Source organism: Abrus precatorius, unplaced genomic scaffold, assembly GCF_003935025.1.
Source record: "Abrus precatorius isolate BTA unplaced genomic scaffold, Abrus_2018 Scaffold10, whole genome shotgun sequence".
Lineage (NCBI taxonomy): Eukaryota > Viridiplantae > Streptophyta > Magnoliopsida > Fabales > Fabaceae > Abrus > Abrus precatorius.
The window spans coordinates 33,325,225-33,377,320 of record NW_020874292.1 but is presented as its reverse complement, the minus strand read 5'-3'; the positions used below and the strand labels follow the sequence as shown (position 1 = coordinate 33,377,320).

The window sequence follows — 52,096 nt, the reverse complement described above, 5'->3', positions numbered from 1 at the left end:
TCTTCAGGTGTAGGGGCCACACTCTACTCGTTCTGCTTCTTTCCCTTATGTGTATGAGAATTTCTTCACTTACATCCCAATTCATTCTAAAGATCAAGATCTGTCAGCTGAATCAAATAATTCAGTTGAATTGGAATTAGTCATTCCAAAACCGACTAGTAGTACCATGATTTGGTTGATCTTTTAACTTGTGCTTTATGAAATTTCTCTTTTCCTTTGATTTATAAAAAAAAAGACAATATGATATAAATTCCAATATGATTTTATATTATAAATATGAAAAATAATTATTTTTCATTATTACCATAAAATAAAATAATTTAACTGAAATAATTTATAAAAAGTGTTAAGTTATTGCCTTAATTAGTTAAAAAGAAACAAGACAAATGCTAAACAGTATTTTAAGAAGTTAAGAATAATTTTTTTTGTTAAAACTTATAATAAATATATCTCTCACATAATTTTAATAATTTTTTTATTCTTTAATTAATGCAAAACTTAAAAAATAATAGAATTATTATACTAATTACTTTATAAAAATAATCTTTAATAATATAAATATTATTGTAAATAAGTTATTATTTTTTTCTACTTTGAAATAACAAATTATATGTAACATAAGACAAAGTGAGTATAATTACAATTGCATAGTTTTGGAAACGTACATGATGGTGTCGTCATTATTCATTAGGCAAAATAGTAATAACAAGGGAAAGAAAGGTGCACTTTGTCTCCAATATCCACAAGCAAAGCACGCAACGCAAGAATCAAAAACCCAACACATGGAAATCACTGAGGAGAGACTGTTCAGTGCATAAATGAACTTTGACAGTGATGGTTGCAGAGTGTTGTAGGAAGAAAGATTGACACAGTTTGTGCAATACCCAAGTCACCTTTGTGTGCCCTGAAATAAGATTTTGGGTTGTGGCCCCTCTTCTGCACCTACAATGTTGCTGCACCCCCTCACTGCAATCTGCACCCTGCACACTGCAATCTGCAGGCAAAGATTACCATATCAGTGCCCCTTTAGAGAAAACCTCAAGGGGCATATGGCCCCTACAAAATTGGTGTTACCACCTCTAAATTAGTTATGACAACTATATTTATGGTGTACCAAATTAAATGATTACTGAAGAATGTTAACTCAAAGCTAATGTAATCATACATTTGTTTTGGCCATTTCTCTTTTCCTGGTACAATTGGTGATTGAGTGATTTGATTCTTCACTCCTGAATTGTCTTTCACCAATTTACATCCAATCAAACATTAACTCAAGATACTGCTCAAAATTGTGTTTAAAAGGCAAAGATTAGGAGAATAACATGTTTCTATTTTTCAATAAACCCGATCTATTGACAAATTAGAATGATATTGCGGTTGGAAACAAGCTTACTATTGTGCCAAACAATAAGGCTAATACAAGGTATTCGAATTTGATTGGGATGCAAATTTTCATGTCTAAACTATGTGAAACTTCATTTCAGTCAAAACCACTTAAAATTTCATTGATTTCATATCAAAATATTTTCCAAGGACAATGTACGTAATATTATAGGGAGTAATAGCTTTTAAGCCTCTAAATTTACGTTATCCTTAGAATAATAAAGTTTAATTTAATCTATTGTTTGAAGTCAATGATATGTTTCTTTCTGAGATTTTGGTATTGAAAAGTCATTAAAACTCAAATTAGTTTGAGTCTAACGAGTAATACTCACTTTAAGTCCCAATTAATGATACATTGACATTTTATTTAATATTCAAATGCGTCAATAGATATAAGTGTACAACTTTTTACACTAATCATATATTAAAATTATTATTCCAGTATATATGTCATTAAATAATATAAGGTTTTATGACGAGGGAAATTGGACGAAAAATATAATATTTCATTCTCTTTAGCATTTGATTATGAAGACAAACAAGAAATAGAGGGAAAATTTATAAATTTTTTTCCTTTATTAAGTAAAAAGGAATACGAGAAAAGTTTAGTATAACGACAACAAAATTTATATTTTCTTGTTCACCTAATATTAAAAGATATAAAAGTCATTTAACTTAATTATATTTTCTTTCCTCTTATTTTTCTTTCAAATTAGATCAGATGAAAGAAAGTTTATCATCTTATTGTCCCTTTTTTTTCTTCAGTCAAATGATAAACAGAAAAATTAACTGTTTTTTTTAATATCCTTTCTTTCTTTTTAGTTTTTTGCCCATTTTCTCTCTGCAACAAAATGAAAACTATATCGTAAACATACAACGACAATCCTGCGTTGGAATCTCATTCTTTCCCTGATTTAAAACATGTTTAATTAGAAAATTTGTACTTACTTACAGTAAAGAATTAGCCAAACGGCCTTTCAAAAGAAAAAACTACAGACAAATAGGGTAAATTATACAATGTGCCTCAGCTAAGTCCAAGAATTCAAATTCAAAGAATAAAGGAATAAACAAATTCTAAAAAAAAAAATGAGAGAGAAATTGTTGGTCTCTCTTTTCATTGTCCTCAACTCAACTATCACCATAGCTGACACTTGTATTTGTGTATATGTATATCCTTCAACGCTTCACTTGTCTCAACTTGGAGCAGGAATTGAGGCTCTTGGGCTGGGTAGCCCCATGTAAGCAAGCCTAGGAGACATCCTAACTTTTGGGCTGGGCCTGGGAGAAGGGATTGGGCCATAGTTATATGAGCGTGCAGAAGCAGGTCTTGGGGACAGATTAACTTGCTCCAACGCTCTTGATTGAAGGTGTCCAGGGTAGTCACGCACACACCCAATACGGGGTCCAGTCCCAGTGGACCACTTGCATGACAACCTCTTCGACATGTCAAACACTGGCCCCTCAATCTTCTTGTCACCCTCTTCATCGACTGTTACATTAATGGTGTCGCTGCTATTGTTGTTCATGTTTGTGGAAGTTGTAATGGGACCCTTAATTTGTTGTGATTCATTAGTGTCGGTAAATGAATTGGTCCCAATAATTGAAGGAGCATCTTCATCTATAGCACATCTCTGCCACAGTATAACAACCATCATCAGCTATTAATTTCATAACCAATTTTTAATTTTGCTAACGTCCATAAGAGTGACAATTTTATAAGTGTATATACCTTTACATTAGAGAGATCCACATTATGCTCTTCAAGAAAGCTTATAAATTCTTTGAAGTTCTCTTCTGTTGGGTGATAGTGGCCGCTATATGGCCAAATAGCCTGCAATGTTTATGTAACACTTTTGTGTAAGTGAATTGCTTACGTAGTGGCAAATGAATATTTCTTTTCTGAATGATAAAATTTATAATGTGACAAAGTAAGAATACATGATTCGTTGATTTATTAATTTAATTAAAATTAAGATTAAACATTATCCGTGTGATATGTTAAAAAGGTGTTTATACCTCAAGAACACCCTGTTGAGCCACTAATCGGCCAGCAGCAGTGGTAGCAGCCCCAGATAGAAAGCTAGAGTGTTGAAATGCACCCTTTTGCTTCCTCCCCACATACAAGGATCTTGTAGTGCTAAGAACAAATATCCATTTGGATTTTCCATCAGTGTCCACAAGCCTCCCATCCTGTCTGTACACTAACTTCCCATTTTCAACAACTACTTCATACTCTTCCCTTTCGTTCTGCAAAGGAAACATCAAACATAAACATTAGATTACGTATGAGACAGGTTTATGCACAAACATTTGAACAGTGATAACTTACTGGACCCAGATATTTAATGCACTGCCGTTGTAGAGTTGCCCTTGGGCATTTCTCAAGGTTTATTTCTTTACCATCTCCAACATCCAACCTGTAAAGAACAAAATTTAGTAAAATTAATTTTAAGCTATTGAATATAATTCACATACACATATAGAATAAGAGTTTACCAGTAGAAAAATGGTTGGGTGCTTTGGCTTTCAAACCAAATGTCATAATATATGTGTAAATTGTGTCCATACCGATGACGTGGGTCAATCTGTGCTCAAAACAAGAAGGAATGGGCATTGTTAATATTAGATTAGAGCATAAATTAAAGGGTAATTAATATGATTTCAAGGCATATAATGGATAACTTACAGCTTCGAGCCAATGTTGCAGGGATAATTTTTGAGCCTTATCATCCTTGGACAAACCTTTTCCAACCTGTATAAGAAACAATTAGCAACAACAATACCCCAATTAAAAATATATCATGAATAAAAAAAATGAATAATTTACTTTAATTTAGAGAATATCAAATTTATGTGAAATATACCTTAGCTGCTCTTGTCCTTGCCCTTGCCCACCGTGACACGGCGGTTTCTTGCTTTTGCACATCAAAGAATGAAACAGAGCTCCGTTTAAGAGCAGCAAAGTCTAATGCCTTCCACCTACATCATTTTAAACTCATCATTTAGTAACATATTAAGCAAATCTCCAAACTGAAAATATAGATCTAAATCCTCTCATATTAACTAGTCTAATACCCCAATATTATTTGGGTTAATTAGTCTAATGCCTTGTTATTATTTGTGTAAGGTTCATTAATTTTATTTTGCATTTTTTTCCTCTTGTAACATAACATTGTTACATTATTTGCTGATAAGATCATAGTTTCTATTTCATAATAGCAATTTCTTTTAAAAAAATAAACTAAACCAAACTCAGAATCAATCTCAATAATGTATATTGTTTCGGATTGATGAGACTTACCAGAGCTCTTCCACTACAACAGCACAATCTGCAAGGTTTCTTCTTGTACGGTAACTCTTGTACACTTTCTGAAGTTTAGTTGCCGCAGCATCAAGCTCACTCACCGGTCTTGGGGAAGAGAAAACTACTGCTTCAGGAAGAGAAAGAACAGGCACTGGCTTATGCTGCACCTGTTCACTTCCATTTGCAAGAGACTCTGAACCCATCATCTCCATATCTGAGAAGTTTCTTTCAGGGATCACATTATGGGGTCTATAATCCTTCAACTTACTTGAACGGTTGGTTATAGTTGAACCCTTTGACAACACCTTAGTACTTTCTGATTCACTTTTGTTGAAACTTGCTGCTCTCAAAATCACAGCCCCATCTTTGGAACCAAAACTCAAGTTGAGAAATTCACCAAAGAGTGAGCGTCTAACAATTTCTTCCCAGGCTGATGAGAGTAAGGAAAGTGATAATCCCATAGAGATGTAGAACCCCCAACACTTCAATTTAATGCAATAAAACTATCACTTTACGAGTCCTGCCCAATTAATACACGTTATTAGTGTTAAAAAGGGTGCTTATAAAAAATATTTTATAATTCTCGTAAGATTTTTAAACTTATTTTAATAAATTTTAACCCAATAAATACTTTTTAGTTTATTTTATGAAATTTTACTGTCAAATATGATAAGCACTCGTATATAAAGAGTTTATTGAACAACAAATCCACCATAGACAAATTTCAGAACCCCTCAATTTATCAGACTTCACGTTAATCTATCATTATTCTTGTTAAACCATAGACATATATATATTCTAGTGATCCATTTTCCTCTAAACTTCTTTCCTAAACTATTAAACAGCAGGATATATATTGATATGACAAACATCATCAAAAGCAACAGATAGGAAAATCCAACATGAATGATTTACCTTTCTTGAATTACGTATGAAGATATGTCTGAGGTATATACCGATTGAAGTATGACACGAAGAACAAGTAGTGAATATAGATGAACACAGATGGGGTATGTCAGTGGGTTGGCTTGGTTATATATATGGTCCGAGGAAGACATAATTCAAAGGAAGCAGCAGTCATTCAAATACGTGTCAAAAATAGGACAGAGAGAAAAGGGTGTTCTTTGAATTCCACAACGAATCTGCCAATGCACCTTCGAATGGGAAAACAAAAGGGTGGGTCGTTATAAAGTTCCAAGTTTACTTCTGCGTTGTCTTGTTTTTTTTTTTTTCCAAAGTCCAACCCACAAGTTGGTTTTGAGTGGTTCAAAGCTTTCACGGTTTGGACTTTGGAAGTTGGAACTCGACCCCGTTTCGGTTTGTTGATCATAGCCCCTTTATAAAATATATAATTCTTCTATTCTTAATTTATTTTATTTTATTCTTCTCTCTCTTATCTGCTTTCGTCTCTTAATTATACAATAATGAATACTACTTCCTCTCTTACATTTATACTCACAAATTTAATAAATAAATTTATTTACTTATATAAATATATAATGTTCCTGTTTTTGTCTTGGTGTTTTTTGCGTTTGTTTTTTCTTGCATGGGAACCATAAATGGGAAGAACAAACATTAAAAAGCAGAAAAAGGAGATGGGGCTGCGGGTCAAAGAAAGTAAGCTTATGTGAGGTTCCATGAAGAAACGAACACAAATGTTTTTCCTAATTAAGAAAATCCAGGGTTAACTTGACAAAACGTTTTCTCTTGTTTCTTCTTTGTTAGAAATGGTTATAAAAATATTATTTTAATTCTAAATTATTATAAGAAAATATTATTAATTTAATTTTAATAAACTAATCATATAAAAAATTATATTGTTAATTAATTAAAAAATCTATAAATATAAATTTAAAATAATATTTCCAAAAATAAACAATTTTTAACTATACAACATAAAAATAAGTGCATTTGTAGCGATAATAATGTAAAAAAAAAGTACATTCGATTAAATTCAAACGTAAAAAATAACAACAAATTATTATTTTTATTATTTTTTTAAGTAGACAAAAAAAATTGTGATAATTTTGTTGTCATTTATGAAGAATAAACTTTTGAAAACCAAGTACAAGATATGCATATGAATGTCACGACTCATTTTTTATAAGGAACCGAGAACATTATTTTTACGCCACTTACTTATTTAAGATAGATAAATAATGGAGAATATAAATATAAAATTCACTTCTCATTCAAAGTAAAACAAAGTTTCTTACAACAAATATCTAATAGAACAACGTAATATTACATTTAATTTATAATATTCAAAATATACAAAATTATACTACATAGCTCCCTCTATATGAGGTCTAAAAATATAAGGAAAAAAAGACATTAATACAAAATTACTTGACTCCGGCTTCTTGCATTTCTATCTATACTATTATGTGCATGTGTACTACGATAATCGTACGGTGATACATGAACAGATGTAATAGGTGTTGCATTTACTTCACAGGCTGAACCACTAAAATGTCATAATCCCCTTTTTATAAGGAACCGAGAACATTATTTCTACACCACTTACTTATTTAAGATAGATAAATAATAGAGAATACAAGTATAAAATTCACTTCTCATTCAAAATAAAACAAAGTTTCTTTCAACAAATATCCAATAGAACAACATAATATTACATTTAGTTCATAATATTCAAAATACACAAAATTATATTACATAGCTCCCTCTATATGAGGTCTTAAAATATAAGAAAATAAGACTTTAATGCAAAATTACTCAACTCTATCTTCTAAAATTTCTTCACTAGCCTCTCGCCTGTGAAGTAGATGCAACACCTGCTACATCTGCTCATGTACTACCGTACGATCATCGCAGTATACACACACACAACATAGACAGAAATACAAGGGTGAGCTTACAAAATTAAAATAAAATCATATATATAGAGTAAAATATTTACTCATAGCAACAACCCTATACATTTCCAGCCCATCTAATGCACAACATGAAAATGATTTCCAAATAGTTTCACAGCTTAAGTAATTCAAAAGGAATCGAGCCGGTCCGGGAGTGACCCATCCCGGCATCTGGATCCAGACAGCACAACACATCATAACACAGCTCAGCATGCTCTATCGTTATACATTTACCCACTTAAACGTGTAACTCAGCTCTATAATGATGTAAGACATATATCTCAGCATGATGCAGCACGGCTAAAATTATTTCAACAGCTTAGTTAAGACAAGTTTATAATAAATCAGTTAAATCTCAGTGTTATTAAATTAGTTATTAGTAGTTACAACATAGAAAAATAACTTTTAAATATTAAATCCTTTATATCTCAGCTTTTATTCAAAAGATCTAACAAAACTAACTCAAACATTTTTTTTTAATAGCATATCAAACTATTCAAAACATAGTTCATAGGTTAAAGTAAGTTATCCTTACTTTAGAACGGTGATTCACATCAGATCTACCGAATATTACTTGTTTTAAATCAAAGATTTACCGAAAATTTGGCTTTAGAATGAAGTCCCTCCTAAGAACACCATGAACTTCTATAAAAAAGAGAAAGAGAAAGAGAAGAGAAAACTTCGTGCAAGGACTCCTATTTATAGAAAAAAAATTTTGGGACTTTTCATACTGTTTTACTGTTCATGCTAGAGTTACTGTTTACACTGCCACTTCACACGTTTGCACTGTTCATTGACACTGTTTACTTTATAAAAAAAATAATAATTCAATCTCCATCTAAATCTATTTTAATACCAAACAATCTTTCAATTAACATTTAATAAGTACAAAATATTATAAATTACTCAATAATAAATTACAAGCCTGACAATGAACACTTCGTGAGAACTTGTAGGCTGTGTCTATGTGACATTATTTATTATTCAATAAGTTTGCTATTAAAACCATATACGAATGATTTTTATAGATTATACTAACATAAGTTATAATGATATTAATACTGGTAAACAAAACTTTTATAACATATTTTATTCTAAATTAGTTGTTGGTTTAAAAATTTTTATCACATAAATTATTTGGAGAAAAAGGCTCGGTGTAAAAAATATTAAACTTACATTAGGTTAAAAAATCCTGCTCCAAATCATATTTATAAATTTTATATTAATCTAAAATTATTTAATACTTTATTAGTATACATCAAAATCAATATTATATATTTTTAAAATATATAAAATAATAATATTTAAATTATATTCTTATAGTTATTTAATATTGATAAAATTTAACTTGAGTAATTAAGGTAGTATATAATTACAATTTAATAGTTAAATAATTAAAATTCACATTTTGAATAAATTTTTAAACCATTTTTATATATGGTAAAAATATATTATAATTTTTTATATTATTAAATTATTATATTAAAAATATTTAAATTTTATAATAAATAATATAATATTATATATATATATATATATATTGTTAAACATCAATATTTATTAAAAATAAAATATAAATATAAGAGGTACTCTAACCCATTATATCTCTAAAGGGAATAACAATACATATCAAGAAAATATTTGCGTATATTTTAATTTATTAATAATATTTTTTTATTTTTATATTTTATTAAAGTAATAAATATTTAGATATATTATACTTTTTATCATCTATCCATCACACAAATTGATTATATGAATTAAATTTTAAACTATGTTCAATTTAGTTTTTGTTGAAACTAGTTATAAATTTAGTTTTATGTTGAATTAGTTTTAAATTTAATTTTAAATTAAATTTTTAATACAAAACTGATTTTTAATATATTTATGAATTTTTTTTAAAAGTAAACTAATTTATTGGACAAAACATTGCATTAAATTAGTGCATTTCAAAAAAATTTTAACAATATTTATTAATATATTATATTTTATATAAGTGTATAAAATATTTATTATATTTTTTTATTTTTAAAAAACAAAGTTTATAATAATAGTTTAAATTTAAACCTATAAAAATAAAAATTAATAATATAAATAATAATAAAATTATTATGTTATAATATTTTAAAAATTAAAAAATAAACATAAATATAAAAATAATAATAGTAATTAATTTAAAAATATTTATTATATTTTAATATTTTTAATTATTTTAAATATTTTAATTTTAATTATAAGAATTAAAATTATTAAAAAATATAATGATAAAATGTAGTTACAATAAAATTTTGTAAAGTAGTATAACGAAAAGATTTAATAAGTAAAGATTTAAAATAATTTAATACTTACTAAATCATCACTTTAATTCATGAGATTTGTTACATTCAGTAAATTAGTACTTGATTTTTATAATTTTAAACATTAATCCTTCAAATCAAGAGGCATTAATTGTTTTAGTTGTTATTATTAAAAAACATTAAAATGTGATAATATGATGATAAGTTTACTTTAAGTGACATGTTAAAGTTTATTCTAAACATAAAATAATATCATTTTAAAATTTTTTAAAAATAATTTATATTTGTTTTTAATTTTAAGATTGTCTGCTGATCATTTTCTCTTTTTTTCATTCTTGTTCTTTGTCTTTTCTTAAGAACATTTTGACATTCTTTGCTTTCTATGTTTTTATTCTTCCTTTGCTTCTCGAGTTTCTCTCCCCCATTTGTGTTAAGATTTGATAGTTCCATGTGTTGATTTTGAATTTACAAAATCAAAAGAGAGATCATGAGCATGCAGATCTATGGTGACTAGCAACAGGAGAAGCGTGTAAAAATCATGGAAAGGTGTGGTTTTTAAATTTATGGTGACTAAAACATTAAATAAAGTTAAAAATAAATTAACATTTAAAAAATATTAAAAATATTTATTATTTTAATAAGTAATACAGTCGATGAAAAAAATTAGTTAGAATTATTATTATTATTATTATTATTATTATTATTATTATTATTTTATATGCAATGCTTAGTGGGAAAAAAAAAGTTATTTATTTGGTGGTTTTTATTTGGAGGAGCTACGAGTCTTTGACGTAGAGGATGTGGCAAAGTAAAAAGTCAAGGCCGCGTTTGGTAAATTGTGAGCTGACTCACTACAAACACTGACATTCTGTGACTTCCTTTCCTCTTAGTTGCTTTTTATGACTTTTCCAACTACGCACCTCGCTTTTACCATTCTATCCCTAGATGCTCATTTATAATGTATTTAAAAATATAAATCTATTTTAACACCGTAAATTACAATTTGACGTGTTTTATAAGCTTTTCAAACATCTAAGTTAACATATATTCGTAAGATTTCACGTACTCTTTTCAAATATTTTTTTGTTCTTTCCATTAAAGTTTCTCACACTGATTATTTTTTCCCTTACTTCTAGATCTCTTATATAAGCGAATATGTTAATAGGTATTTTAAAGTTTTACACAATAAAAGAATTATATCATTTAATGTTGTTTATAATTTACAATAATAAAAATTTAACACATATATATATATATATATTATGTACCCCTAAGAGGAAGGCAAGTGTTATCGAGTGGGGGTTGGATCCCCAAATCGGGAGCATATGTTTTGTTTTGATGGTACCATCTTTAAAATGGAATAGACTTTATTGATTGTACCTAAAAGATAACTTTGATGAACTTGTCTCACCAACTACATCAATGCCAATAGCTCATACGTGTGGAAAAAAATAAAATAAAAACAATGTATGTTTAATAGGGTGAAGATGGTCAGAAACGAAGACCATTCAATTCAACAATGCATGTTTTGTTTCTTGGATTGGCACCTTGCAATTGCATCTCTTCTTTCTACCCACGTTTTGAATGGTTTATTATTGTTTACTTCAGCCATCATTCTCCATATACGTGTAGAAATGTTTGGAAATGAACACCAAATGGATTAGAATATGACCATCATCATAGATCATACACACTAGTCCACGGTCATAAAGTTTACTTTTTTTCCTTTTCTTTCAAGTTTACGCTTTTAATTTCAGGTCAAACCACCAGTTTAGAACTACAATACTATCATTAAATATCATTATCAATGCATGAACTTGTATCTAATACCATAAATGTACTTGCCTATTTGCCCATCATGTACCATCAAGTGGAAATTGTACACGTACAGATACAAAGACGTGGGGACTCACTTAAACACAATAAAATTATATTTTATTATTAAAAAAGTATATTTATTATATTAATTTAAAACTTTTAACACATAAAAGTATTAACAACTCTCTCTCTCTCTCTCTCTCTCTCTCTATATATATATATATATATATATATATATTAATAACTCTTCTAGAGTTTGACTTTTCAGTTTTTCATCTATTCATTCTTATTTTATTTCAGTATCATTAGCCAAATGTATTATATAAAAATATTTTAATTTTATCATTTATATTATGTTATAAAGCAGCCACATACGCCCACGTGTTTTTATATCCGTTAAACCTGTTTGATTTAATAAATTAAATAAAAAACACTGTCACAAATGTTAAGATAAATATTATTCTATGCTCTGTTAAAGAATTTGATTTTTTTTAAAATAATATAAATGTAATTTTTCTAAGAATATTTTATAAATTTTAATGTGTTTCTTTATAAAAATTTACTTAATTTTAGGAAGCAATCAATAAAAATTTAATATTAAAATAAAAATATTAAATTTAATTTTAATACATAAATTAAACAAAGTAAAGAAACTTTTATTTAGAAAAAAATATTATATTGAAAATATAAAAACATAATTAATATTCTGTTTTAAAAAATACTATTATTAATTATTTAAATCAAGAGCTGAAAACAATAAAATCATTAAAAAATATATTATAATACTACTTTACGACACTGGCCGTGGGTTTGGTATTCACACGGATTAGAAGTGCTGACCATCTAATGTCTCAACATTTCTCTTTCCCTCTTTAATTAGTAAAGTGTAAACTTTAGATGTCTTTAATTTTGTATTATATTTTATTTTTAAAAAGAGAAAATTGTTTTTGAGAAGAAAACCAAATAAGTCCTTAAATATTTATTTTAATTTTAAAAACTATAATTAATTAATTAATTTAGCTTCAATTTAGATAAATTTTTCACTGAATATTTGTAAAAATAAAGAAATAAGTAATAAAATAAAATAATTTTGTATAAATTAATATTAATTTTTTTTTATTTTTAAAATTTCTTTTTGTTCAATTCTTTAAAAATGATAACACTATAAATTAATTTTAACTCATAATTTTTTTAATTTATTTTTTATAAGTATTTATTACTCAAACCTTATTTTCAATTATTATTAAATTCATACATTATTTTATAACGTTGAAGGACATCAATTATTTGTATCTTAAAAAAATAGTAATAAAATTATAACATGACATATTAAATTACAGGTAAAGACAATTTAGTTTATGTGAACGTGTAAATTGATCATGCACTCTATTAGTATAGCATTTTATTATTTTAATGTTTAAATTTTTTATAATGTTATATTTATTTTTATTTTTATTAATCTATGAATGTGATGAAGGGTCATGTTTACTAAGGAGGCAATTTGCAGCGATAATAGACGATATCTTTTATTTTTTAAGGGATTCTTTGAAAAGGAAAAAAGATAAAGATAATTTTTTTCATTAACTAAATATATTTTATTATAATATTTTAAAATTAAAAATATAAATTAATATGTTACAGAATTAAAAATGATAAATTTTAATTGAAATTAATGTTAAACTGCATTAAAAAATTATGAAGGATGTTTATATATTTATTATCTTTTTTTAACAAAATATTTGTACTTTGATTTTTTTTAACTATTACTTTAAAAATATGTAATTTTATTAACTAGAAAAGAGGCTTAAAAGTTAAGAAGAAAGGTCAACAAAATGAATTTATCCATAAAGTCAACACATGCACTGGTTAATGTACAAGCTACATAGAAACAATGAAATTAGAGACATGGAACATGGGCTTGTTATACATGGTAATAAATATAAACATTCTTATTTTTATATTAATTAAAATTACATGATTATGATAAACATGCATGTGATGATATGTTAGGAAGAGTTTTAAAGTGTTAGAACTATAAGGTTTTTGTTGTAGCGAGAATAAGATAGTAAAAATGGAATATTTTAGAGCGCTCTCGCTATAGCGAGAATATCTCGTTGTAGCGAGAATTCCTCATTGTAGCAAAAAATGTAGAAAACATAGAGTAATTTTGTTTGATACTTTCGTCGTGATAAGAGAAAGCATCATTGTAGCAACAATTTCTCGCTATAGTGAGAAATGACTCATTGTACGAGAAGTATTACGAGTAATCTCTTGTTGTAGTGAGAAAGACTCGTTATAGTGAGAATATTGCGATTCTAAGGGTATTTAACAGTTTTCGTGCATGAAATTTCATTTCTTCACATTATCTCACGTCTCACTCTCGTTTTCTCTAAACTTTCTTTACACTTTCTCAAATAACACCTCTCCAAACACCAATTATTTTCTAAATATATTTGTTCTAAGTGATTCTAAGTAAGTTTTCCTAAGTTTAATCGTATATTTACCGTTCGTTTTCTTTGAATCTTGTTCTTAAGAAACAAATTTGTGTTATCTAGGTAGAAGTACTATTTTAAGACGTTCTTCATCATCAATCTTCATTTAGATCTTCATTATAAGGTAAAAAGAGCTCTATTATATCATTATATGATGTAAATTATATGTTGAGTTCATGAGAGCATGTTTATGTAACAATTTTGATAAGGTATGGATGAGTAATGAGTATTAATAAAGAAAGATTGCTAATATGCATATGTTTGATGGTTGGTTAACTAATTATACTGTGTAAATATGAAATATATGATGAAAAAGTATAATATTATAGTTGAACAAGTTTGATGAAGGTATTGGATGTGATATGAGCTTATTGCTGAGATATGCCTGAAAATGATGAATGAGTCATCGATGATTTATTGAATGATGTGATTATTGAGATAATGAGTAAGTGATGAGTAATATAGAATTAGTTGGAAGTGTTATTAAGCCCGATCTTATGAATGGATTGGTGTAAATAGTTACAGAGATGTATTGAGATATAGAGTCCAGAGATGATAAGAAAATCTTAAAAAAATGTAGGATAGTGAATGACATTCGCGTTTGTGCACATATTATTGTTGAGTGCGAATGTACCACATGACTTCACATTCATTTTCTGACTAGACTCTTATCTGTACCTTTCGTAAGGGGCTCGTAATTACATGCGTTGTATTCATATTGCATAAGTTAACCAACGATTATTTACATAATTGAGTAAGACCTTGAGAACTGCTGGAGGCATCAAATGATTGTGATCACAGTGCACTGAAAGTGTGTATTTGGAAATGGAACAATAAGAATATATTGAAATTACACTAATGATTATTGCATATTTACGATTATGGTAATAAGTGATATGATGCAATTGCGTTATGTTTGAAAGGTGGAATAGTTACTTACCATTACACCACTCAGTAGGTAGCAAAATGACAACACATCCCATGCAGATTGATATAGTAAATGTTTATGTTAGTAGTAGATTAAATTATGTATTTAAGAAATATAGACTTGTTGTACATTTACATTTTAGAGTATTTTTTAGAAGTAATGGGGAGTACATATTAGAAGTAGTCTATAATTTTGTAGTTCCTTTTGATTTCTCGATTAGTGGTCAAATTTATTAGTCTCTCAGTTTTTATCTATACTAGGAAATAGAAAGGTCTTTTCGGATTATAAATAATGTATTTACTTATCATGATCATAATTTGTTAAGAAGACCTAATAGTTATACATTTGAGAGATTCCTTAATATAGAGATAGTGTCAAATTCTTGTGATGCCTATCTTAGAGAGGATGATGAATTAGTGAAAATTGAGGGTTGACATGATATAGATGAATAGTTTTAGGACCTCAGTATGTAAGAATGAACAGGAAATGCTATAAATATTGATATGTTATGGATAATTATATGTATATATTAATTTGTAATATATTTTATGCAATTATTTTCTTAAAATTATTTGTATATAAATTAACTGTTATGAAATGTTTTATCTTTGAAAAATTTGATTAATTGTTATAAGGAAAAATTAATTATTCTTTTTAAAATTTTATGAAATTAATATATTTAAGATAGATAAATGTAAGGTATTACAGTAAATAACATAGTGTAGATCAGAAATACACTTGATTATATATTTACATACAGAACGATTTTTTTACATTAATATTTATAAAGATTCTTACATTTAATTTGAATATTTTATTTAATAATTTATTAAATAAAAATTAAATAAAAAACTTAAATTAAATATAAATTTTTTTAGATTTACACTAGTATAAGAATATTTTTCCTCTACTTAACTTATATCAGAGTGTACGTATTACATTCAGCAGTACATATGGAAAATGATGCAATAATTGGTGTTAGTTGATTTGGAATTTATTTCACTCACAACTTTCCTAGACAATTGATTTGGTATAGCCCATCAAGAATCGATAAAAGAGAGGGATACCAACTCTATTAAATATTAATAACAACTTATCTGTTAGAATCAGCCAATTTTTTTTTTCCAATTTTTCAACTATTTTGTAGGCAATCCTTAAACTATTAAATTAAAACGTGTTTATAGTATTTAATATTATATTTTTTAATATAACTTGGACTTAATTATATTTTTATCATCAATCTAATTTAAATACATATATTTTTAGTTTTTATTTTTTTCAAATTAATTAATTCACTTAGATTTTAAAATCAAACAAATTGAGTCCCCAATCGACCAAAAATTTACAAATTGTCATATTTTACTGAAAATATTTATTGAGTTAATCAATTAAATTTTATTTTTTAAAAAATCACAAAGTAAAACATCAAATTAAATCTAGAATGGAAAAAGGAGACAGAATCTCTCCTCTTTAAAACCCTAACCTCCTATCTTATTTTTTTAATTTTATTAATTTTTCTAAATTTCTTTAATATAAACTTTTAAAATCACTTCATATATCTAAAATTCATATTGCATCATTTAAAATTTGACTGTTCTAAAATAGAAAACGTGTAAAGTAAGAAAGTAAAATAAGTCATGAATGACATTGACCCCTATATTAAAAAAAAAAAAAAAAAACTAAACCTAAACTCATTATTCACATTTTATTAGTTTACATGAATATAGCTTCATTGTGTGTTTGTTCAGCAAACTATCAAAACATGAATGTCATTAAAATGTTAACATTAACGATGAAAATTTAATATTAAAATATAATTTAAATAGATTTTTGGTTTAGTCCTTTCAATTTGTTTAATTTCTTAAGTTAAAAACTTTATTAATTTTGGTCTTTAATAACCATTAAATAATAACATGACTAATTAAAAAAAATCATCATTTATCAATTTTTTATGAAGTCATGTTAACAAGAAAAATTAAAATAAAGAATTCACAAAAATATAAAGCATAGAAATATCATATTCAAACCTTAAACAATTGATTAAACAGCCAAGATTTAATAGACAAAAAACAATATAAAAAATTAATATAATCTCATTTAAAATTTCTTTTAAAAAGAAAACAAATCACATTAATCAGTAAGAGAATGAAGAAGCAAACGAATCCTTTTTATGGGTTGAGAGGAAGTCATAATTCTTCTCAACACAAGGTTTTAGATTCTAACCTTAAGAATGAAAAAAAAATATATCCAGTAAAAAACCAGTCCTACAATACCAGGAAAGGAATTGCCTAATGTAAGTGTAAACTGGACTGGGCTACGTGTGAAACAATAAGAATATGAAGATAGAGAGGATGAGTTTAATGGCCTGAATTTATTATATCTGTGGGTCAGGTAAGAAAATGAGACCCATGATTAATAGCAATGGTTCATATCTATTCTCAATTCAGGTCCATTCAATATTACTAACATTTGGCCGTCGTTACTTGTGAATGTCACGTCGTTTCTGGGCACACCAACTGAATAGAAACTCGTTTCACTTTGGATCTTGTTCCTCCTTAGACTCATCATGACACAATTTAATTCCAACCGCAAAACATCAAACTCCGTGTCAGGTACCAATATGATCTATCATGCTCAATCACTTTTCTATTACTCTCGTCAAATTATCTTTCCTACCATTCATTTCAATCTAATGGGTATTGCTTTCATGTATTATTTTGTTTATTTTTTCAATATGATCCTTATTGTGTCTTCTTACAGATTGATCTTATTGTCTGATCTATAGAGATTGAATTTTGCATTATTGGACTTCTAATTATCTGTTTTTGTAATTTTTACTTTTGGATCTGGTATTAAAATTTATTAGTAAGAAGTTCGGAATATATGTTATTCATGTCGTAGAACTTAAGTATGCATTAAAATAAAAGGAACTGATTTTCATTGGAGGCTTTCTAAGATTAATGTTATTTATACATCAAAATTTTACACAAAAGAAACAGATAGGAAGAGAAGAGATAGAATTAAATGATAAAATAAGTTATGTGGCGGAGAAAATAGAGAAAAAGAGTAAATAAGTAAAAAAATGTTGTACAGATTTACTGTATGATTAGATTATTTTGAGTCCCCAAATTTACTGTAAGAGCCCCAAATTTGCCTGAAAGAGCAAAGGAAGAATCTGGGGCTATATTGCATCCTCAGAAGTGTTGGTGCAATCATAGCAGGGAAACTCATAGTGGCATCGACGAGAACAACACAATGGATGATGTTAAGGCTCCTAATGTGTTTGAGAGAGCAAAGGAGGAGTTTCACGCCCTTGCTCATATGTTCCATCACAGGAAAAATGATCCAACTTGTGATATAAGGTTCAAATCATACCCTCTTTGAAAAAGTCAAAATAAAATTGGACTGCTGAAAGTAGACATTGCTGTTGAACAGACACTGATTTGTAATTGTTTTTGTGATATAGTGATGAAAATCAAATGGCCGATTCATCAAAACACAAAGAAGAAACCCCAAGCTCTTTATCAGGTATGCGTGGATGCGTTTACTTTTTTCTTGGTCAGTTTGACATTGTGTACATAATGTGTTGATAGATAGATTCTTTAGAATAATGCTTAATTGACATTAGAAAGGTGACCACTAATAGAATGGCCTCATAAACTTTACGTATTTGGTCCTGGCCTTACTGGTTTTATTATGTAAAATTCATTTCTATGTTTTGATAATGGTTTGAGGATCTTTTGGTTGGTGGTTTCCCTTGTGAATGACTAAGTGCCTATTTGTATGCAAATTTACGCAGAAATGAGACTACCCAAAAATGAGACTGTCTAATTTTATTCTCACTTAAACAAAAAGTAATTGGACAGTCTTGTCCCAGCATAAATTTGGAAGAATTGGGTTCGATTTCCAAGGCACATTATGTGAGAGCCTGAAAATTATTTATTCTCTCAATTCCTGTTGCACAATGGGACCCTAACATACATATTATTGTAGAAGCACGTTAGGCCTGATGCTAATATTGCTCTTTTGATAATTTGGATGCCTTGCTTGTGGTATTTCCAAAGAATTATATGAACTTCTCCATTATATGTCATATGAATGCAGAAAATGACTGTCATGCCTTATAAGTAATTTAAGCCGTTCTTCAATAATGGGTGTTGGTTTGATCTATATGCTAATTCAGGATGAACTATTTTTTGACTTGGTATGAGGCATTTTCTATTGGCAGAAACAAAAGCAAAGGCAGCAAGGATATTTGAGAGAGCTAAGGGAGAGATTAAAGCCATCATACATCATGACAAATCAAAACACCATTATAAAGAAACTCATGGAAGGAATGATAATATTAATGAGGATGCCCCTAACAATCCCTAACTATGAAGTTAAGGGTCCGAGTGTTTATGAAAGAGTAAAAGAAGAATTCGAAGCTGTTTTCCAAGCTATACATCCTAAGAAGGAAAGCTTACAATACATAGAAGGATGGTGAATCCAATTTGATTGGGGAGAATTATGTTTATGAGATAAACAGTATACATATGCTTACGTATTTTGGAATTTTACTTCCCTAAAGTGGGTTCTTCTTTTTCAAAGAAAAGTAAAACACTCCTAGTATTGATGATAAAAATTTATTGCTGATATTACATATGCACATACATAATAAATTTATCATTTGTTAAGATTAGTACCGTTAATTTTTTTATTAATGATTGAGAGGCATCATTTTTCTTCCTAGAGTAATAATGCATTTGCTTCAATTTAGAAGGGTTTTTTTTTTCCTTTCTCTGTATTGTTATACCACATGAAAATCTCTCTAGCAGCGTGATTTTGATTCATTGAGAAAGAATAGAATTATACAAATAACGTGTGCTCTTTGTTGCTTCATGAAAGATATTTTCCTTTTCATTTCACTCTCCATTGCTTGCTTAAACCACTCAGAATTTTATCGAATGAAAACTTACTCTTTGTGGTTGAAGACAATCTGGTCAATGGCCATGTAACTGCTACAGGCATTGCATTAAAAGTAAAAGACATGATCTATTTTTGTTGATGTTCAGTATACCTGATTAACAATAAGATAAAAAGTAAAAGATTGGAAATATGAAAAGTAAAATAAATAAAGTAAATGAAAAGTTAATTAAAAAAGTCAAATAAATTTAAAAAGTTTTAGTAATATATTACCATGTGACACTTTTAGTGAAACAATTTTAGTAAGGTAATAAATTATTAAAAACCGCTTTATTGGCAACGAGATGAATACTACACACATGTTGTATTGTTATTGCTCACATCATTTTAAATAATTTATATTATATATATTTTAAATAAAATGTTGCATAAACTACTAACCAGTTATTAAAAAAGTATACAAAATATAGAAATCCTTAAAAAAAAAACAAAATAATATGTTATATTTATAATTAAAAATATCTCTTGAAAATTAAACAAATTCCTTGCATTGCGTCAACTAGAATCCGAAAAAAAGAGTCTTGAACGATGTGTAAAATGCCTTACAAGTGAAGGCAACTAAAGTATGCATACAAAAAGGCAAAGGAATGGGTGGTGGAATGAAGTCATGTTAAGGACTTTTGAGGGGCATCTTTATCCCAACCCCCAATTTAATGCACACATAACTCAGTCTGGACCACCGCCAAGAGGAATAATTCAGCTACTACTGAATTCAATTAATATAATGCATCACCCATCACTGTTAGCGATGTTACTAGTCCATATCTACAATTTGTTAATATATATTACTCTTTAAATTCACTTTAAATATGGTAAAAATTATATTTGTTTGGTACATTGGTGTCTGCATGACTGCATGTTGTGCTTGTTGCTGCACCTTCGTCTTATGTTTGTGCTTTTGTGCCTCCATACAAGGTTGTTGCTCCTTCTTTGTTGGAGTGAGCTTGTTCCCACTGTCGTTGACAAGTAGATTGTCTATCGTGTTGTTATTGCTCGTTGTTCTGTTTTCATTGTTTCTTGTTCATTTTTTAGGGTTAGTTCTATTCTGTCAAAATCATTTTTTTTATGAATTCTTACAACTTTTTGTTTATTGCTTGATCGGTCTAAATTTCATAAGATTGGCGATGTTATTGCTAGATAGTGAGAATTTGGTGGAAAACAAAAGGGACAAATTAAGAGGGTACGAAAAGAAAACAAGTTAAACATTGTTGCTAGCTAAAATGCTAAAACAAAAATGATAAAAGAAAGACAATGTATTTAAAATTAGTCCTTGGTAAGGGACCATTTCAAATACATTGTATTGTCCACTCTCTTCTATGATGAATTTAAGGTTTTGATTTTCAGCAGGGGCTAACATTTGTACACATTCTCTTTATATAACCACATGTCTTCTAACTTTTCATATCAAATTAAATGAGAAAATTGTTATATTAATATTCCAAATATAACAGTGACAATAAGTAGGTTTTAAAAACATTTTAATTATCAAATTGGTTTCTTAAACTATTTAAATTGTTATTACATTGTTTTTTTTAAAGATTTATTATAATTCAAAGATTTAATTTGCTATTAGATTAATCTTTCACATATTTAATATCTTGCCATACCGATCCATAAATAAGATTAGAATGATCAAAACAAGAGTTTAATTTAGTAATAAATTATATATATATATATATATATATATATATATATAAGGATAAAGATGTATAATTTCATTAAATTAATCTTAATGAATGAATAAAATGGTTACAGAAAATCAATTGAGTGACAAAAAATTGGGAGGACTAATATTGTAATGATTCAAAAAAATTTAAAAATTATTTTAGTGCTTCAAATCAATTAAATGTGTGTGTCCAACGTGATAAAGTCATTGGTTTCAATATTAGAAATAATTATGATATTTTTACAATTTTTTTGTCATACATTGTATTCCTTTTTATCTCTCTTCATTCCGAATTCTTACGCTCATAAAGTTACTCTGTAAGAAAGTCACTACTCAAACCAGTGTGTTTTGGATTTTTGATCCTATTGATAAGGGAATATATATCTTATCTTGAGATGAAAAAAATAGAAATTATATTGGATACATTTTATTTAATAATTAAGAGAATTTATAAAATAAAAATTAGAATGCTGGAAAACATATCCTGATGCACTGGGCACAGCAACTTAATGATAGCGCACGTGGTTTCCGGTGGTCCCTTCCGGAAAAATCCTGTCCGTTAAAAATCATGGGAGACAGCGAAGAATAATAGTAGGCGTGTGATGTGAAAGGGACAGTGCAGCTGATAACATACGACACACATCCAACACAACCCCATTCCAAATCCATTGCTGTACGGACAAACAACTTGCTGTTGTAGTTGTTTTTATTATAATACTTTTATTTTTTCACTGTTCCTCCTATTTTCTCTGTTTCTTCTATTATTTAAGTCAACTTTCATAATTGAGTTTAAGTATATCGATTATTATAATTCAACTCTGTATCTGACACAAGTAAAAAACAATGAAACCTTATCCACCGAATAAAATCGGCTATATCAATAACGTAATTAATTCTATTCATTTTCAGAAATTCAATTAATTAAAATGTCTCTCTTAGCGATATTTTTCAGATTTTTCTCAATTTTATTTTATCCATTTACAAAGAGAAAAAAAAAACTAAAAAACAAGAGATAAATAAAATAAATAAGTATATAATAAATTATTCTCTTTCTTACGCATTCAAGTTTGAAACTGTTTTTAGGCTGAAGGATGAAGCACAAATGCCAATCTCACTCTAACTATACACAATGAACCAATGCAATTGCCCCCTCTCTCATTTGACCCCATAATAACAACCTCTCTTCCTTCTTCTTCTTCATCCTCTCTCTCTCTCTCTCTCTCTCTACACACACACACATATCTTCTTTGCTTTTGAACCTGCACCGTCCTAAAATTGCAAAATTTCTCTCGTTTGTCTCTTTCACCTAATCTCATGTACTTCAGAAGCGGATTCTCGGACTCAAACAACGCCACAAACAGCGGTGTGTGCTGCACAGCCGCCACCAACAGTGGCGAAGCCCATTCAACTTCAAGCGCGTCAGACGTCACCGCGCTGAGGCGCCTCTCGGAGAATCTGGCCTCAATATTCGAGGCCAACAAAGGGGGCTTTGATTTTTTCTCTGACGCCAAGATCGTGGCCGGCGATGGGCGCGAATTCGGCGTGCACCGGTGCATTCTGGCAGCGAGGAGCGTGTTCTTCAAGAACGCGTTTGCGGGTGGCGGCATGCTCCGGTTGAAGGAGGTGGCGAAGGACTACGATGTTGGGTTTGAAGCGCTTGGGAGTGTTCTATCTTATTTGTACAGCGGCAGAGTGAAGGCTTTAGGCGAAGGTGAAAGTGGTGTTTGTGTTTGTGTTGATGATCAGTGTTCCCATTTTGGGTGTAGACCTGCTGTCGATTTCTTCGTTCAGTTGCTTTATGCTTCCTCTACTTTTCATATATATGAGTTGGTATCTCTTTATCAGGTATCTATGCAATTTCCTTCATTTCCGTTTCTATTATTTCTTTATTTACATGAGTTTATTAATCATTTATCAAAATTATTTTTTATTATTTTCATGTTTTTTAATTTATTTTATAATTAAATGTTTTAATTGTAATACACAAGTTAATTTAAATATTAGTTCACAATGTAATAAAGAAATTAATTATAATCAACTTTAGTTAAAAAAAAAATAACTCGTACATTTTTTTAAGTTTGTATTATGATAAATACAACTTATGCATTTTTTGATCTTTTATCCAAATTAAATAAAAAAAATATAATTTTAATTAAATTTATTAATATTTTTGTATGATAATTTTATAAATTATTAGATAATATCAATATAAAAATAATATTTTGAAGGATATAAAATTTAAATTTTAAAGTAGATAAAATTAAAATTCTTACACCACCATGTAACATATAATTAAAAGTCTTACATATAACAAATATATATGAATTCTATCTTTTAATTATATGGTGCATGGTGTTGTAAGAATTTTAAATTTATGTACTTTAAAATTTTAATTTGATATATTTTAGCATTGCATGATTAAATGTATTGAAAGATGGTGCACAAAATGCTGATAAACATCAAAATTTAATAGAGATAGATGATAAATGTTAGATACACTAGAACAAATTAAACTTAACAATATTGTTCTTAGTACATAACACACTGAATTAATTATGTTAACTAGAGGATGGAGTATGCGGATATGTTTGTTTGGTGTGACTAGTACCTCTATACAATTCACACCATTTTTCTTGTTTTAGACAATCTTGTCCATTTTATTGTGCATGCTCGTGGTAACTAAATGAGCTCAAGAGTTCGCTTAAGTGTAGAATTTGACTGTATAGTTGGTTTAATGTATTGCGGCTACATGTTTTCATTTGAAATTGAAGAGAATTGTGCTTTATACACATTGAATACAGACTCCATAGTGTAAACCTCATAAACAAAAGAAAACATGAATGTAAGTCTTTGTCATCTCACTACAAATTTCACACTCAGTTTGAAATTTTTTCAAAAATAATCATGTAAAGTTAAGAGTTATATATATTCATTTATGTTGAAAGAGAAAAATTGTTACAATTTTAATCAACATAAATATGTTAAAGTCAACTTTTGTGTAAGACAAAAATCTATATTAAAATCAATTTCTGTTTTAAAGAGAAATTTATTAAAATCAACTTAAGTTCAAGAAACCACTTATATGAAAGTCGATTAAAGTCAACTTCTTTGTAAAAGCATGAAAAATATAAACAAAAATCGATTACAATTATCGTAAATTAAAGTGTGAAGGAAAGTTGATGTAAATAGACTTATTTGTAGGCACAAATTTTAAAATGCTAGAAAGTCAATTCAAATAAACTTTTATTAAAGCTTATGCAAAAATTACAAGAAAATTGGTTAAAATCAATTTTTGTTAAAATATAATAACGACATATATATAAACAAATTCATAAAATGGCATTTAAGTAATATTAACCTTCAATTTATTTATTTATGTCAAAAACCCAAAAACAAAATCCTATTAGTATTGAATATATTTTAAGATAGAATACTACGTCAACCTATGGTACCTTTATATGAATATTTAAAAATTAATTAATATAGTATGTGCTTTTAAAATATAATTTTTTATCCTTATTTTTTTTGTATTTCTCGCGTACACCTGTTTCCAAAATATATTTTAAAAATTAAAACTAAAAATGCAATTTTTTTTTTTTACCACTTTTCATGTTGAAAAACACAGTTATTATATTATCCCTCCCTGCCAGAAGTGAGGTGCTGAAATCTATATCCAAAGCATAGCATATTTTGAAATATGTACATTTGCCATCTTATATTAGATGCTGAAATATGAAATATATAATTCTATACATCATATTTTGCTTGATTTTGGCAGCATTATTATACACACTCATTTCCTAAACCCTTCAAGCATAGTTTTGTTTACATGCAGGGACATCTACTAGACATTCTTGACAAGGTGGCAATAGATGACATTTTGGTGGTTCTTTCCATCGCAAACATATGTGGCAAAGCATGCGATACACTGCAAGCAAGGTGCACTGAGATAATTGTTAAATCCAATTTTGACATCACCACTCTAGAAAAAGCACTGCCACAACATGTGGTGAAACAAATCATGCAAAAACGCAAACAACTTGGCATGGAAATGCCCGAAATTTTCAACATTCCAGACAAACACGTAAACAGAATACACAGAGCACTGGATTCAGACGATGTGGAACTAGTGAGGTTGCTTTTGAAAGAGGGACACACTACTCTAGATGATGCTCATGCACTTCACTATGCTGTCGCATACTGTGATGTAAAAACCACTGCTGAGCTTCTTGATCTTGGTCTTGCTGATGTGAATCAAAAAAACCAAAGGGGTTATAGTGTGTTGCATGTTGCTGCGATGAGGAAAGAGCCTAAGATTATAGTGTCTCTTTTAACAAAAGGGGCTCAACCTTCTGATCTCACTTTGGACGGTAGAAAAGCCCTTCAGATTTCAAAGCGTTTAACCAAAGCTGTGGATTATTATAAGGCTACTGAGGAAGGCAAGGTGTCATGTAATGACAGATTGTGTATAGAGATATTGGAACAAGCTGAGAGAAGGGAACCTTTACATGGGGAGGCTTCTCTTTCTCTTGCTATGGCAGGGGATGATTTACGCATGAAATTGTTGTACCTAGAAAACAGAGGTATTTTTTTGCATTTTTAGTGAAATTATTGTGTCAGCATTTAGCATGTGTGCTTGACATACGTTACTCCCAAGTTTAAGATTACTAGTGTCTTAGGTATAACTGAAGAGAATTTCAGGTAGCACTGCTTAATTTTACTAATCCTTTTCCAGTTGAGCTGTTATCGAAGTTCAAGAAATCATTTTGACGAATTCATAGTCATAGGTTCAAACCACATAGCTACTATTGTCCAAGAAAAATAATTATGGAGTTCCGTGGGTGGGTTTGGAGCATACCTGGTCATATTTCTGTGATAAAAAATTTAGTAGACCTTTTCTTTTTCGGGTGCGATTAGTAGAAAATTATCTTAGAGTATTTGGATGTAATTAAATGAGATTATAAAAGTAACTTATGACCTTTTTTAAGTCTTTTTTATTATTTGTTTCAGCAAGTTTCATAGTCAAGTTTATAAAAAAGCTCATTCATGCATGATGAAAAAGTTAGAATGAACTAAAACTGATGATGATTCATTTTTTTTTTCAGTTGGATTGGCGAAAGTTCTGTTTCCTATGGAGGCAAAGGTTATTATGGATATTGCTCAAGTTGATGGCACATCTGAATTTCCATCAACAGACATTTACTGTCCATATATGCTTGATCACCAGAGGACAACTGTGGACTTAAATGATGCACCTTTCAGAATGAAGGAGGAGCATTTAGTTAGGTTAAGAGCACTGTCGAGAACTGGTAATTGATGTTTCTTATCAAATTCCCTTATTGATTACTTTCCTAGAGCTTTAAGGCTTAAAGTAATTCTTATATCAATAATAAAAGGGAGTTTAGTATATGTTTCACTTTCTTACAATGTTTCCACTTACTTTTTCTTGTCCTTACTGGAGATATAACTGACGGGTCAGTATGACTGCATGATTAGCTATCACTTATATTTGATAATCACATCCTCTGAGGACATGATCCTTTGAGCAATATATAATTGATGCACAGACACATTAAATGTTGAAACGTGTTCTTTGGTAGCACTTTTTTTATTACATTTAAAGGGTTTTGTTATTGAGTGTGTTTAGGGTAATAGTTAAAAAATAATAATAAAAAATTCTTATTGAGAATAATGTTGAGATTGCATTTGAAATGAAGCGTATTTGAAAATTTACTAAAATCACGTTTCTAACATATAAAAGTTATAACTTGTTGTAGCGATGTAACAGATTTACGTTCGAGTGAATTAATAACAGTTTTTTAATGTTGTAGCGGTGTATTAATAACAGTTTTTTAATAAAAACTTTTCAAATGTATTTCCTTAACTAAGTGGTTATCATTTATTGTATTCAAAACAATGTTTGAGAGAAGCATAATCAGTTAGGAAGCATGGTTGTGGGATGTGATGTCTGGTTTTTGTTGAGCAGTGGAGTTGGGAAAACGCTTCTTCCCACGTTGCTCAGAAGTGTTGAATAAGATAATGGATGCTGATGACCTATCTCAGCTTACATGTATGGGTGATGACAGTCCTGAAGATCGACTATGGAAGCGAAGAAGGTATGAGGAGCTCCAAGAGGTTCTCAATAAGGTCTTCAATGAGGACAAAGAGGAGTTTGATAGGTCTGCCATGTCATCATCATCCTCTTCCTCTTCAATAGGAGTGGTTAGACCCAATGGGCATGGCAAGCTAGCCATGAAGAATTAGATGAAAATAATGTATTCATAATTGTAATTTTTGTTTAACCATTTTCTTTTTCCTTCTTGCATTGTTGTATATATTTTTGGTATTTCATTTCATTTATCTGATAGCAACATTGTCTTCACTTCTTTCACTTGTTAAAAAAAAACAAATAAGTGTCTTCACATAATTTGTTAAAATAATTATTGTTGGCTCTATTAATAATCTTATCTACTCTCTTATGAACGGATAATTTAGGTTGTGAATATGACCAGAAGATCTTGGTCGTAGTCATAATAAGATTCTCAGATTAAGACTTTTTTAAGCTTTTGTTTGCCTTTTGAATGTCACAACCTTATCAAAAAAGGCTTGTAAAGGTGTCTTATTATCTCAACACACGGCAATAAAACCCCACCACACACACTTGAAAGTCCATATTGCTCATCTCAGAGAAAGTTAAAATACACGCACAAGTCTTAGAGCACAGCATGCAATATGTCAACTTTGTAGTGATAATTGAACTGCATGTCATCTTAATATATCATCATCCACCATTCTCTGGATGTAGTATCTTAGGCAAGAAAGCAAATTAAAAGCACTAGAATGAGTTCACATGTTCTAAAGTTAAGTTAAGTAAAATTAATTTATTAATTTTAAATTATTGAATGTAATTTAGATGAATTAATTAGCATAAAATTGTTTCACTGTAAAGTGTAAAAGAATATAACTATATTAAATACTTAAAAAAATTTAAGAAAATTAATCTTAACTATTCATTATAATATTTATTATTTTTTAAATGAAAAAAACTGTTTTAGAGATGAAAATCCTCTTTTTTTGATAATCTTATCAGATATAAAATATTATTACAATGCTGGGCTTCTGTTAACTATTTTATATTAAGCTTAAACAAATTGAAAACACAGAGTGGCCCACTTCATCTTTGTCGTTAGGTAGATAATTGATCTCTTAAATTTTACTTTTTCCTGTTTGGATTGTTGTGGTATCATGATGATGTTGCTGTCTGGTCTAACACAGTGTTTCATTTGCAAACAAGAAAAAGGTGGGAAAATTGTTTCATGTGTGAAACATCGAACAATGATTTTCCAAATAGACATTGCTAACAGAAATTGAATAAACACATTTCAATGACATGATTGGATAATTTCTCAATGTCTTTTCCATTATATATATAAAGAAACTCCTCTTCACATAAAGTGCCTCGGAATACGTGTAATTTCTATTTTTAGAGTGCCACAAACAGGGATCGTCCATGTTGTTCCTTTCAAATAATTCAGCCAATCCTCCACCGCTACACAACTGAGACAGGTGCCTTAGGCTTCACCATCAACATTTTAATCAAAGTAAATAAATTGAACTAATTAAAACTGGAAAAATTTTATCTTAAAATTTTATTAATAAATCTTTCTTATAATTTTTAATGCAGTTCTAAGTGTTTATTTAAGATTTTTTTATTAAATAATGCTCTTAATACATTAGTTAGTATGTGGTTGGGATTAAAATCATGACAATTACACCAATTATTTCATAAAATAAAAACATATTATTCGTACAAGGACTGAGTTCAAATACCGATTTTCTATATTTCTGTTATTTAGATCGACTAAGAGATTAAATTGATAACGAGATATTAAATTAAATGAATTTTAAAGTGTATATATTTTTTATAACAAATTAATGTTTGTATTTTTCTATTTTCAAATCAACAAATAAAAAAAAAACAAAGAGTGAAGTATGAAATATGAATTAAAGAACAGAATAACTTTTAATTGAAACAAAATAATAATGATAAATGATAGGATTAGCATTCTTTTAGCTCTCCTTTCAGGTGAATTAAAAGTCAAACTTCATTAATTCCTTACAAACAAAGAATTAAAAATATAATTTTGTTAACTTTAATTTTTAAAGTTAAAAATAAATAATTAATAATAGTAACATTTTATTAAAAAAATATTTATTATATTTTTATAACTTTAATACAATAATTATATTATTTTTTTATAAAAAATTTTATTTGTAAATACTTAAATTCAGACTGAGGTTAATAAACTCTTAAAAAAAATTAAAATTAAAAGTCACTTTTAGCTAGAATTCACTGTAAAGCTTAAAATACTTAAAAACTAACCACGAACATAAAACTAATTAAAACAAATAAATAAACACTTGTAAACTTTTTAAAACACGGTAAACTAACATAAAATACTCTTTTTAATATTTGTCAAAGGTAAATAATATTTGTCATAGATAAAATTGCATAATGCTAACATAATTGTGATAAATCAGTTAATTGTAAAGAATTAATTTTTAAGTTTAATTTAACACTGTTAGTGATAATTTTTTACTACTTAAATAAAAAAAATTTAACATATTTTCTAAAAGTTAAATCAGATCTCTCCTTTTTTTCTCTTCATCTTCATATTATTTTTAAAGTGAAACATTAATATTAAATATTTAGAGATTTAATATAAAAAATGATCAAATTAAACATATCTTTTCAAAAGATGAAAATAATAAAGATATTATATTATTTCTACTCTATTGTTCATTATCTTATCTCTTCTTCTTTTATTTATTTTCTCTCCATTTCACTCCTTATCTACACATAGCCTAAAGAAAGAAAGAAAATCACGAAATTATTCTTCAATCACAAGTATAAGACATTTTGGTCGTTAAATCGTGTTCATTTTCTTTTTAGTATATGATTAATCTCTAAGAAAATATGTACCAATTTATCCTTAAAGATATCATGTGTGAATTTGTGATTTAAATTGATCCCTTAAAATTATAAACGGAAACATGTGAAGGACAAAACTAACCCACATAACTGTTTTTAGTTTTTAAAAAGAGAGAAATTTAAAACCTTGTTTGAATGACTGTTTTTGTACTACTTATTTTGAAGTTTTAAAAACTAAAAAATAAAAAATCTAGAGATATTTTCAGATTTTGTTTTTCAATCCCTCTACACCCCCCTCCCAAAAAAAAAAAAAAAAGAAAAGAAAAAAGGCAGTGAAAAAATTGTTATTAGTGTCATTTTTGTAATAAATGAAACACAACAAAAGAACAACTTTTGAAACAAGTTTTTTTAAAAAAAAAAAAAAAAGTATTTCAAACAGACGAAAGTATTTATTCATTTCTGTATAAACAACGTAAGGAGTATTGTGACTATTACTACTGTTATTATTATTCTTGGGTAATACTAATAGCAACATACAAATTATTCACTGCATCATAAGAGATGCTAATTTGAATAGCCTTGGAATACACTGGCTCATTATCATTGTGTTGCAGCAGATCATCAATATAAACACTTACAACCTACAAATACACACACTGCACACTCTCACATAAAACAAAACTATCCAAGACAGATTTTTCAAAAACCAAAAAACAGACAAAGTTAAGAGAAATTTTACACTGTAAAGGTGTCAAAAGGATTCAGCTAGATTGCCTCACCTAATCGGCTGGTTTACTTATCAAATCCTCTAATTCAAAGTAGATATTTGAGCCCTTCACATCCACTTCTTCACCAACACCAGAACTCTCCCCCATTAGTTTGTCAGACATGACATCATAAGCATAGGACACATCATACCCAATAGGCCTTAACTCATGCACAGAGCTGCATGAAACATTTTCCAAGGGTCCATTTTGTTCAGATTGCAATGTATTCAATTGTTCACAACCTTGGTGTCCATAATCCACATCGGTGGTGTCCAATTTGGGTCTCTTAACCATGCCTGCCCCATCAAGCTCCCCTTTTTGCTTCACCTTGTGCATTAATTGCTCAACAAAAGCAGGCCTTTTGGTCATTCTGGTGAGGAAAACTAGCATCTGAAACTGCTTCAACTCTGCACATCGAACTCGCTCCTCAACACTGGCCAGTTGAACCTGTGAATCCTTATGCTTCTGCGTGAGCTTCAGAATCTCCACTTTTAACATTTTCTGATCCTTCTTGAGTTGTTCAACTTCATCCTCCAGTCCAAGCTTCATGGAGTCGAATGCTTTGTTACACTTGCTTCTCCTTCTGATATGCTTCAACAAATACTTCTTCCCTCCCTGAAACCCTTCATTTGCAAACTCCCAACGTTTTGAATCAACCTTCCTAAATCCCTGTGCCCATATAGCCGAATCAAATTCCAATAATAACCAAGATAAGCAGTAATATATTACCTCTAAAGTCCAAATCAATAACTTGGTCACAACTTGTGTCGTTTTGATCTCTAAAAATGAATACGTATATAAATTAAAAATTTGTTTTCAAAAGTATTAGTTTATTAACAAATTTATCCTGTTAAATTATCAATTTATAAATAATTCTCTATCTCTCATAGGATCAATTTATGCAAATAGATAGATACATAAATTTAACTAATTCAAAGTAAGAATGTACATATATAAAGTAAAGAATAAAATTATGTCTATTGTTAATTTTGAATTAAATTTTATAAAATCATTTAATTTCGTTTATTTCAAATTTATAAATGTATTTTCACTTTATCATTCTATATAATTTTTCATTTTAAATGAATCAAATCCTAAAATTATTTTGGAGAATAAACTGACACAAGTTATCACTATGAGACATCAAATTGGATACTCAAAATTTCCCGCACAATGCGACAAAGTGCAGGATAGGTATTATTGTTTTCTCTCTCAAAAAACTTGATAAGAGTATTTTAAATAATTTTTATTTTGTGTAATATTATACAAATTAAGAAACTGTATTAAAAATATAGAAGAAGCATATTATCACATTTTTAAATAAAGAAGTTTATTTTTAACTTTTTAACGAGTAAATTAATTTACTAACAATAACAAAAAGATAGATTGAAAGGCACACTAAGGTCTGGAGCATTTTGCTAAGAACAGTGAATATTCAATAACGAATGAACTCAACTATTGAATTTAACATTTAAAAATAATACATATGTATTATAACTAAACATATGTATCATATAAAAACAATAATTTGTCTTTCTGTATAGTAAATGTTATTATTAATAATGATTAAAATTCAATCCTAATATCTAAGTCTAACGTTTTTCAGAAATGAATAGAAGAAAGTTGTGTGGCGAAGAAAATTGGGGAATGGAAGAACTGACGTAGGTGTTAAGCTGGCGAATGAAGCTTGAGAAATTGGTGTGCTTGAAATACTTTGGAAGAAGGGTTTTGGAGAATTTCTGAGAATCCCAAACCACGAAACTGTAACGTCCTTCCCCCCATGACACAATCGGGTCGGTATTCGGATCCTCCACCATGTCAAACGTCTTTTTCAGGAACGCTGCTGGCCCCACCACAATCCCTTTCGGGGACTCAACCAAAACGTCGTCGTTCTCACAACCAGCGTTGTCTACTTCCTCTGCTTTCGCTTTACCTTCTTCTTCCATTATTGGTGGAGCCTTACCGTGAGGAACCACCATTTTCTGAATCGATTCGCTCTGTTTTTCCTTCTTTATTCGTTCACTCTCTATAGATAATGAAACTGTGAGCCGGTTAGAATGTAATGATGAGCTTCTTGATATTTATAGATTTTTATTTTTGGACATCGTGATATTTATGATTTATTATAATATCTTATAATATTAATAAAAAAATATTCATATTATATAAACCCTTAAAAATGAAAAACAAAGGTCCAATAATATAATGCCCAAGTAGCACCAATCAAGCCTTATCAAATTTTTTTTACTTCATTTAATGGGATAAAGTTTTATTTTTATCATTATAATATTATTTTAAATTTTATTTTTATTATTGTAACCGAGTGAAAATTATATTGCAAACAGTGAAACTTGAATATCACTTGGATATCACATTTAAGTAATCCGGAGGTGGAAACACATATTTGAAGCTACTTAAACTCACACAATTGCTATATTAAAAATCAGGTCTGCTGTGGACAAGGAATATATGTGCTATAGATTAATGGCATAGTAGGTATCCAATGTTACATACTACTCTCAAGATAGCACAATATATAACTAGTGAAACATTGGCTCTCAATTTCAAATTGCCACCATTACAATGCAAATTACTCAACAATTAATGCCACACCGGGTTATCAGCTTGTTTCATTGATCACCACTGAGTGCAATAGCTAACCAGTTGGATACTGATGATTGAATTTCAATCTGTCCATTTGCATACAATGACAAAGGGGTAACTGTAACCTGTCATGCCCAAAGGAAACATATAGCACCAAATTAGCCTATTAATATAGGATGATTAGGTCCCTCAAATGTACCCAAAAAAAGTATAGGATAGGTAGAAAGAGAAAACACAAAATTGTCACTCACAAATCCTTCTTCAAGTGCTGTGGAGTCTAAATCCTCTTCTATGTTCTGCTGCATTTTCTCTGTTAACTGCAAATGTGAATTTAGGCAATGCTCATTTAGGGTGTCTCCAAAATGAATGCAATTTGTTGCCACACAAGAGAAAATGAAAAGAAGTATCAGTATGAGATTTTCAAACATGTAATTTTATTTATTAGAAGAGAACCATGTTTGCTTGCTTTGCAAGTCATATCAATGGTACCTCCATACGGAAGTATTTCTTCACGGTTTGTTGAGAATTGAGCTTTCCAGAAACACCAACAGATTCAATCTCCACATTCTTACGATTCGAGTTTATTCGACGCGCTGCTGCCTAAGAGATTTTACACAAGCAAGATCCATTAGAAAGTGAGAGGCTGAAAGAATGTTCCTATAAAGAAGGCAACTAGCTGTTGAAACCTGAATGCATTAATTTATGGTGATTGGATAAGAATGTCTTACAGCAGCAGAGGCATCTCTTCCTAGTTGTGCTAACATGATTCCAAGACTTTGCTGGTTAGACATGTAATGGCCTGCTGAAGGATTCCTATTTGCTGACACAGCTTGCCAACTTAAAGAAGACCTTTGTGGACTTTGCCTAGTCACTTTGACACCCTATTCACAAAATATAGACCATAAGAACAACCACCTTAATTGTTAATTTGTTTCTGGAAAATTAATTTATGATGTATTATATCATGGGATTATACACAAATTAATGGACAGAAAAAATATCCCATATAGACACGGAGCTAATTTTTCTAACAGGAACTTCTAACTCAGCAATCTATTTCTTGGCAAACTAAAATGAGTTGATGGAAATATGAAATATAAAATAGGAAAGTAAACCTTGTTTCTCAGTGGACTACTTGGGATCCCTATATTTAGGAAGCAATTCTTGGGAAAAATCCCTTTCTGTATATCTCTTATAGCTGCATGAATTAATGGTAAACATGCTGTTACTGCATCCTTCAAATCAATTTCACAGCTCACATTCATTTCCCTGCAAGACATTTACATTAACATAGTTCATGTGATCATTGGAAGGACAAAAGCAGAACAGAAAATTAAATATGCATAACATTTAAGTACCAATTCAATGATATACAAAGAGATGGCACACCACAAATCAGTGCCTCTCTAGCCCCAGCAACTGCCCCAGAGTACAACCTACATCATTAAAAACATCAAAATAAGAGCCCGAGTTTCTAAGCTAAAAGATATAGTTTATCTGTAAAACCGAGTTGGTTCATTTTCCAAATTTGATCGTATGATACAAATATAATGACGAGCACATCACAAACTTACGTGTTATAACCACAAGTTGCTCCTTTGTTTAGTCCACTAATTACCTGGTTAGAGTCATGCAATTAAAATGAGAGTTGAAGGAGGCAATAGATTTCATGCATAACATCAGTACCTACCAAAATAGGTTTTGACCAAGAAAACAATGCCCCAGATAAAGCCAAAGACACACAATCTGCTGGGGTTCCTGTAAAAAATAAAATAAAATAAAACTCCTGCTTCCTAAATTACGTTTTCACCCAAAGTCCATTAAAAATTCTCAAAATCATAAAAATCCTATAATAATTATAATAATACGTCCGTTCCTATTCATCCATTTAGAGAAAAAAATAATTACACAAGACTAAACAATTTAATCATTTTGTCGAAATTATTAGACGAAGTTTCTAATTTATACTTTATTAGTAAATATCTTTTTGACCTTTAGATTAATCAAGTAGTATAAATACTTTATTTATTATACTTAAAATTTTAATATAAACAAATAAATAACTACAAATTTTTTTCTTCTTGAACGGATAAACAGAAACAAAGTATAATTACATAATAATGCACGATTCTCATAAGTGAGAATCATAATTCTCACACCGATAAACCAAAGTGTGTGAAACTACCTGACACTTGATAAGCATTGGCACCACCAACTTCTGCTGAACACACAGCTAGCGTCTCCTTAGTGGTAACTGAGTGACCACACACCGATCTATCCCTGAATCAGCCAAAAAACCATTGTCCGACACCATGTCATGTCACGACCATTAAAAAAACCCCATTTAAAGTTTTACATGATCTACAAATTGGAAAATTCACGAAAAATCACGTTTTGAGAAAGTGGGGTGGGGAAAACATACGATTCTGGGGCGCAGACATAGACATCAAGAAGGGCATTACGAAGGAGTGCTTCAACGAGGAAAGTGAGGCCAAGAGAGTCTATGCCTTCTCCATTGGTGACTAGTACCACGGGCTTTGAAGAAGCTCTGAGAGGTTCGTGGGTTCTGTTCTGGTGCTGCTCCTGCACACTGTCCTTCCTGCGGACGAGTGCTTGTTGAAGATTTGAGACCAATGCTGGGTTGATGAAGTTGTTCTTCACCGATGTTGCCATTTTGAGACAGAAATCTTAGTACAATCGTAAAGTGAGAAAGAGACAGTGGTTGTAATTGTACTCTTGCCAGTGGCAGATTCAAATTATGTGCTGTTGGAAACTTGCATTTATAAAGGGTGCTGTCCTCTTTTACTATAGCGCTTGATTTTAGGACTTTTTTTTAATTAATATTTTGTTGAGAAATAATGCTTTTTATTTTATAAAATTAAAATAAATTGAAGTAAACATCTATTTATTAATATACGTCGATTAATTAATAGGAATTCTTCTATCTTAACTTATAATTTTGAATTTAAATTTCAGTAAAAATAATTATTTTAAATATTCAGAAGAAAATATTTTTCATCTAATTATAATAGTTGTGATTAAAAAAAATATTTATTAACAGGTTTTGTTAAAGAAAATATTCAAAGAGATTTTATTTTAAAAAAATATGATAAAATTATATTAATGATATTTTAATAAAGTTAATTTTCTTTTATCAATACCTTAATTAACATTTATTATTATTATCAAAATTTGTATCCCTTCAATTATTTATTCAACTCGACTTGGAGCGGTTTAATCAAACAAATGCACTCATGTAATAATACCCCTCTTTTACATACTATGTTTATAAATTATGTAACCATGAGTGTATAATCTGAATTATAAATAAAATATTATAATGAGATTAAAGTACTATTTGATCATTATGTGAGGAGTGGTTGAACGTTTACTCAGGCAACTATCGTTACTCTATTTGTAATTACAAGTACCCCACATTCATCTACTTCACATGTCTTGCTTTCACCATTGTCACAGTCACAACGCTGCTTCTTTCTCTCTGTTATTTAAGCAGTGTCAGATTTTTAATTTGCATCTCTTTTGCATTACTTGTCAACTGTAGTCATAGATTCATAAGTTGCGCCAAGGAAAAAGATAGTGCGCCAAAAGGGACTATCGTTATTATTACTTTTAATTAAAGGGTCTTGCTAACTAAAAGCATTGCTTAATTTTTTTTAATATATTAAAAAATTACAGTAAATATGTATTTGTTGCATTTTTCTTTATTTAATTCATAGTTGTTGATAAATTAGTGATCAGTCATACGTGACACCAAAACAAAATTATATCTTTCTTTAAATGTTAGGTATATATTGCCTTGCAATTTTAACTAATCATGACATTATCAGTTAGATAAACTGTGTCGGCACATATGCATCTTAACTAAAACATATAATTAGTCTTGATTTTATTGACTGTTGCATTTGAAATTAAGAGTCTCTCCAACTCTATCGAGCAATGTTATTAAATTCAACCAGTGCTATTGAATTATACATAGTTAGATAGATGTAAAATAAAAAAAAACCAAAAATTGTAAATTTATCCTATAATGATTGATGTCAACCAAGAGAAGAAAATGAGGGAATAAATCCATTCTATGCTGTGGTAATGGCCTAGTTCTATTGTGGATTACAGTGAAATGCTGAATGTGGACTTGTAAAATCACATTTGTGGAAGAAATTTGAATCTATTATTCTCTTGGGAAAAATAATAATGACATGGGCTCAGAACAGACTGTGTAACATGATCAGAACGCTGCATGATTATGCTTTTGGTGGAGGCAACAGGGAACCGGGGAAATCTCAGAAGAAGAAATAATCTGTGTTTAAAAATAAAATTTACACGTGAAAAATTTGTATCAGATTTTCATTTTAGTTATTTGAAAAATTAGAATATAGAGTGCGTGTTATAGTATATACTTTTGATCTTATTATTAAAAAAGTGACAGAAGAATTTATTTGATTTTCTTTTATCGATTGTGTGGGTTATAAATTATATATACACAGACAGAGATAGATAAAAAAAAATAGATAGGAAATTAATTTCGACCCACCATGGCATAGTATCCAATAATGAACCTTCTCTGACATGACTGCTGATTGGGTCCTTTATCCATCGAAGCATATTCTACGTGTTCTTTTTATACGAGTTGGAGTAGCATAGATTGCTGCGAAATCTCAGGATCAATTATTTTTGTGGTGTAAAAGCATATGTATAATGGTGAAAAGTAACGTCACGTGCAGTAATAATATGTATCTCCATAGCTGTAATGAGAAATTCAATGTCTTTGGGCAAGGTTAGAAAACGCCCAACCACCAATACCCATTTAATATTTCTTGCAATTTATGTTCATGTCAAATTATTCTCCCACGCAAATATATACTACGTCAAAATAGTTTATTCTGTGTAAAAAGAAATTCTAATAATAACTTTTTTAAATATTTGTTTTTATTTGAAAATAGTCATTCCCTTGGATGCCCTTAAACTTTCTCCATCAAGACATCGATTTGATTCACAAGAGAACAATTATTCAAAATGTTGAACCGTGCAAGCAAATCATTTCAAATGCTTTATTTGAATCTTGAAAGCAAAAGGTTTTCAGCTAACAATGGAAAAGGCTCATGAGAAACAATAACAACATATTCTTTACTACATTGTAATATTTTTTTTTTATTATTAAAAAATTACAAAAATTATAAAAGTCTTACTCTTTCTTACTTTTAAATTAATATTTCTTTCTCATATTTTTTAATTTTTAATAAATTTTAACTAATAATTAAATAGTACATTAAAGAATGAATGTGTTACTAATGTTTCTTTTTCCACTAAAGCATGACTTTATACTTAAATTCAAATAAACAAGTGTCTATGCCCATTCCCACGCTCTTTTCTCTTTCGATTTAAACGATTTCCACAATGAAATACTTTTAATAGAAATGAAACACAAAGTTTAACAAGATATATTTTTTAAAATATATATCCAAAAGCTCTTTTAGTTTTTCTTGTTTACTTTAATAATTTTCGGCAACAAGTATTCCGTAGAATATACGCTACATTCATGCACTGGATCAGCAAACAAAATGTCTTGCATGCTCAGATGCAAAGCAATGCAGAGGCACAACCTCAACTATAGATACGTAATCATATATTAATTTGTTATCTGGGTAAAAGACAACCTAAGCTTAGGTTCTTGTCAGATCTTCATCTGATCCATATGTCTATGTATCCAGTATGATATAAATTTAAAAAGATTAGCAGACCGAAGTGATATTGCATTACGCATGCAAGTAATGTAAAAATCATTAATGTAAAAGTGTACAAAGTAATGTGGAAAACCTCTGCCCATGACAATGCAAGAGAAATATTATGCAAGTGATGACCGACAATTAGAGTCGACAAATTCAATTACTCAACTAATGGCAACAAGCTTTAATAAATTATGTTAAAGTGTTTAAATTTAATTTAAGTTAATAAAATAATGGTAAAACTTCACAAAAAATTATTTTTAAACATTTTTCAGGTTAAGTTCACATCAAGTTCAATTGAATTGAATTAAAAAGATTCAAATTTAATATGAACTCAAAATTTAATGATCCAATACATTTTAGAGATCGTTAAGCTATCTTCTCTTTATCTCCAACTTTTTTTTCAAGATTAATTTCTTTCTTCCAAAGAGTAAACCAACTAATTTTCCTACGAAATTCTTTGGGTAGGAGCATAAAAAGATCGGGTAAATCTAAATAAGCTATATATATATATATATATACACACACACTGCTGCCTATTCAAAGATGAATGAAAGGAAAAATCAGTGCTCTTACTAACAAGATACATTGCAGCCTGCCATAACCCCCAGTCACTTTGGAAAGGACAATTCAAAAAAGAAACCACTTTGAACACAAACGTAGCATTCACAGCACTTGAAATTCTAACGAAACATTTTAAAAGCTTACTTACCATTATAGTTTTAGTTTACAACTTGAAATTTTTGTTCAAAACCGTTCCGAGGGCTATTATTTGACTCACAATTACAATTATGCATTTAAAATGCTCAGTTTTTTTTTTAACGTGTACTTAATATAAAAAGAAGAAATCAATAAATAATAATTTTTTAAAACATTTATATTATTGAATATTATTAATGCATTACATCCTGTAATTTTTAATAAAAACTAATTATATTAAGATATTTCTAATGTGTAGCACGTTAGAAAAAACGCAAAAAGTTCCCTGTTGGAAGTTTCCTTGACTTTATAACCAAGCAAGCCAGGTGATCAATTATCATGGAGATTGAAGTGAGTGCAGTACCCTGGACCAGTAAGTGGGTGTGAGTGGGTACGCCTAATAGTGTAGTATGTGGGAGACATGTTACCAACATGGTTCATTATGAAATGTTTTAAAAGTTTAATCAGGACTTGCTGGCTTATAACAAATCATAGTTTACAACTCGAAATCACTCCCTTTTGGAACATCTTCCGAAACTACTTTTGGAAATGTGAACTGTTATTTCTGATAACCTTATTCCAATCTGATCATACAGTGAAAGCACCATCGGAGCATTCTATCTTAACACGCTCTGCTGCAAATACTGAAGTAACAATGCGTTTTGGGGTGAAATAGATGCAATATTTAACCTGATGGCAAGAACCACTAATGTTGGAGGTTATAATTTAACGATTTTTTTAATATGTGCTCAAAAAATGATAATAAGAAATCAATAAATAATAATTTTTTATTAAAAATTACAACATTTAATAACATCAATATACATTAGATCTTGTGACATCCATAATAAGTTTTTATTGTTCACTCAATCCATTCCATTGATATTTCATAAGTTTTGTAACCACCTTTGCCTACAGGTAAAAATACACAACAAAATGGGAAAACGAGAAGAACAGATGAAGTCTGAAAAATATCAGACGCCTTTATTACTACTTGAACTGATTTACCATAAGCGTTTGTTCCCAAAGGAGAGGAAGCTACATCATAAAATCAATAGTAGAATAATCTGTTGAAGCTCTGCGGCTGGACAATTCAAAATCCCTACTACTGCGATGAATTGGATTTTCTCTAAACCTTAGTTGAGTATAGAGCAACCTTAAGGATACTTCACATACTCTCCTGTCATCATCCATATTCAGAGATGAACTTGCCTGCTCAGGCAAACCAAATCGCATGGGTGAGGCAACTTAGGAACATTTCCAATTTGATGTATATACCCCGTAATTTAGTACTGAACCTATAACCCCAAGATGCGTATACACTCCTCCTAGTTCATAAACCAAAATAATCCCACCCTATACTAAGGCAGTTCGAGTATCAACATGCTTGAAAATGTAATTTCTTATGAATCCAACGCATTAAATTAATTTGAATCAAGATTGCATCAACAAGAATTTGTAAGAATGACCAATTCACACAAGGTTACATGAGAATTCCAAATCAATACCACTGCCCAATGAATTACTTGTACTGGTAAAACCAAAAGTGCATTAACATAAAAACCAAAAGAATGCATAACATATGCCGATTCTTAAGATTGACATGGAACCATAATCAACAGATCAAGTCATAGTAGCCGTAAAAGTACTGTTACTGCTAATGGCATTCATTCATCAACAAAGGTTACAACCTTTGTCACATGAGGTAATATATATTTAATAGGGGTTCACAATGGGGTCGTGTATTACCTTAGAGGATTAAAGCAAAATCATGACCCACTCTTCTACAAAAAACAAAAAAATAATGGAATTTAACGGCCTAAAAACTTGATGAGAGCCGAGCCCTTGGTTTAGATGATACACCTATAATGCCGCAAAAGAACCCATCTTCTCCAAACATACCATGGTTATTCTATTCACTTGATCAGTAAAGTCAACTGGGAACATCATAGATTTTAAAGATATATCTAGAATAAAAAGTTCAACAAAACAAGGAGAAAAAAAAAAAACATCCAAAAATTAAAAAACATTACTTTAAGGGTTTCCAGGAGTGTCATGCTCATGATCCTTGCTACTGGCACTGGCTGGCTTCTCTTGATTCAGAACACATCCAGTTAAAGCATCTACCGGACGCATATCACGCGGTCCACCTTTTAGCCCCATTGCCACCATTGGTGGTGGAGGCAACAAACCAGCCCGGAATAGAAGACGCTCCACTGGCTCTGAAGGCTGAGCTCCAACAGAAAGCCAATACCTAAAGAATAAAAATGCATATCAATAATACTATAAGCTTTAAGAAAACACCACAAGAGATTTCTGTCTCATTAATTTCACAAAGGATTGATACATATAACATAATCAACCAACCAGCAACAAACACTTCTAATTTCTTCATAGAAACAACTAACTCATATAAGTTAATTCTAATCTCAAAATTACACAATAAATAAATAAATAAATTGTATAATAAAAATAAATGCTTGGAATATACAATGGTGAGGGAATTCCCGAAATTGGGACTTACTTGACTCTATCGAAGTTGAGACCCATTCTTTTGCCACCATCTTGACCTGAGAAGAATGAAAGGAGTGAGTGAGGAATAGCATGAATATGAAGAAAAAGGGAAAGAAGAAAAAGGTGAAAACCTGGTAAGGGATTGTAGTAACCGAGAACTTCGAGGTGCTTGCCATCTCTGGGGGATCTGCTATCAGCAGCCATGACACGATAGAATGGCTTGTTCTTGCATCCGAACCGCGATAGACGAATCCTTACCACCATTTTCCGATTCTACTTCTTCCAAACGCAGTTGCAGACGGAACCCCGCTCTTCGCTTCCAATCGCGGTGCCAACAAGGGTTCTGGGGGGGCTTATAGCCAAACGACGCTTTGTTTATGCGTCTGTGTCGTTTCTTTACGAGCCTTTGCGCTGTACGACGGGTTGGGCTCAGAGTGTTGGTCAGTTTGCAAAAACCCGGCTCAAAACGACTGGAGAAATAAAAAGGTTTTTTTTTTTTCTCCTTCGTCTAATTATCGTCATCATATCATATAAATAAATAAATAACAAGAACCAAGATATATCTGAGAATAAATATTTTCCCTTTTTTTTACCAATTTTTTGTGTGTAATTGGAACTAAAATAAACTAATTATTGTGAATACTATGTTTGTATGTGTGTGTGACATCTTATTTATAATAGTAAAGACACAATATGTTAAGTGACTTAAACCAGAAGTATAAGTTTAGGTACAGCAATTTATGCTAAAAATAAGTTGGCAAGTTTGAACTCTTGTATGTATGTGGTTGTGTCTCACACATACAAATAATTAAGGACTTAGAAAGACAGTATTAGGGATTTTTTTTTTTAAAGGGAACACAAAACAAGAATATTCAATGGATCGATAATACTGTTAACCTTTAAGACTTTAATTATAATCATGAAATAATAATAAGTGAGGATAAGAGTTACAAAAAGAATTAAACTTGAAGGGAAGTCTATTACTAGTGAAAGAGTGAAATTTCATGGGCCAGGCCCAACAAGAAAATTGTCCATGGTTTATGGGAATTAATTGTCCAGAGACATGATGGTGGTGGCAATGGAAATTGAAAATGGAGGGAAATTAAACCCTAAAACCCCAGCAAATGGGTTCATGCAATGCACCCAACATGAAATAAATAAATAAAGATTGGAAAAAAAGACATTCCAGTTCAGGTCATTCACTGACACTGCACACTTCATTTTTGTGAACATAAGTAAACACTATTATTCCTCTTTTGTTTGGTGTTTCCATTCAATGGCGAGGCTGCTTCGCAACGCTCACACTTCCCTCCTCAAGCGTTCCCTCTTCAACTCCGACCTATTTACGGTGATGCATTACTTACTTTTCAAAGAACCTTCTTTTATTTATTTTAGCTTTTTAAATTTTTGCTTGAACAGTGACTGATTCTTTTACCCTTTTGCTTGCAGCGGTTGTGCTTTGAACCAGGAGTACTGGGCGCGTCTAAAGTTTTGAGCTTTTCAACTCATAAAGGTTTCTGGAAACTATCTGAACCTCGCCATTTTATTGTGCACTAATCAGCGTTAAAAACAAGTACTCTGTGTTGCTGAACGCGCTGTGGTTTAAATGCATAAAAATTGTATTTATCGTGAATATAATTTCTATGTGTGTAAACATTGTGACATAGGGACTCTGTTGGAATCACTAATGCGTATTTATTAAGCTGTGTTCACTCTAGAATTAGATAGATAGTTGTTGCTGTGAACCAAACAGGAATTTGAATTTCTGCCCTTTTTTCCTGCTAGGTATATATATATATATATTTGAATTTGGGTTTTTCTTAGAATTTGTGCTGATTTTAAGTTTGTGACATTTTTCATTTTTGTACATATGAAGGTAAAAGGCGTTCTAAATCAGATGGAAGTGACTCTGGTGAAGAAAACATGTCTAAGAAAGATTTGGCCCTACAACAAGCTATTGATCAGATCACTTCTGCATATGGAAAGGGATCTATCATGTGGCTTGGTCGTTCTGTATCCCCTAAAAATGTACCTGTTGTGTCGACTGGTTCTTTTGCTCTTGATATAGCACTGGGAGTTGGCGGTCTTCCAAAGGTATCCTTGTATCTTTTTCTTATGTTGTACCTGAACCAATGTTGAACTCTCTTTTTAATATATTGAATGTGTGCCCTTGCTTATGCAGTGGCCTTTTCCACTTTTTGTTGGGCTCAATTTTTTAATTTTCCCTCCACATTTCTTTTATGTATTTCCTTTTAAAAAGTATTTGCCAATATGCCAATTATGATCACACAATTATATATGATCTTTTGGAAAAATCAGTGTCAATTTCAGTTTATATGGCCAATGTCACTTGCTAAGACTCTTTGTTGATTGCTTGGGCTTTGATAAATTACTCTGCAACAGCTATATGGTGATTATTATATGTAAATTGTAATTGTGATGTCTGTCTGTAGGGTCGTGTTGTGGAAATATTTGGTCCAGAGGCTTCTGGGAAAACAACTCTTGCTTTGCATGTGATTTCGGAGGCACAGAAGCTAGGAGGTTATCTTTATTTGAAATGTCTATTGCTTTTAGTTTTATTAGGTATACAGTCATAATTTTAACTTCAGTCTTTTGCTAATATGAATAGTATTGTAGTGATCATTTGTCATGCAGTCACAGTTGTTCTAATTCTTTTCCCAGTCTCTTTTGTGTGGCTGAGGTATTACTTTGGATGAATACTTTTTTATTTTTAATTTATGACTTTTTAGTGAATGTCTAAATCAGATTCTGAAACACTCTTGTGACTAATATTGTTTGGAAGTGGAAATTTGGTGTTTTAATTCATGCAAGGGTTCTCTTTTTGTCAATCAGCGCTTCAATACTGAGTCAATTTTGATAAACCTTTCAACAAGCACTCGTAGGAGAAAAAAAAATGAATTGAGCTTTTTGCATAAGTTAAAATAAAAATGTGCATCTAAACTGTTTCAGAAGCTCCCTTGTTTAACTTATTCATAAGAACCAATAAACTCAAGAGGGCTTGTCCTTCTTTCCTTTGAAAAAGTCTACAGTAGGATTTTGCAATTGAAAAACTCTCATAAGTTGGAAGCTAATCCATATTGGGCTTGTACCTACAATTTGTAGGTGCATGCAGATTCTTAATTGTATGAACATTGTTGTATTCTAACCTTCCCACTTGTCATTTTTTTTTAAATAGAAAGAAGATGATTTTGTAGAATTTGAATTTTACAGAAAAGTTATTTTTGGTGTCTCATGTTAAATTTGGGCTTATGTTCCCATAAGTTTAATGATGATGACAAGAAAGCCTGTATGCATTTGGTACTGCTTAACTTGGTAAGAGTTTGTCTGCTAATTAATTTGCTTGTATCATGCAGGTTATTGTGCCTTTGTTGATGCTGAGCATGCACTTGATAAGACACTTGCAGAGTCAATTGGTGTAAATACTCAGAACTTACTTCTCTCACAACCCGATTGTGGTGAACAAGCACTTAGCCTTGTGGATACCTTAATCCGGAGTGGTTCAGTTGATATAATTGTTGTTGACAGTGTATGTATGGAACTCTGCATCTTTTGTTTTTTTTAATACTTCCTATCTGTCAGTCTATGCATGTGTGTGAGATTGTTTGTTTATTGCGTCTCCATGGGGCAATGGTGTGAAAGCATTAAGATGCCCTATAAAATGCCTTAAATTACTTTAAAAAGTATTATATGGTTTTTGTGTTTTGATATAATAAATACTATTTTTTCCAATAAAAAAATATCTTTTAACTTCTTGTTGTCCATGGGCACACAAGAAAAAGAGTGTGCGAGGGGGATTAATTTTGGCTATACCAACAGAACCTTTAGTGGGTGATCAATTATATCTAATCTTAACTATCAATTATAATTGTATGGTCAAAGTTTACTTCTTGTAATACTCACTTGACATGCTTCCTGAATATATGTATAGTATAGGATTTTGAAAGTTGACTCAATCCAATGTAGGCTTTAAGCTTGAATGACCTATTTGTCTAAAATACATTAACCAATTTAGAGTCAAGCTCCTTTTGCTTATATATTCTTTGATTTGTTACTAACTCACCGATGTGGGACTTTATTATCTTAATAATATGTTCACGAGTATGTATGTATATAATGAAATAATCCTAATCTAAGTTTTGCACTTGGAGATCTTTGCTCCTGCCTGTATTGTACAGCAAATAATGTGTTTCATTGCAAGTACTTGGGAGCCTGAAATATGTGATGTGGATACTGTACTGTTCTGGAAATGACACTTCTTTAGCATAGTCACAGCCTAATTTTAGAAGCTCCTAAAATTGTTTCCCATTTTTTTTTTTACCTTTTTAACTTTGAAAATAGTTTAGATCATGTCATTGATAACTTGTTCAATGGGTTAATGTTCTTGTAAGTTTTGAGCTAATATCTTCAACTCTTTGCTGTGTATATATTTATAGGTGGCTGCTCTTGTTCCTAAAGGAGAGCTTGATGGTGAGATGGGTGATGCTCACATGGCAATGCAGGCTAGGTTGATGAGCCAGGCGCTACGGAAATTATGCCACTCCTTATCACTTTCACAGTGTATATTGATTTTTATAAACCAGGTATAGGTTACAGCTGCATACTGTCATCAATTTTCCCATGGCCAAATTGTGAATATGATTTTATTTATACTGAGCAATTTAGCCACACAAATATCTTGGTCTTTGTCCATTTTTTCTGGACTTTCTGAACCAAAGTGGCTCACTTTCTATTTAGTGGTTGAGGTTGGGCTTGGTTAGTGTCTGACAGCCAATGTGCTTTGAGGCTCATTATTATGAGTTTGCTGTTGCAATTCGTATGTTTTTATAACTTTTACTAGATTGTAATGTTGAAATTAAACTTGTGTTCCCTTTCTAAGGTCGCTCTGCAACTGTTCTGTCTTATTTAATGTCATAACTTACCTACATTTTTACCCTCTTTCTCTTTTACCCAACTTAAATTGCATGCATGCAAAATGTAGGGCATGCTTTTATATGTAAAAAGTGTTGACATTAGAGGTTAGAAGCTTAACACGTAAATTAGTGGACTGAAACGCTGGACAATGACGACATACAACATGCATATAGCATCCTAGAAGATCCACTTATTCAGATACAACTGATTGAATCCTCTTAGCAAATTTATTTTATGGATATTATGGAATTAGTTTCATAGCAGGTGTTACTATCAAGCCCCGCAAATTCAAATAAGATGGAATGTAATGATGATGCAGTTTTACTTTCCTGATTTTTGAAATTAATTGAATCTGATGCTGATCTATTTGCGCTGATGATTCTTGTGCCATTTGCCATTTGATAGTCAATCAAATTTGTGAATTTGTAGAGTTGAGATTGCTCTGCCAGGCCAACATGATTGTGCTTGATTAAGATAGTTGTTTAATTCCACGAAACGTTCTTGACATGCATTAATTATATTTTACTGTGGTTTATATATCATGTAAGATATGTATCTTTTCTTTTTGGTATAAGTAATTTTGTTGAAATTACCTGAGGGAAATGCTTATCTTTTAATTATGGGAACTCTTGTGTATGCTTATCCAGGTGAGGTCAAAGATTTCTACTTTTGGGGGATTTGGTGGGCCCACTGAAGTTACTTGTGGTGGTAATGCGCTGAAGTTCTATGCTTCTGTGCGGCTAAATATCAAAAGAGTAGGGTTTGTCAAGAAGGGTGAAGAGGTACAGATCATCTATTAAGTCTTCTCTAATTTGTTGTGTCCTGCAGTAGTATTGCCATGCCTGTTCAAATAGATGGTTCAAATAAGCTTGAAGAGTAAATATGTGAACTCTTCTCTTCTCTTCCCAATGTATTGTACCTTTATATGTACTTTGACCGTCTGTTTGGTCCCAGCTTCCAATTGACGGATCTTTGTTAGGATCCTAGCAAAACAGTTTACTAATTTGTTTGTTGGATGCAAGATTGTTCTAATGCTGACCCCTCAAACTAGTGCCCTTCACTAACTATCTTGGATAGGCTCTTTTCTCTTATGCTGATTTTTTGTATATGATCTCTGCTTGTGCAATATTTCGTAGTGGTGGGTCTTAATATTGCGTTGAATGCATTAAGGTCTAATTTATAGTACAAATAATTATTCCTTATCGCATTTTATTGTGCAGACTTTAGGAAGCCAGGTTCTTGTCAAGGTTGTGAAGAACAAGCATGCTCCTCCATTTAAAACTGTACAGTTTGAGCTTCTGTTTGGCAAGGGCATTAGTAGAGAAGGAGAGATCATTGAGTTGAGCATAAAATACAAACTCATAAAAAAGAATGGTTCATTTTATGAATATAATGGCCAGAATTTCCATGGTAAGGATGCTCTAAAGAAGTTCTTGGCCGAGGGTGATGGTGCACAGGTATTAACAACAAAGCTAAGGGAAAAGATTCTTAATGCCGAGCCAGAACTGGCACCAGAGGCACAGTTGATGGTTGGAGATGTTACAGAAGAAACGGTATCGCTTGATTCTACTGATGAAGAAGCAGCTGCTGCTGTATAAGCATGAATTTGCAAATGGCTTTAAAAATGTGGTGTGCTCTAATTTCCCCACTTCAAAAATGGACCCTACGCAAACGGGCCTACACGAATGAAAATGGTTCTAAATGCAATGGATGCCTCATGCTTCTAGTTTGGAATGAAACCCTTGGGTTCACATGGCACATTGCATTTGTAAATTGGAAATTTTGGTCATTTTATGCGGGCAACGAGTCATGTGACATGTCTAAGTTTTGTGACTGCAGGCAAAGACTATCTGATTAGGAATCAAGAGCCAAGGCTAGTCAATTATTAAGTCATCGCTGATTGTTTGTAAGGATATAATTTTCAATTTATGTAATGATCTTAGTGCATATGCATCTCTCTCAGATCTCTGGTGCCCTTGCTTCTCTTATTACCCCTCTCCTCCCTTGTTTATCGGAACTTTAATTTAAAACATGAGTCAAATGAAAAATTAAAATATTTCAAAACTAATAAATTTCAAATAACTTAAGTCAAATATTATCTTATCAAATAAATAATCATTTATTCAAGTAGCTTGTTAATATAAGTACAACTTTTATTGGGTGTTGGCATGATGAATTGGCGTGTTTAGTTTTTTGTTAGAAATTATCAAATCATGATTGAGTAAAAGTGGTAAGACATAAGTTTTTGCGTAGTCAAACCAAGCAATTGGTTCATCAGCAGTTCTATTTCTCAAAGGTCGTTTATTTAATGTAACAGCTCACTATGTTTACTTTGAAAAGTCAAATGTGTAATTGGTTATTAGATACTTTTGTATATAATGGTAAACTTATTTAATAGTTTCCATGCATTAAACTCAGTAACATAAAGAGATTTTTATGAAAATTTATACATAAATTTTTTTTTATCTATCATTAAACACATTAAAAAAATCATAAATATATTATCGGAGCTTATTATAAAAAAGTTAATAAAAATTAGTGACAGCATCGTAGAAGCTAACAATTCGTCGTGCATTTTGAAAAGTCAAGAGTGCATTACTTTTGTTTGTGTGGATTAGGTAAGCATAAAATATTTAGTCCAACCTAATTCACACGTGAACGTATAACAAATAAACAATTTGTGTATGAAACTTAGATTAATAAACATTTCTCCTTCCGTAATTATTAATGGTTTCAAATTGATTACACTGAATGTATGAAATGGATTTTCAATTATTTCAGGTCAGCATTATTGTATAGATTCCAAGAAACGCCACGTAAGAGTTAAAATAGGGTATTGATCCGTTATTATGGTTGATATAAATTTTTAAAGTTTTTTAAATGTATGTATAAATGAACACAATAAAAAATTAATAAATGATAAATTTTTTATTAAAAATTGTAACATTTAGTATTATTAAAGTATTGGATTATGTTATTTTTTATAATTTTCAATTAATAAATTTTCTAATTTAAACATATAAGAAATTATGCATGTGATACCTTAATTTTCTATTTGAATTTATGTTTAATAAAGAATTTGTTATAAAAAGATAGAATATATTTTTTAATTATATTTGTTTTAGTAAACATTACTTGAATTAAAACTTACTGTAATAAAAAATTTCAATATATAGAAACAGCAGGTTATAATTGTTGCTCTTAACATATATCACACTCTAAAATTTTTATTTTACATTGTAAAGTATTAAAGACTCTTAGTCAATATTCATACATTGTTACAAAATTTAAATATAAATTAAGATGTACTAGGCTCCTATAGATATTCTAATTTATAAACATTGAAATACAAAAAACTAATAACAAGTAAAGAGTGAGATTCTAATTCGTATTTATATGAGATAATAAATAACAATTAGGTTAACTATAATAAGTTTGGCATACAAATCATATCATTCAATTATCAATAAAGCATATCAATTATGACAATAAAATAAGTAATTGTGATATGGATACAACATATGCTTGTAAAGCTCAAGTTTTAAAACATTGATTCATAGATCATTTGATAATAAATGAGCAAGAAGACATGACTGTACCTCATAGAAATACTCAGTCAATTTAAATTAATACATTTGGTTCTAACCATGACAATGGTTCAAATTAAATAGACTAAATACAAAAATATATAGGACTATAACTTGTGCTCCAATTTACTCCATTTAATATACTCGGAAAGGATGTCAGCTATCAAGTTATCCTCACTTCATCAACTTAATTCTAACCTCTCATTCTTTCCTATCTTTGGGGACCAATTTTCTTGTTGTCACGCCCTTTTTCAGACATTAGGTAAGTCACACTTGAAATTTCTTCTTTGATTCTTTGAATGCTCAATCTAAATATCAAAATATATAAAGTTTTTATCAAGATGGCCCGGCAAATTCTATCAATATCCAACAAGAAGACTTGGAAAAGTGAATTTTGGCTTTTCTATTTATGTAATTAGGAGACCTGAAAATTCATCTAAGCTAAAACCCTAAAGTCTTCACAAATTAGTACCAGTCTCTTTCCCAAAAGGACTCGATCGTCTTACTAGCTAGAAGAAAACCTTATTTACTAAATTGAGAAACCTATATGTCTAATGTTCTGACTCTATTTATTACTATATGAACATT

General features: G+C 30.0%; 7 protein-coding genes across 7 annotated transcripts; 3 read left to right on the top strand and 4 right to left on the bottom strand.

The window, feature by feature from the left end:
* Positions 1 to 2,292: 2,292 nt before the first annotated feature.
* On the bottom strand, positions 2,293 to 5,849 carry LOC113849899 (IQ domain-containing protein IQM1-like). The gene is made up of 9 exons (XM_027480138.1): positions 5,603 to 5,849; positions 4,685 to 5,207; positions 4,248 to 4,362; positions 4,070 to 4,135; positions 3,880 to 3,968; positions 3,713 to 3,800; positions 3,400 to 3,630; positions 3,113 to 3,214; positions 2,293 to 3,014 (listed from the first exon to the last, which is right to left on the bottom strand). Exons 2-9 carry the CDS (start codon positions 5,146 to 5,148, stop codon positions 2,577 to 2,579), a joined length of 1,593 nt encoding a protein of 530 aa, XP_027335939.1. The 5' UTR covers positions 5,149 to 5,207; positions 5,603 to 5,849; the 3' UTR covers positions 2,293 to 2,576.
* A 12,504-nt stretch (positions 5,850 to 18,353) lies between these two features.
* On the top strand, positions 18,354 to 19,472 carry LOC113852322. The gene is made up of 3 exons (XM_027482554.1): positions 18,354 to 18,460; positions 18,565 to 18,626; positions 19,327 to 19,472. Exons 1-3 carry the CDS (start codon positions 18,354 to 18,356, stop codon positions 19,470 to 19,472), a joined length of 315 nt encoding a protein of 104 aa, XP_027338355.1.
* A 3,354-nt stretch (positions 19,473 to 22,826) lies between these two features.
* Positions 22,827 to 27,993, top strand: LOC113852321 (BTB/POZ domain and ankyrin repeat-containing protein NPR1-like). The gene is made up of 5 exons (XM_027482553.1): positions 22,827 to 22,935; positions 22,971 to 23,574; positions 25,565 to 26,312; positions 26,835 to 27,038; positions 27,716 to 27,993. Exons 2-5 carry the CDS (start codon positions 23,044 to 23,046, stop codon positions 27,991 to 27,993), a joined length of 1,761 nt encoding a protein of 586 aa, XP_027338354.1. The 5' UTR covers positions 22,827 to 22,935; positions 22,971 to 23,043.
* Positions 27,994 to 31,440: 3,447 nt separating this feature from the next.
* LOC113852320 (heat stress transcription factor A-9-like) lies at positions 31,441 to 33,407 on the bottom strand. Its single transcript, XM_027482552.1, has 2 exons — positions 33,090 to 33,407; positions 31,441 to 32,097 (listed from the first exon to the last, which is right to left on the bottom strand). Exons 1-2 carry the CDS (start codon positions 33,405 to 33,407, stop codon positions 31,441 to 31,443), a joined length of 975 nt encoding a protein of 324 aa, XP_027338353.1.
* A 651-nt stretch (positions 33,408 to 34,058) lies between these two features.
* Positions 34,059 to 36,755, bottom strand: LOC113852991 (5'-nucleotidase SurE-like). The gene is made up of 10 exons (XM_027483420.1): positions 36,455 to 36,755; positions 36,218 to 36,312; positions 35,723 to 35,790; positions 35,607 to 35,650; positions 35,391 to 35,468; positions 35,148 to 35,301; positions 34,761 to 34,913; positions 34,522 to 34,632; positions 34,284 to 34,349; positions 34,059 to 34,157 (listed from the first exon to the last, which is right to left on the bottom strand). The coding sequence occupies exons 1-10, from the start codon at positions 36,703 to 36,705 to the stop codon at positions 34,059 to 34,061; spliced, it is 1,119 nt and encodes a 372-aa protein (XP_027339221.1). The 5' UTR covers positions 36,706 to 36,755.
* A 5,507-nt stretch (positions 36,756 to 42,262) lies between these two features.
* On the bottom strand, positions 42,263 to 43,322 carry LOC113852617 (30S ribosomal protein S16-2, chloroplastic/mitochondrial). The gene is made up of 3 exons (XM_027482932.1): positions 43,121 to 43,322; positions 43,000 to 43,045; positions 42,263 to 42,729 (listed from the first exon to the last, which is right to left on the bottom strand). The coding sequence occupies exons 1-3, from the start codon at positions 43,251 to 43,253 to the stop codon at positions 42,510 to 42,512; spliced, it is 399 nt and encodes a 132-aa protein (XP_027338733.1). The 5' UTR covers positions 43,254 to 43,322; the 3' UTR covers positions 42,263 to 42,509.
* Positions 43,323 to 44,074: 752 nt separating this feature from the next.
* Positions 44,075 to 49,554, top strand: LOC113852586 (DNA repair protein recA homolog 3, mitochondrial-like). Its single transcript, XM_027482899.1, has 8 exons — positions 44,075 to 44,337; positions 44,439 to 44,502; positions 44,866 to 45,083; positions 45,443 to 45,530; positions 46,364 to 46,536; positions 47,444 to 47,590; positions 48,569 to 48,703; positions 49,142 to 49,554. Exons 1-8 carry the CDS (start codon positions 44,266 to 44,268, stop codon positions 49,517 to 49,519), a joined length of 1,275 nt encoding a protein of 424 aa, XP_027338700.1. The 5' UTR covers positions 44,075 to 44,265; the 3' UTR covers positions 49,520 to 49,554.
* Positions 49,555 to 52,096: the final 2,542 nt, after the last annotated feature.

What these genes read in the sequence shown, in the direction of transcription:
- LOC113852321 (XM_027482553.1), top strand. Translation starts at nt 23,044, where the DNA reads ATGTACTTCAGAAGCGGATTCTCGGACTCAAACAACGCCACAAACAGC. An exon ending in AGTTGGTATCTCTTTATCAG is followed by an intron (nt 23,575 to 25,564) that starts GTATCTATGCAA and finishes GTTTACATGCAG; the next exon opens with GGACATCTACTAGACATTCT. An exon ending in AAGAGCACTGTCGAGAACTG is followed by an intron (nt 27,039 to 27,715) that starts GTAATTGATGTT and finishes TTTGTTGAGCAG; the next exon opens with TGGAGTTGGGAAAACGCTTC.
- LOC113852322 (XM_027482554.1), top strand. Translation starts at nt 18,354, where the DNA reads ATGGATGATGTTAAGGCTCCTAATGTGTTTGAGAGAGCAAAGGAGGAG. An exon ending in GATCCAACTTGTGATATAAG is followed by an intron (nt 18,461 to 18,564) that starts GTTCAAATCATA and finishes TTTGTGATATAG; the next exon opens with TGATGAAAATCAAATGGCCG. An exon ending in AACCCCAAGCTCTTTATCAG is followed by an intron (nt 18,627 to 19,326) that starts GTATGCGTGGAT and finishes TTCTATTGGCAG; the next exon opens with AAACAAAAGCAAAGGCAGCA.
- LOC113852991 (XM_027483420.1), bottom strand. Translation starts at nt 36,705, where the DNA reads ATGGCAACATCGGTGAAGAACAACTTCATCAACCCAGCATTGGTCTCA. An exon ending in CTTGGTCAAAACCTATTTTG is followed by an intron (nt 35,651 to 35,722) that starts GTAGGTACTGAT and finishes GACTCTAACCAG; the next exon opens with GTAATTAGTGGACTAAACAA. An exon ending in GAAGAGATGCCTCTGCTGCT is followed by an intron (nt 34,633 to 34,760) that starts GTAAGACATTCT and finishes AAAATCTCTTAG; the next exon opens with GCAGCAGCGCGTCGAATAAA.
- LOC113852586 (XM_027482899.1), top strand. Translation starts at nt 44,266, where the DNA reads ATGGCGAGGCTGCTTCGCAACGCTCACACTTCCCTCCTCAAGCGTTCC. An exon ending in GAGTTGGCGGTCTTCCAAAG is followed by an intron (nt 45,084 to 45,442) that starts GTATCCTTGTAT and finishes GTCTGTCTGTAG; the next exon opens with GGTCGTGTTGTGGAAATATT. An exon ending in ATATAATTGTTGTTGACAGT is followed by an intron (nt 46,537 to 47,443) that starts GTATGTATGGAA and finishes ATATATTTATAG; the next exon opens with GTGGCTGCTCTTGTTCCTAA.
- LOC113849899 (XM_027480138.1), bottom strand. Translation starts at nt 5,148, where the DNA reads ATGGGATTATCACTTTCCTTACTCTCATCAGCCTGGGAAGAAATTGTT. An exon ending in GTTGTAGTGGAAGAGCTCTG is followed by an intron (nt 4,363 to 4,684) that starts GTAAGTCTCATC and finishes AAAATGATGTAG; the next exon opens with GTGGAAGGCATTAGACTTTG. An exon ending in TGGATCTCTCTAATGTAAAG is followed by an intron (nt 3,015 to 3,112) that starts GTATATACACTT and finishes ATACTGTGGCAG; the next exon opens with AGATGTGCTATAGATGAAGA.
- LOC113852320 (XM_027482552.1), bottom strand. Translation starts at nt 33,407, where the DNA reads ATGGTGGTTCCTCACGGTAAGGCTCCACCAATAATGGAAGAAGAAGGT. An exon ending in TTCGCCAGCTTAACACCTAC is followed by an intron (nt 32,098 to 33,089) that starts GTCAGTTCTTCC and finishes ATATGGGCACAG; the next exon opens with GGATTTAGGAAGGTTGATTC.
- LOC113852617 (XM_027482932.1), bottom strand. Translation starts at nt 43,253, where the DNA reads ATGGTGGTAAGGATTCGTCTATCGCGGTTCGGATGCAAGAACAAGCCA. An exon ending in TTACTACAATCCCTTACCAG is followed by an intron (nt 43,046 to 43,120) that starts GTTTTCACCTTT and finishes CATTCTTCTCAG; the next exon opens with GTCAAGATGGTGGCAAAAGA. An exon ending in CTCAACTTCGATAGAGTCAA is followed by an intron (nt 42,730 to 42,999) that starts GTAAGTCCCAAT and finishes TTTATTCTTTAG; the next exon opens with GTATTGGCTTTCTGTTGGAG.